This window comes from Ascidia mentula, chromosome 1 (genome assembly GCF_947561715.1).
Source record: "Ascidia mentula chromosome 1, kaAscMent1.1, whole genome shotgun sequence".
Lineage (NCBI taxonomy): Eukaryota > Metazoa > Chordata > Ascidiacea > Phlebobranchia > Ascidiidae > Ascidia > Ascidia mentula.
This window is the reverse complement of record NC_138566.1, coordinates 26231991-26292701: the sequence shown is the minus strand read 5'-3', so window position 1 is coordinate 26292701 and position 60711 is coordinate 26231991. Positions and strand designations below refer to the sequence as shown.

General features: G+C 39.1%; 7 protein-coding genes and 1 non-coding gene across 10 annotated transcripts; 5 read left to right on the top strand and 3 right to left on the bottom strand.

The window, feature by feature from the left end:
- Nucleotides 1-810: 810 nt before the first annotated feature.
- On the bottom strand, nt 811-12434 carry LOC145915997 (sodium-dependent phosphate transporter 1-B-like). Its single transcript, XM_082978858.1, has 15 exons — nt 12013-12434; nt 11150-11304; nt 10078-10237; nt 9558-9698; nt 9164-9249; nt 8521-8617; nt 8024-8155; nt 6956-7038; nt 5447-5549; nt 3948-3985; nt 3552-3620; nt 3030-3187; nt 2345-2530; nt 1917-2001; nt 811-1703 (listed from the first exon to the last, which is right to left on the bottom strand). The coding sequence occupies exons 1-15, from the start codon at nt 12056-12058 to the stop codon at nt 1548-1550; spliced, it is 1695 nt and encodes a 564-aa protein (XP_082834984.1). The 5' UTR covers nt 12059-12434; the 3' UTR covers nt 811-1547.
- Nucleotides 12435-16689: 4255 nt separating this feature from the next.
- On the top strand, nt 16690-18921 carry LOC145905670 (solute carrier family 35 member G1-like). Its single transcript, XM_082992934.1, has 3 exons — nt 16690-16896; nt 16988-17886; nt 18108-18921. The coding sequence occupies exons 2-3, from the start codon at nt 16990-16992 to the stop codon at nt 18252-18254; spliced, it is 1044 nt and encodes a 347-aa protein (XP_082849060.1). The 5' UTR covers nt 16690-16896; nt 16988-16989; the 3' UTR covers nt 18255-18921.
- Nucleotides 18922-19557: 636 nt separating this feature from the next.
- Nucleotides 19558-29475, top strand: LOC145895281 (uncharacterized). Of its 2 annotated transcripts, none has more exons than XM_082984063.1 (10): nt 19558-22499; nt 22782-22889; nt 23083-23225; nt 23441-23480; nt 23695-23886; nt 24709-24791; nt 26675-26831; nt 27134-27224; nt 27677-27986; nt 29169-29475. In XM_082984063.1, the coding sequence occupies exons 1-10, from the start codon at nt 19560-19562 to the stop codon at nt 29239-29241; spliced, it is 4137 nt and encodes a 1378-aa protein (XP_082840189.1). In that variant the 5' UTR covers nt 19558-19559; the 3' UTR covers nt 29242-29475. The 2 variants fall into 2 exon arrangements, with proteins under 2 accessions (XP_082840189.1, XP_082840197.1); XM_082984071.1 differs by having other exon boundaries at nt 27134-27228; nt 27684-27986.
- Nucleotides 29476-31591: 2116 nt separating this feature from the next.
- Nucleotides 31592-39231, top strand: LOC145887687 (methylcrotonoyl-CoA carboxylase beta chain, mitochondrial-like). Its single transcript, XM_082978862.1, has 9 exons — nt 31592-32106; nt 32414-32663; nt 33144-33273; nt 33507-33676; nt 34073-34176; nt 34730-34917; nt 35429-35591; nt 37673-37828; nt 38254-39231. Exons 1-9 carry the CDS (start codon nt 31715-31717, stop codon nt 38408-38410), a joined length of 1710 nt encoding a protein of 569 aa, XP_082834988.1. The 5' UTR covers nt 31592-31714; the 3' UTR covers nt 38411-39231.
- Nucleotides 39232-44384: 5153 nt separating this feature from the next.
- On the top strand, nt 44385-47788 carry LOC145906909 (uncharacterized). The gene is made up of 5 exons (XM_082994370.1): nt 44385-44612; nt 45060-45173; nt 45642-45739; nt 46021-46158; nt 46586-47788. The coding sequence occupies exons 1-5, from the start codon at nt 44406-44408 to the stop codon at nt 46647-46649; spliced, it is 621 nt and encodes a 206-aa protein (XP_082850496.1). The 5' UTR covers nt 44385-44405; the 3' UTR covers nt 46650-47788.
- A 750-nt stretch (nt 47789-48538) lies between these two features.
- Nucleotides 48539-48657, top strand: LOC145887813 (5S ribosomal RNA). The gene has a single exon (XR_014399297.1). It is a non-coding gene; the product is annotated as a 5S ribosomal RNA (ribosomal RNA).
- Nucleotides 48658-49160: 503 nt separating this feature from the next.
- LOC145911154 (uncharacterized) lies at nt 49161-53812 on the bottom strand. Of its 2 annotated transcripts, none has more exons than XM_082998408.1 (7): nt 53731-53812; nt 51974-52213; nt 51611-51842; nt 51101-51201; nt 50539-50691; nt 49784-49906; nt 49161-49495 (listed from the first exon to the last, which is right to left on the bottom strand). In XM_082998408.1, the coding sequence occupies exons 2-7, from the start codon at nt 52203-52205 to the stop codon at nt 49365-49367; spliced, it is 972 nt and encodes a 323-aa protein (XP_082854534.1). In that variant the 5' UTR covers nt 52206-52213; nt 53731-53812; the 3' UTR covers nt 49161-49364. The 2 variants fall into 2 exon arrangements, with proteins under 2 accessions (XP_082854534.1, XP_082854542.1); XM_082998416.1 differs by having other exon boundaries at nt 51974-52138; nt 53731-53800.
- A 2471-nt stretch (nt 53813-56283) lies between these two features.
- Nucleotides 56284-58794, bottom strand: LOC145913739 (uncharacterized). Its single transcript, XM_083001491.1, has 4 exons — nt 58698-58794; nt 58214-58338; nt 56835-56975; nt 56284-56575 (listed from the first exon to the last, which is right to left on the bottom strand). Exons 1-4 carry the CDS (start codon nt 58729-58731, stop codon nt 56375-56377), a joined length of 501 nt encoding a protein of 166 aa, XP_082857617.1. The 5' UTR covers nt 58732-58794; the 3' UTR covers nt 56284-56374.
- Between the last annotated feature and the right edge of the window lie 1917 nt (nt 58795-60711).

Genomic DNA, 60711 nt, shown 5'->3' with positions numbered 1-60711 from the left:
TCACAGGCACAACGATTGATGTCCCCCCCCCCGCCACGACAGTTGCTGATAAACACTTTTCTGGCCACACAAAGATTTCTACATTTTCGATGACCGAGCAATTGTTACGTCACAAACAACTATGACGTGTAACTGTGTTCAATATTTATATTTTCTTCGCAAAATCATTTTTTTCCGACGCCGCTTGTTGTGAGTGACACAGGTCACAGTTTCACATTCAAATTTACAATGTTATAAGATCTTATTTACACTGAAAAATAATTTCGTAAGTTAAGGTCATATTATGTCACAATTTTAACCGTTTTTATGTTCGTTACTTACTAATTTGCTATCATGGGTCCTGGTGATTACTGGGACTCAACACACTTAATTAGATAACAGGTTTCAAGCGTCCGATCTATATACGTAAAAGAAAACCAGATCGGTATTCGTGACCAGCATATCCTTGCTCGAGGAGAATCACAATCTGCCGCAGGATCGCAGCCAGTCGCACTGGGAGGTGATGGGTTGAGACAATATGACATTAGGAGGCGGGTGATTTGCAGCATATTGGTTAAGCGGCGGACAAAAATACGTAAAAGAAAACCTGATCGGAATTCGTGGTCAGGATATCCTGTGTTAGGTGGCGAGCCCGGGCGTGTCAGCATTTAATCATTGTAGTAATCACAGTTAATCGCTGTAAGCTAGGTTTGTGTTGCAGAAAGTAGGGTATGCTGAATGATGAAGCGAATTCAGTGAAGATCAAGTTGAGTTCATATATTCCAAGCAAAGGCTCATTTCTCCCTGCTTTATGCACAAAACAATCGGAAACTTATTGCGAAATCTTTTATTTTTGTTCGTCGCTTACATGATGACCCGACATGTTGAAGTCTTGATTGCAGCACAAAACAAAAGGGAAAATTTGCAGACTGGCGACAAAAACTAAACGGAAACAAGATATGAAGTTCTATTGTTGAAGGACATGAGAATTTAATTCCATTTCACACGAAGGTGAAGCTTTCTACAATGGTCATGGAGATTGCATCTATTCCGTGTATTTCCATCAATTCATAGCAACCAGGAGGTGGAGTCCAACACATGCATGTGTGAATGCAGCATTGTGGACCATTTAACCAAAAATTACAAGAACATTTATCAACTAATAGAAGCCCATGGCTGTCGATGGACGTAAAAAATATGAAGCAGCGAAAAATTTGAGATATTTTTACACGAGAAATTATTTTGAAGCAATTACGCAACATTTTGTTTATGTTTACCATGGCGACGGCAAGGAGACAATGAGAACAATTGGAACTACTTACAGGTTTTTTCCATTTTGAAACGAGGAATCAGAGCATAGAATGAGAGAGAGGTTCAAAACAAAAAAACTAAGCAAATCCACACAAGCAAAAAAGTCAAGTAAAGAAACCGCGACCAAACACAAAATTTCAACTGTAAAAAAATAAAGAAGCACGAAAACCTATGGCCACAACACGGGTAGCGGTTAAAGTTTTTTTTCACAAGGGATAGGAAGGGGGGTGCTAACGAAGCGGCGTTCTTTTGTTACGTTATAGCGCCACCGTCATTAGGAACCACATAGCGCCAGCGCTGAGGAGTCCTGATACGGGCACTGTAACAAACCAGGCAACACCGATGTTTCGGGCCAGTGACCAATCCACCGCTGCTCTTGAGCGCCACCAGCCGATAGATACAACAGCACCAACCTGTGCGACAAACCCTCATTACAACTTTTCCTTTTATTGTTTATTTTTTATTGATGAAGACAAGTATTTTTTACTTAAATTAGTTATGGAAACGTTTTTAAGACCAGGTTGAAAGTGTTTAGTAATAATAACCACACGTCAGACTTTCAATAATAAGTTGTTGCTTGCCGCTGGTGAAAATACTGCGATCAAACCGATATAACTTGTTCTCACCTTGCAGTGCGTGGTCGAAACGGGAAGTCCAATGTTGGAGGCAATGAGAACGGTGATAGCGGTCATGAGTTCAATGCAGAATCCACTGAAATCAAAAGGACGAATTTGAAAAGCTGGAAGATCAATTCGACCTTCATTACGCCAAGGTCAAGATACGTCATGAAACACACCGGAGCGACAAGTGATTCAAATTTAACAAAAATTCGACTAGTCTCGACCCGAGTATAAATATGTACGATTCCCACCATATGACCTGCAAGCCGAGCATTGCACTTTTGCTTCCAAGAAACGAGGTAAAAAACGCCACAAAAAACTTTCGCACAGGTTTTGCCTGCAAGGTTGCAACTACCGCGAAACCGGCAACCACAGAGCGAGTTGCAAAACAACGGATCGTGAGAAACACGACCGCAAAGTGGGTGAAATCTTACCGGGAAGGAGTGACTTTGGTCAGGTCGGATCCGATCGTTTGGATCACTCTCCTTCCAAGGATCCACAGACCGACGCAAATACCCAGGCCTCCATATATGAGCAAATACCACGGGGTGAAGGCTTTCTGAACGACTTCACCAGACCAGAAGACGATCCAGAGGGCGATCAAGGGACCAATGGCGTTGCTGTATAGAATACAATTGAATTGGTGAAAGTTTATCTTAAGTAAGACGCCAATGTTAAGAACCTGCATATTTATGAAAGGAAACTGTTTCCAGCACTTAACTTTGGCCATCATCATCCTTAACTTTGGCTTGCTTATTTAAGATAGAGTGCTGTTAAAGAAGTATTTTGCATCCAAGTATAAAATGTTTAACTGTCCAAAAACTCCCCATTCCCATCCACACAAAAATATACCTAACCGAGAATCGTGAACCAGGATATCCCGGGTTCGAACCCCGGCGGCACCGAAAATTTGGAACCAAGAGTTTTTTATATCCAGATGAAGGTTTCGTATAAGAATCGAAAAATCGATAGAATCAAACATACTTCCCCCAGAGGAGCCTTTTTAAATTATTGATATGCCATGCACTAACAGTAACGAATTAATTACAATTGTGGATTTCACAAAAACCCGTTTTATCCCAACCTCAAAACAAACCAGATCCTCAATTAGTTTTTTACCTGACATCATTTCCACCATGGGCGAAGCTGGCGAAACAAGCTGTCAGAACTTGAAGGGAGGAAAAAAGTTCTTTAACTTCCGGCGCTTCCAATTCTTCCTCTTCCTCCTCATCATCGTCCGTTTCTTTCGCCTCCTTATCTTTCTTGCTCTTTTCCTTCTGCAAAATGTTTTTAATTTTGAGTTTGAGGTCTCATCTGCGCAGCTTCATGCGACAGTAAATTGTTTCGTTGCTATTTTCTGTTTATTACATTTTTCACAAATCTATTGAATGCAAAAGAATATTAACTTGGGGTAAAAGGATTAGCGCGAACCGGCGACAGTGAAACACTGATTTAGGAAGGTTCGGATTATGTACAGAGTTCAGTTGTGCTCTTGTGAGTCAACTCGAACATGGTATTTGGTCAGGCGGAAACGTCATAGTGGCAATGTGGTCACATCCGCACATCATAGCATAGAATTAAACACAAACTTGATCGCTCCCAGTGAGGTTCAAACTCGCGACCCTGAGATAATATACCGACCTTTTCCGATTGTTTCTCCACGTCATGCTTGATCAATTCGCATCGACTGTCTTCTCTCTGCCACTGATCCTTTAATAACACAAATAATTTTGTTGAAAGAGTTTGGCCCAAGATTTGATGTTAAAACAACAGTTTTTGAATGCTAAAACTTAGCATTTTTCTTGGAAATATGCTCATTTTTAATGTCTTTAAACACAGTTGAAACAACAAACCATTGTTAAACCGCAAGGTTACGAAGTTATGCATGGGACTGGTGACATTATATTGATTCTTCATTATTGTTAAAAGTTTATCGTTACAAACAAGCAAACTCTTATTCGATCAATACGCGAAACTGTGGTATGCAAGGACACTAGGTGGAGAAAGAGAGTAGAACAGTGTGAAAACGTTCCCTACCTCGTCGACTGGCGTCTGTGAGCTCGCAGATTTCTCATCTGAAAAGATAAAACAGAGTTAAACAAAAACTTCCAAGAACGAACATCAGCGAAAAAGTTTGCAGGGTCATGGGATCGTTGACCTTGAATCCATGGCAACCATGTTGTGTGTTCGACCTCCACAATATATCACCCCACTCATTATTTCATGCTTTTGTGTGCGGACCAAGCTTAAATAGCCTTCATTACCACACAGAGCAATGCAAATTCCCATACCAATCGTGTAGGGCGTCGTTATTTGCGAAGCAACAACTTGGAAGCAGCCACGAGCACAAATACCTCGCGTTACAAAGTGGGCAAAATTGCGCCGAATATTACTCGCTTAGTGGGACGTAATTAATGACAGGAACTCGTGTTTCAAACAACATCGGTTACAACTTTAATCATTTGTCCATACAGGCTTCCACAGTCGGGATCGGGCGTCAGAACGTTCATTTCAACGACGATTTCCGTTTACATCGCAAATGTTTGCAAACCATCTGGAATTACATCCAGACAAACACGCCACCATAATACTGAGAAAGACTTTCACCTTTAACCGCGCAGATCAGTCGCTATACGCATGAACGGAGTATGCTCACCTAATGACGTGTTCCGTTACGTGAGCTGACCGAACTGTTTTGAGGAAACGTTTATGCGGTGTTTACGTGCGGTTGTTCTTCGGGCAGTTTTGTGGACAGTTTTAAATGCACGACAACAACGTACATTCGCTACATGGAAGTCATAAAATGCTCCCTGGTGCTAATATAGCAAACATCCCGAACGCTACAACAGCCAACCACGCCCTTATAGCATATTAACACATTGCTCATTGGATCGTTCACAAGTTTCTGTTACAGCTTATCGTTTCGTTATTTTATCAATGTAGAGTGTTTGCCTTGCCACTTATCTTCATATTTGGTGTACTTTACAAACACGATAAAGGTATTTGCGACACCTCTGATAGCAAAGGCGTTAAGTTTGATTAAACGGTTTGTGTTTTTTGACCTTGACTTTGCGCAATTACCAAAAGCCAAGGTTCAACCTGATAATACCCAAGGTTAAACATGTTTCCCCAACTTGTCGCAAAAGCGTGTTTGCCCTGGTGTTTTGTTTCCACAACTACGGTTTGCTGTGCACTTAAGCAAAGTAGATTCGAAACATACATAAAAAAAAGCAGCTGCCAAGTGGACTTGGACCCAGTCTTGCTGCAAACGTGAGCGAGGAGACGTCACAATGGTAAGTTGGACATTGTACCTCTCTAGAATTATTCAAAGCTCATGAGGTAGCATAACCCCCATATGTGACATACTATTGCACATGTCGTTCCCAAACGCAAAGAAACTAACGCTAATTGGAAATCCATACTTTAAAAAGTTTTAATATAGAGTTACGGCGGTTTTAACGGTCGTTCATTTTGGTCAACTGATATCAAAGACTCCCCTGGTCACTAAGAATTATTTCAATAAATATTTCAGCCACCTTTTTGCAGGGATTCGTCGCTGACCCGGAAATCATCATCAGCTTTTTCAGCAAGGTCGTCGACTTTGTTTACCAGGGACTTGGCAATGGCGGTTTCGTTTGCCTGCGACGGCAAACAAATCACAAAATTAATCAAAGTCTGATAAACAACAGTGGGCAGCAAGGCAGACACGCCCTAAACAAACAGGTAATGTATGAGGAACCACTGGTTGTGGGCGTTAAAAAATTCCATGTAAAATCTATTTTTCACACCAAGAATATGTAAAACTTAATACAATTACAACGATTCCATGTCATATATAGAAAGGATAAAGTTCCAACAGCAGAATAGTTTCGGCTAACGAGGTGCTGTATCACAAATATCCGTTTCCTAATGTAGGTATCTAGTGTCAATGCATACCACAGAAAATGTCGAAAACAAACTCTGACTGGGCGAATTTCAAATCCCTGACTTGACCTAACTACGTAAGAAAGGTCAGCCAAGAACGAACGAAAACTGTTTTATCGACGCCTGTTTATCGATAACAAGTCTGCTTCTTACGTCACAGACAGTTTTTATGACGCAAGCAGGACACCGCAGTTTTGAAATCCATGCCAATTGACATGGTTGCTACATTGACAGAATTTCGTTAATCAGGCCTTGATTTTCATCAGTTTGGCTTTGCATTTGGAAATTTCTGGCAGATTTTGTCATACGTTTGACGTTTGGTTATGCTACGTAAATGTCTATTATATTGCGTGAAGTTAAGTAATTTCTTGTGGCATTTCTTGTATTTTAGTTTTTCTTCTTCTGAAAGTTAGGCTTCGGGCATGTATTGTTTGGCAACCCTTGACCTGGAAATTGGGTAGTGTGGGAAACTGTTTGGAGTGATTGAAGCAAACATGTTTGTGGTATGCGCACAATAACAACTCAGCCACAACTCAACCCAGTGCGGACCAAGCAATAAATGGAAAATCGTTAAAATGAACCCACAATCCGACGTTTGCGTTGCAGTGAAATTTACGAGCACACCCAACGAGGCATTATCCAACTACAGTAGTTTCAATGTTGATTCGGCAATTCATGATTCCCAGTAACATGTAACTGTGGTGAAATTTTTTTGGTGAACAAAAATTATTTGACACCAACTATTTTTTTTTTAGGCACCGTACAAAACTGTTTCAATTATTCCAAAGGATTTTTGAGTTTTTAAACTTTTAATTAGCCCTTGCAACTATCTAACTACAGTCACGTGTGGAGCGGGTTGCTAAGGAACGTAGTTACATCACATGTCACTAAACCGTAATAAATGACTCAAAGTCCGGACGAATTGTGGCCGTTGTGTTTAATATATCAAACCGATTGCAATGCAATAAAACAAGCGGTTATATTTACACATCCTAACACCAGGCCAACAGCTGGCATAAATGGGTGTCGGCAAATACAAGGGGAGTACAGTATTAAAAACCTGGGTGCAAAAGTGCAATACCAGGGACCAAGGTCGTTTGGAGGTCACCGTGTAGACTTACCGATGTGTTTTTGTCACGTGGTGTGTCGTAGCCGGAGTCGCAAGGAACAAATCTCATTTCTGTGTGGTTCGTCTTCTCCGCTTCTGAATGCAGAAATAAGACAAATGATTTCATTAAATGTGGGCAGTGTGACACTGAAAACTTAAGCGTTACCGCACACAGTATTTAACGCCCTTGAAAATATGTATTACATTAGATCGGTATTAACCAGTTTGTAAGCTTTTCATATCTCAAATCTCAAAATGAATTTCAAGGTCCTATATAACTGTGAAAGATTGTCGTGAACATAACATGGGACTTTTTTGTTGATGAAATATAACCAGAGAAGAAGCAACAACCCTATATCAAATACTCCATTTCTTCCATCTATATATCAGACTTGCCAAATCGGATTAGATGTGAAAGTACAGATTCACACGCATGTGACACGCGCTATCTGCGTGTGCGTCCGCAAACCACAAGATCGTGAAGTGTCGGGTAATCATTGACCATTCTTGACTAACGACGCCCAGTACGACTTATTTGGAGGCGTTCCAACCTTCTAAAGTGTAACCAGCCATTGTTAAAGGGTTTGCATGAGGCATTTGTTCTAGCTTAGAAAGAGGCAAGATAACAAACCCGTGCGGTAACTTTTACTATGGCGTTTGTTGCCGTCATTACAATTAAGTGGACAAAGGCAGTAACTACCGAACGCGAGATACTCAAAGTTACGACGCATTGTTGGGCTTCCTTTACAATAAACAGTGAAACTTGCACCACTGGTCGTTTAGCTTTTACATTCAACAATATATAAAATCGGGATGTAATCGACCAGAAACGGACACAAAGACGCAACTACGTGAGAACCGAGGACACAATGAAGATAACAGAGTTCCACTAGTTTTATCGTTTCAATACAAACGAACTGAATCTAACGATACCACCGATCAGTAAATGGATAGATGAGCTGTGTTGTTTTGGTTGAAAGTATATAAAACCGCAAGCTTTTATTAAATGAAAAGAGCAATAGTTACATCTGAAAGTTATTTGTTCACAGGATTGCTCCTACGTATGAAATACAAATCTCACCGTCCTTTTTCTCTATAGCCTTCCGGCGAATCCGCGGCACGGCAAAGATTTGAACGAGTAGCGCTGTGAGAAGAGTCGCCACGATGGTGATGACGAACACTGCCCACAGGGGGAGCTTGTCGAAACCAAGAACTGTAAAAATTTAAACATCAAATATAATACTGGCTGCATCGGTCAAGCGCCCAACCGTTGTATACCCCGAACAAAAACCTTATCGGGATTCGTGACCAGGTTGCTCAGGGTTCAAATCCCGGTGTGGTTATGAAATAACATCACAGATGTTGGTTTAAATTTAGCGCCAAAGGATGGTCTTCTGGTCTGTAACCAGCAAGGTTGGGTCAAATGTCATTTTATTGTATAACAGTATCTGATGTGTTTTTTGTTTTCAAGTTAAAAAAAACACAACATTATATATGCCCCGGAACACCAATAGCCCTTCCCAGGGGAGAAAACTTGTTATCATATTTTATCCTATTAATTAGAACCGTGCTACTCACGTGGTGCGCCTGAAAACATGATAGAGAAGAAGTTGATGCCGATGGTGAGGCTGTAGAAGACAGGAAGAAATAGAAGACCGGTTTTTAGGGGATTTTCCTGCGCAAAACACAAACATCGTATTAAACATGTCCTTATGTTACAGCGAGTTGGACTCGCACCAATAACTTTACCGGGAGAATAACCTCCAAAACGCCCTATAGTGACCCCGCGCTGCATAACATATTCTAAGGGTCAGGGATTATGAATTAGCCATATGGTATTTTAGAGCGCAACACCAACGACTTTTAACCGCACTAAAATGTCTCGAATAATTTAAACATTACATTATATCTTTCTGCAGGAAATGAATCTATTCAGTGGTGATGTTTTGTTTAAGAAGACAATTGAGACAACCTGCTATTTTTCCAAATCCAAAAAGGAAAAAGTTTTGTTTGCAGAAACTCTTGACCAAAAACAGGGACCGGGGAATTATTCTCTGCCAAATATTTGCTCACTAATACTTCTGTGTCATGGACTTTGCACGGGGAATGTTTGATAACAAATCGACGCGAGTAAAACTCAGCTACGAACACGAGCGACGCGCGATGCAACTGGTTGTTTTGCAGAGAAATGCAGCGCGCATGACGTCACACATAAACTCACCCGTCTCAGAACCAAACGGTCGACGACAACGAAAAGACCGATCGCCATCAGACCTGATACAACCGGAGAGATGAACCAACTTGCCACTGAAAAATAAAAAGTTGCAGTTTTAAGTGAAAAGTTTACAAAAGCTTCAGCAACCGTACATTCGTACACGGGACGATTTCCTCAAAACAAGGTCAATTAGTGGTAAAAATGAAGTTGGTCTGGTGGCTTTTAACTCACAAAACATACGAGTACGAAATGAATTTATAGTGAGGTATTGAATATATCAAAACCCAGATTGAACTGTAAATTATTTCCACTTGTGGTTTTTATGGATCATTTGATCGCACTGTTGGCATTGCAAAGTTAATGGAATTGATGAATAAATGTTTAAAAAAGAAACACCCACCAATAAGGCCCAACTTCACCCAATTGATACCAAGAGTGCCTACGGCGACCAATGAGAAGCCGATACAAGCACCCACAATGCTGTGCGTGCCCGAAACCGGAAGTTTGAAGAGAGTAGCGATAAGTTGCCAAACTGCGGCTCCTGTGAAAAACAATATTTTCCGCGTTACTCTGGAAATGGGAAGGAAGGTGCTTGTTGCTATAGGCAACTGTGACGTTGGCGTTTTCCGGTTTACGTGAAATGAGTAGGGGGGAATTTCCGTTGTTCGGAAATTATTAATGGAAAATACCAAACATAACAAAGTATAAGCCAACCTCTTGTTTTTTTATGCTGTGAGATGTTTTCGATAATACTTAGTATACATTAACCCTCTTTTATCGTTTTTTTTGCTCAGTGCATGCATTCTGTACACTGGCATAAAACGATTGATTGTTTTTTTGGGTTATTTTCGCGCGCGCGTTCTGTGGCACAATCCAAAGTGACCAAAATTTTGCGCATGCAGTAGGCGCAGAATTCCTACCAAACATGGCGCTAAGCTCCCCCAACATCAGGAGTTCGGCGCCGTTCTCGACGTCATCGTAGACAGAAACGTCAGTGATTCCCTTCCTTATCGTCTCCCCAACTTTGGCACCGAGTAGAACTGCACCGGCCGTTTCGAATATCGTTGCAAGGATGCACGCCTGTGGCCACACGAGGGCGTCATTACATGGGGGGAAAGGCGACAAAGCGTTTTGTCGTCGTTAAGTTTCAATTGGGCCAATATCGGCTCCTGGGCGCGGTTCAACTTAAAACCGCTGCTGACGTTGTTTGTTGCAGACAATCATTCGGCGGGATTAGTAATTTATTCAAAAGAAAAACCGTATTTATTCGAAAAAAAACGGTACTTATTCGAAAAAAAAAACGGTACTTATTCGAAAGAAAAACGATATTTATTCGAAAAAAACGGTATTTATTCGAAAAAAAACGGTATTTATTCGAAAAAAAAACGGTATTTATTCGAAAAAAACGGTATTTATTCGAAAAAAACGGTATTTATTCGAAAAAAAACGGTATTTATTCGAAAAAAAACGGTATTTATTCGAAAAAAAATCAGACAAACAAAAGGCAAGCCACTCTATGGCAGCAAAATACCTACAGCATAATTTATTTAAAAAATATTTTTTGACTGTCCAAAAGTTGTGACTGAACATGCGGTTGATATATTTTTCTGTTTGCATTCTTATTTGCCTTTGGCCGAGGATCGGAATTATTAATCGCGCGACGTCGCCTCAAGGGACAACAGCTTTCAACGACTTCCTTAAAACTACGGATACAATTGTGTGACGTCACAATTGATGATGCAACCACTTGGAAAGGCACGGGCTCGCGGCGTGCCTGTGTCATTGGGACAAAGAACACATCGTTGCGGATATCGTGTGCCCTTCATGTGCGGCCCAACGCACAATGCGTGCACAGGGTCGTTATTGCGCAAGTTACGACTTTCGAAACCACTTAGTTAACTCGAATTATTGCGCAACAATCCAACGCGCGATAAAAGAGCTGTAACCCGAACTACTAGGATTTGGCACTCGTCCGGCCACGCTTTCACTTACCTGTTTAAGGGTGAGTACTTTTGCTCCGACCGTGGTCCCGAAACTGTTGGCCACGTCGTTGGCACCGACAGCAAATGAAAGAATGAAGGCGACGATGAATCCGACCACCAGGATCCAGACTAAAGGTTGGTTGTCCCATGGAACTGCCGTGGTTGCTGAATGTAGAACAATGTAAGGTCAATTGTTGATTGGTTAAATTCTTGAAGAATGTTCTGAGATTTATTGAAGCTTGTTAAGCCAGTTTTGTCGAAAGTTTTTGTTTAAACTTTACGAAACACAACGCCCGATGCGGAAGAAGTAATTTAGTCAGTCAAGTTGTAAATGACCGATTCTGTGTCCTTAGACCTCGTGGTCGTTACGCTCCACATACCTCACCCGGCCTAACGCATGGAGCCAACGCCCACGAAACACCCACAGTAAGCATCTAGCCAATCACAGCACGGCATCCAGATACGCCCCCCACGCTAACTCGTGTTCGGCGGATAAAGAAATTGCGCGCCGGCTTCGGAAAAAGGCGCGCGCTACTCTAGCGCGAACGCGAATTCCCCGCGCAGAAAATTTTGGCGCTCAGATGTCAATGGAGCGACCCGAGTTCGGGATGTTCTACTGTTCACTGCGATGGGGAAGTGAACGCGAGGTTTTTGCGTCCGACGACCTTGTTTCGTACAATTTTACTTAAAACAGAATGTAGAACAATGCCATCTTTCGTATATAAGTGCTGTAGGTACCCGAACCTAATAGCGTGGAAATGGTAACATTATACACACATACATACAAAATAGTGGGTTATAAAGTGTTCAATCAAAGAATATATACTTTTACACTCACAACCTAAAATTACAAAATATGTGATAAAATCTCACATTCAAAGGCGCTCCATAGCTGAGTAGCGGCTGTGCTGACGTCCATAGTAGCTTTGCTTCCTGGTCAAACGACTGAGATATAAAAACGGATGAAGGCTTGTAAAGTTTCTTCAAAACGTCTTGAAACTCGTACAACAGAAATGCCCAGCAAATGCCAATACAGTGCCTATATAACTACGCTTTGGACCTGCAGCGCACAACACCTGACGTCATCAAGCCATGACGTGCCCATTTGTACACCCATGAGTTCCCCGCGTGCATTTGCTTGCGCCAGGCCCGGAAACTTTTATTGATCCGCTACCGCGGCCGGATAAACCCAAGCGATGCTGTTTAAAAAGGTTACAACTCAGCTACGACCAATAAACCTTGCTGACTAGCCTAGAAACGCAACTACTTTAACTACAAGTTGTGGTTTGTGGCCCAGTCCTGACATACAAAAAGGTACCAGCAGCAACAGCTGTCCACTTTAGTCTCTGGGCGCTTCCTTAGTCACTATAGCAGTTTTTATGTCGTCACAGACGTGATGACGTGCCCCCGCCATGCCTCTTTCACGCGGCTAGCACGCCTACCGTATCAGGCCAGGCTTTTCGCCTTTGTAACTGGGCCCTTGGTGGGCGTTGCCAGTCTTCCTAAACGCCATGCCATGAATTCCAAGGTAAATTATCATGGTCAGACTTTAGATAATGGTTCGACGAAGTGCTTTGCGATGATATCATGATTTATTTGTACACCGAAAGTCAAACATTTCGTAGCATATTTCTGTGAGATAAATTGCTGTACATAAGAAAGCTCTTTCCAAAGCTTTGTCACATTCAAAAGCCGTCATATAACTTTCAGTTACGTTTCAGTGTTAACCGAAAAGTTGTACGTAAGTTTTTTTGTGATTGTGCTTCAAATACATGGAACCAAAGAAATGTTGTTTGTGATGGTTTGAACCTGTACTTCAGTGCTGTGTGACCTGTTTTAAACCACCAAACCCAAAACTTCTCGGTCACTTAAGGGGGTGAGTCATACGTGGTGTTTTTTTGCGCGCCAACATTGATTTAGTGTCCGACAGCACGGGCGCGGAATATTTTGTAGCTTGAAGTTGTTTGTGGCGCGTTTCGAAACATGACAGGAAACACGAACCACAATTTTTCGTGTTTTGTTTTTGCGCTGGTTATCTGTCGAGCGGCAAAAAACAGCAATGGTTTCGTGTGTGCGTTTATCACGGAGCGGAAACACGAAAACTGGCAGGCAGCCGTACAGTCCACAACATACTTGTTCGTCTGTAGGCTGGTAATCAATATTTCATACCTAACGCTTTAGAAAACCCAATAGTTTGACACAATCCAACAGAATTAAGTAAAAATTACTGAAGCTTTTTGTACGTATATCACAGCCACACGAGGTTGATTGATTGTTGCGTCATTAGCGACGCAGAGCAATCGCCTGTTTCTTGTTTGTGTCGTCACAAACCATGTATACTATATCTGATGATGGATTTACGAATGGCCAGTTCACTCAACTAAGTCAACTAAAATCGACCAGTTGCTATACTTGACTGTGTGCTGGATATTATGGGTATTTGTGGTGAATTCGATTGCGGACACTGAAACCCAAATTCAACCTCATTTTAATTTTAAAATAAAACAGTGCTTGGGATTAGACTGGATTTATGCGACAATGCTGGATTTTTCGAAGCAAACGGATATTTAGGGCTCTGCGATATCAAAAGAGAATCATGTCGCTACAGCGAAAATACAAATGGCACCTGTGATTTTTTACGATGTAAGTTTATGAGGTCATTAAATCCGCCTGAATCTTTTTATGTTGGCACGTATAAGCATACGCTATGCGAATTTTTGAAAAAAATGCAAATTGTTGTGATAGTTTTTGGGGAAATTTTAAACACTATACAAATTGCTGACGAACTGGGAACAAAATCCACAAAATTCAAGCGGAACGTTAAAAAATTAGGTCATTTTTATAAAGGCCTCTGATTTGTTGTTTTTCACCGGAAGAACGAACAATAAATCAGCTATTGATAAACATGATTAACGACAAAACAAATGAGGTTTGATCTAAAAACATGAATAAGCCATATCCGTACATTCTATTTCATAAACAAATCGTAATAAACTGCAGTATGTTGTTGGTCTGTCGCAGGTTGTAATTGTAATCTGCTATTTTTTTGCTGTCAGGCACAATAATTAATGGAAATTGCTCTTCTGGCACTTAAGTTTCGAAAGTATTTTACTGAAATCGTCGTCTCGTCCACCATCCGGCGAGACTTCCTCAGGGTTATGTCACACGATAATGCATCAGGCGCATAAACACTGAATTGTATTGTCCGATTTTTTGCAATGCTTGAATAATCCTCGCAGTAATAACGATGGCATAGAAATCAATTACAGGGAGGCCTTGACAAATTCAACCAGGGATTACGGTATGTTTACACCTACATAGGCGTGGCAAAAGGTAATCGATACTTGGAATGCGGATGTTTCGGAGAAAATTAATATTTTAATCTCTACACGCTCACAACCGCTGATCTTAAATCAACAAAATAATTTGAATGCTAACGTTAAGCGAAATATAACTTTTGTTCTTTTGTTCCACCTGGCGGTGAAGGGATTTTTGTGTGCGTGATTTTTTCAAGATTTGTCATGAGTCAAAATTAGTGTTAATTTTTATTCTTCCTATTGTTTCACGCAAATTTGTTAACATAGATATTGTTTTATATAAAATTGTTGTGTCATACGGTAGCAGATAACGTTGGTTCAGACAGAAACTCCATAAAACAAGATGCATAAATTTGTAATAAGTTACATATATGTATGTTGCTGTAAGTTACAGAATTTGATTTAGGGATTTGTATGCTTTGATTGTCATATTTTTGTTCGGTATTTTTCTATTTTAAAGAAATAATTTTATCAAATAAATCTGATTTTTCGTCTGGTCAAAATCATGGCACACTGAAAGGGAAAGAAGAGTCAAAAATTTTCACTTACAAGCAATAACAAACGGGTTTTAACAAGATAATTTATTTAAATACACTCCAATATTATTATGCTGATACGGAAAACACTTGGCTAACAAATGTCACATGTCTGATTTTTTGAGAAAAACTTTAATTTTGCGAGCTTCTTCCTCGCTTAATCAGCTGCGTCCAAACAGAAACGCGGATAAAAGCGTTGAAAACAAGAAAGAAAAAGTCACACAAAATGTCAGTAGCAGCAGTACACTGAAACGGTTTACTGTAAAATTTTAATTACTCAGATTGCGTTGATTGTTGCCTCCAGAATTGTCTACAATCGCAAAAAGCTTTTGGCATTTTATATAACGAGCAATGTTGTGTTTTTTTTTTGTTGCCGTTATGTATCAATCTGCTGATCGCAGCACTCTAAATTACTGATCATAATTTATTCAACTTAATCTGGAATTTTAGGATATATAACAAATATATTATGTAGAAACAACAGAGTGATTATAAGCAACTGTTTTGGTACCATTGGTTTTTGCATTTGCTTAGCCATAGGTCTTGTTACACTGTGGAGCTACCTTCAAAGAATGACGCCTGACTTCGAAACGCGTAGAACAACTTCATTACATCATTACCACAATGACAATATTCTTTTACGCCTTGCGCAATTGTTTCGTCAAAAAAGTGCTATGTCTCGTTGCTTTTTGTTCGAGTCGGCTGTGTTTACAAAATGTTAGCATAGGAGGTTATAGGCTATGTTCTTTACGACCAAGTACAGGAATATGAAAAATATTTGGGACGCTGTTTATCAGCCATTTGGTCAATTTGAAGTTTAAAACAAACAAAATAGCCAAAACAATGATGTAGAACTTCATGCTACAGACGTTTCTATAGTTTTCGACAAACATTTTCAGTGTAAAATGAAGGCGAACCGGCAAAATGGAACTGTGAAGTTGCGATAAATAAAAAAAGGGGTATTGAATAAGCGCAATTGTTGAGATTAGAAGCCGAACAGAGTTGCCTGTGGTAGCGTAAACAATCGAAACGTCCGTAGCATGAAGTTCATAACATTTGTTTTGGCTATTTTGTTTGTATTAAAGATTTATAAAACCGTCACGCAGTTATGTTCCTAAATTTGAGGTTGAAAGTTTTTTTTTTACTTTTTACGTCTTGAGTTAACGGAAAAAGTCTTTTTGAATTTGAATTACAGGTTGCCAGCGCTTGTACAGCACAGTGTTATTGTTAACTATAAGTTTTGTTTTTCGCGACATTTTGTTTTAGAGTTGATGAGCTGGGGACTTTTAAGTAAAGTTGACTTGATAAACCTTGACTAATTTTATGTAACAAAAGCAAACCCTCCATATTACCCATTACACAACACCATGCTTACGCAACCGCTTGAAATGTAATGTCATGACGCAATCAGTCAGGTGTGAAGATGACCGCAACAGGGAAATTACCGCGATTTATGGCAACATTTTCTTTGTTTGGTTTACAACTAACGTAGTCCAGAGGGCATTTGGCGTAACATATAAGGTTGAAAGTGTAGTGGTGTATTGACTACTGAATTGCTTTTTAGGCAAAAGGCATTTTTCCAAATACTATGGGGTTTGTAAGGTTGATACATGTAGCCTACAGAATTACTGTTTCTAAAATGTTTAGGTTTAAACAAATTTGTAATGCTTTTTGTCATAAATCAGGATAAGTTACGTACATATTATTATAAATTACAGATCTTTATAATCAATTCTATTGACACACTGTGCATATTTTTGTTTGGTGACTTTTTGTTTTTTGAAGCAATTATTTTGCCCAAAGTCCATTTCTTTTCTGATGCCAAAATCCTGGCACATTGGAATGGAAAGAAGAATATCCTCAAATTTAAATACTCTTTTCACATCAGCAATAACAAATAGGAGGTTGGTTTATTATTTTTAATTATAATTTTGATGACTTCTACATTCTGCTATTGCTCTTAGCAATGAACCATTTTTTATGTTCATTTTGCAGATATGGACAACATCAGTCTAACAAATGACCGGTTAACTTCATCAAGCAGCTGCACTAACATATCCACGAAATCTGTGGAAAATGATGAGGAAGCAAAACCCAAACCACCTTTTGTCGGTTTTGGTATTGTTTGCTGCATTATATCAGGCTTCTTATTTTCATTTAATGCCCTGTTGGTTAAGCTTATTTATTCCATCACTCCTGTCCAGATGTTCATGTCCAGGTGCTTTGTCCAATTCATAATTCTACTGCCTGTCATCACCTATGGGAGATTTAGCAGAAGGTTTGACATACTGGGCCCACCAGGTATGCTCAAATTCCTGTTTCTTCGAGGTTGTGTTGGTTCAACTGCTGCTCTTCTACTTTACTTAGCTGTGTCTCATCTTTCACTTGGCAATGCTGTAACAATTTTTTACTCCAACATGATTTTCACTTCCCTTCTGGCCTTTTTTTGCCTTGGCGAAGCATTTACATTAGTGGACGGCTTTCTTTCCATTTTGACAATTTGTGGCATTGTCTTGGTTGCTCAGCCGTCATTTATATTTGGCAGTCTTGGTTCAGAAATGGATGCAGACAAGATTTTGGGAATAACTTATGGTCTGGGCAGTGCAATATGTGCAGCAGTCACAATGGTAGTCGTACGCAAGCTGGGCAAAGAAACCCCTGCCGTACTAAGCGTCACTTACTACTCGTTTGGTGGTGCTTTTGTAACTACCTGTATATTGGCTATTACTGGAACCTTTACTTTTCCTTGTTACACTGAACTTCTGTACATTGTACTTCTTGGCTTGCTTGGAGGTGGTGCACAAATCCTTTTCACCTTCGGTCTTCAGTATGAAAGAGCAGGGACCAATGCTGTTGTCAGATCCTTTCAAATTGTTATTGTCTTCATCTTGCAGGTGTGTATTAGATTGTTTTCAACTTTTAAAGTAGTATTAGGAAACATGATAATGTTATTTCTTACTATTGTCAAAAGTTCTTTTTTACAATTACATGTTCCAGATTTTCCTTTGTTAAAAATTTCTTCTTTTATTTGGATTTTTACACATTTGCTCCAACAAAAAGATGGCCTTACAAGAGTTGCAATTAGGCAACTTAATCGATCCTAATATTTTTACAGGTTATTTTTCTAAATGATCTTCCAACTGTGTTGAGTCTGGTGGGATCTGCTCTCATTATTCTGACTGTACTGATTGTTGCCTTCAGGAAAGTGTACAATCACAAAAGGCAACAAAACTCGACTAGCACCGTTGACAAAAGTTCCTAAATTTCTGCTGACAACTATGTGGACTGTATATGTGTCTATTCTACATGGAGTATTATATTTATACTGATTTCTACTGTCGCCATTTTCTCAATACACAACTTTTATATTGTTCATGTGAAAATCATCCTTAACACACTCTTCTACACAGATCTTAGTTTATATGACTTTTGTAATGTTGTCTTAGCTGTGATAGGAAATTTACACAATTGTGCAATGTTTATATTTGTCTGTAAACTGTTGATTGTTTATGAATTGCTTTGTGTCAAGGGGGAAGTTTTGTTAGACTTACATTGCTATTAAGCATCTATTGTATCTGTAAAGCTTGTAGTTTATTGCCCTAACTCTGTGTGGTGAATCAGAAATCACTTTAGTTCAAGATTGTTCTTCATCTCACCTTTAAAAATGTAAATCTTCCCTGTTTGTGCTTTAATATGTTGTGTATGTTTGAACTCAAAGTTTAATATCCATATTTTCTTCACATCTTAACTACTGGATAGTTGTAAAATATTTACCAATGCTAAGCAAAAAGACATATCTGTCTTGGCACGAAAACTGCGTCGATTCCAAGCGTGTGTGTGAACCAGACTGTAAAAAAACAAGTGTGGTAAACTTTGAACTTCTGTTAGGCGCGTGATCGGAAATAAACATATTCACGAATAGACCAGCGACGGTCTCAAACCAACGGTATACAGACTGACTAAATGCTCGTAGCCACCACTCCTGGATGATCCGACAATCATGCATGCTCGGATTCGCCTCGTCGTATCACCACCGGACCCTTCAACTTTGACCTTCTGTTGGACACGTGATTGCCCTGTATTTTATTTGGTGGTATTTGGAAAAATGTCCCGAGTATGCGGGTGATGTAAATAACGGCTGCAAACCTGAAAGTTAAACGCAAAATCAATTCAGCGTCATGTTTTGAAAATAATAGCGCATGAAACTTGTCAAAACTTCAAGATTTGTGATACGATACTGCGAAAAGCACAATGGAAGGGATAGCGCGCGCTTTCAATGCAATATAAACACGTGATACACGGCAAGAGTTGAGAGGCAGTCCAACCAAGCATTTTAAAAAACTCAGGTGGATCTTAAGTGGAAAAACAACTCTGGGACTGTACAATTGTAGATTATGATTATATGTCATATATGCCCTACAGTGCTGTGTGCCACGCAGTGGTTATGCTGTTATGTGGCCTAAGGGACAAGAATTTTTGTCCAAGAAATTATGTTCACATAGTGTACTTTTATTTTGCACTGAATGTGTTTTTTTCTGAATGCTGATCACTGTATTTACAGCATGCAATGAATGGGTTAAACAATAGAGACTTATCACCAAGTATTTTGGAAAAATTTTTTACTGAAAATGGAATAGATGGCAGTGAAGTTGAGGAAATGGGTCAGAAGCCAAACTCGATTTTTGATAATGTGCATCTATTGATCACTTCAAAATGTCAAAGACTATCAGAATTAAATAACTTAGAGAAGACACCATTTCAGGCAACAAAATCATCACAAAATGATACACCTGTGAAGTCAGAACCAAGAAATGAAACCTTTCCCGACGTTGTTCCCAATAAACAACTTACTAGTGAATCTGAAAGCGAAGATCAGGAATTACCTGAAAGTGACTTAGATTATAAAGAGGATGGCAAAGATTACAAATACAACTTCACAAACCATGTGATTGAAAATAGTGACTTTAATTCTAGGAAGCCAAAATCAAATCAAATAAATTTTATCCTTTTGAAACACAATAAAAAGTTTCATTGCAGCGAATGTTATTTCAAAACTGGTAACCACCAGGCTTTTGAAAGCCATTTTAGCCAGTGTCATGTAGAAGAAGCTAAAAGAGCATATTCAGTATTAAGTATCAAGCCCAACCAACCCAATTCTGGAAGTGGTGTTAGAAAATTGTACTTGTGCAGATTGTGCAAGTTCGTTACTTTCAACGTGCGGGGATTTAAAATCCACTCAAGTTCTACGCACAACTCCTACAACAACAAAAAGACATTTCGTTGCCTTCCAGCCAGCAATAAAGATGCATTAAAAAGCTACCAAAACTATTTGGCCAGTTTGAATTTGGGACAGCGACGGAGAAATGCGATAGACCAATTTAGGTCATACTTCTCTTTTTGTGATTTGAATGTTGGTTTGGAAAGAAACCATGTGCCAAAAGAAGCTTACAACTTCTTTATTCCTTGTATGCGCTGTCAGGAAAGTTTTGTTTATCCTAGCTTACTGGTAAAGCACTACAATGAATCTCATTTTGCAAGTGGACCATGTCGAAAAAAAACGGACCATGAGTTCCATTGTATGAAGTGTAGTTTCAGCTCAAAAAGCTACAAGTCCCTACATAGGCATTTTGCTGACAATCACTCTACACTGAATTTGGGTAGCAGGCCTACTGTATACGTAACAGATTCTGATGAGTCTACAGATCAAGAAAGATTAAACATAAACGATTCTGTGTCTCAAAAAAACATCTCGACCACTGAACTAAATTCACCTGAAAAAAATGTTGAAATAGTTGGACAGGATTCAGAGGATACAAAACAAACTGACTATGTATTACAATGTGAAAAGTGTAACATTCAAACTCCTACAATCTGCAAACTATTGAATCATTATCGAGGCAGTCACAACAGAAATTACCCTGAATTTGCAGAAGACCGTATCATTGAGGAGTTCAAACAAAATGTTGTTCTTGTTGAAATCCCCAGAAAAGATATAACTGAGAGTTGGATGAATGGTTGGATAAATGAAGATTGTACGACACTTATAAGTGAACCTGTGTTTAAGTGTGGATTTTGCAATTACACATGCACCATATTTAACACAATTGCATCGCACTATACCAATTGGCATGCTTCCAAGTGTTCCATAGCTACAGTTGGTGTCTTTGAAAAAGTAAAGCAACCAACAGAGCAGACCACAGAAACCTATGTCAGTTTGCATCGCGAACTCTTTAAATGTACGCTGTGTAATTTTAGTGCCTGTCTCTATCAGACCATGTATATGCATTACACAACATTGCACAGCAATCAAATGCAACCCAAGACCAATTATGACATGTTAATTCACTCTTCAACCACTAACTGGTGCTTCAAATGTAAGAAAATATTTGACGAAGTATCTGATTTAATTTGGCACATTGGAAATGAACATTCCAAAGATGTGGCAAACTTTATGCAAGAAAATGGTGCGTTCAGGTGCAAGTTTTGTGGAATGTGTACCAGTGACCTTTCCGACTTGGCTGAACACCTTGAAAGTCATGAACAACAGTACAATGAATACTATGGTCACAACTATATTGTAGCATTTTGCTGTTCCAAATGTCGCCGAGTTTTCAGGGCCAAGCGCTGCATGCGTAACCACTACACGCGAATGCATACTGAATGGACTGATGACTCATTTACCAATGAAGAAATACCAAAGCACTTTTTTGTGGAACGTAATCATTCCAACGAACTGGTTGGTGCAAGCAGCAGAAACTCACAGAAAAAAGGAAACAAAATCATGCTGCCGAGAAGTATGTATACCTCCGTACGACTGGAAAACAACAGGTACATTTGCAGGAGATGTCAGTATACAACAACTTATATCAGTGCAATTAGATCACACCTCAAAAGAACACATAACGTGCTTACAGATGGAATGCCAACACTTAAATCAGATGAACAAGAAAAAACAACATCGACGAAAAAACTTATATTAAACTGTTCACACACAAAACGAAACCCTAGTGTTGTTGAAAGACATGTGGAACAAAGACACCATCCAACAAGTTCATACGACTGCCCACAGTGTAATAAAACTTTCATCTGTCAAGTCATTTTGATAATGCACATGCGCAAAAAACACAAAAACGCTCCCTTTGCGGAATTCACGGCCCCTCATTCTGTATTGACGAACTGCTCAAACAAGAACATAAAAAGTCGATTTCCACTCAGATACAAGCAACATGTAGCAGCAAAGCATGCAAAGAACGACCCTTTTCGATGCCCCAAATGTTGCAAAGCATACATGTGTGCCCCACTTTTTGCGATGCATCTGAAAAAAAAGCATAACCTGAAGTATTCCTCATGGTGGAAACAGAAGGAAAAGATCTCAGTGAATGAGAAAGCAGCAAACTTTGGGGCTAGTGAAGCTGAGAGCACTTCAAAGTTAAAAGTTACCAATTTGAGCAAAGGTTTGAACAATAAAAAAAAGATGCATGAGGCAAAGGATTATGGACATCCTCAGGTTTGAATTATATATATTGGTTAAATATCATGAAACACTTATATCAGGCAGGCATAAAGATAAATACATTTACATGGGTATCTTTCATACCATAGTATGCTTGTTGGAATTAAAATATATTTGTTTTGTTGAATTTTCTGTTAAAGTTATATAATACACAATACCGTGGGTAAGAAAATTTGACCTGAATGCAATTTTTCAACCCAACTTTAGCAGTTGGGTATTTTCCTACACATAATTTTTTTTTTGTAGAAATACTGTAACGATGTTACCATTTTACAGAGCGTGAAACTTCCTAACAACAAATGGAAGTGCTTGTATTGCCAAGATGAGCTGGGTCGTTATATTTCGCTTCGTCAACATGTTGGTCGCGACCACCCAGACAAGGAGGTAACATTTACCAATAATTCCACCTGAGTATGTGATCTTGTGGGCTTAGTTTGACATTTATTTGCAAATTAAATATAAAATTTCGAATCATGAATTTTTTTTAGGGTAAATTATTTTTTTTTTACAATATATAAAAAACATGAACTTTCCACCAATGTAAGATGACTTTATGACACTGAAATTTATTTGTTAGATCTTCAAGTGCAAGTGGTGCGACTTCTATTGTAAAACGAGTGCAAAACACAAAAGGCATGTCAAAATCCACTACAGATTTATCGGCACTAGGATGGCTGAACTTCGCAATCTATGGAAAAAGCAGAAGACCTTTGGCTTACAGTAAAAAGCATAGTCATACATTTTGGTTGAAACAGTTATTTTTTCATCAGAATCTGTAGAACAATCTAACTTTTTTTTTGTGGCTCAAAGGCAAAATAGTTGTGATGTTATTCTTTTTCCTATTTGAGCTGTGCCATTTTCAACAAAACCTTTTAGAAATTTATGATGGGGATGTTTTTGTATTTTGATGTTCATTTATTGCTGTTTGTTACCAGATCAAGGAAGAAAGCTCAACGGTTTCAAACTCCATTTGATGTAAGTCACTTTATTCAACAGATTTCTGTTTTAATCCAATGTTACCCTGTTTTTAACAAATACCAGCAGCTTGCACCACATGTGTAGTTGCATCACATGTGTAGTTGCATCACTTTTTGTGTTAACTAGTTAACAACAGCAAATTACAACTTGGATATGTCAAGTTCTTCTCCACTGTTTCGGATTAATTCCCTATTTTCATCTGTGACCACAGGTTGGTAAAACGTTAGAAGACGAGGGAGTGAACAGAACGCATGAGGAAGATGAGTGGACGCACGGGGTGAGCTCAGCCGAGGAAACCGATTTAAGCGTGTGTCCAGCGGAACCGTTCTTCCAGACAGCCAACATCTTCAGACCTCACCAGACAGCTCGAAAAAGCATCAAATCGAGTCCCGCGCAGGCCAAGGTTAGCAGTCTCGCCAACCCGAACTAACATTTAGAATAATTGTTGAGGAAGTATCCTGAATTATGACAGTTACGTGTTCTCGGGATGACACCACAGTTTTAACCAATCGTTATTTCGCAACAAATATTTTTTGTGCCGTCATGTGATGCAAGATACAACTAAATTAACAGAAAAAATGCCTTTGCAGTAAAAAAAAAAAAAATACGGGAGTTGACAATAAACTAATTTTTTAATTTAATAGTCTGTTCTTCTGGCACATTAAAAACGTAACTTTATTACTGGCGTTTCGCCTGTTATTCAACAACCATTACCCTGAGGAAGACTTGTTGGATAACAGGCGAAACGTCGGTTAATAAAGTTACGTTTTAAATGTACCAGAAGAACAGATTATTAAAATACAATGTGCCTGGCAGCAACAGAAACATAACTATTTTGTGTAAAGCAGTTAAATACGTCAGTTGCAATTATTCATGTCGCCACGGAATACTTCCTTAATATGATTTACTGGGATTGTTCTCAACGGTTCCATTGCAACACAATAATTTTTCTTGGTTAAGCTCCGTGATCATTCTACCAGCAGATTTGCAAGCTTAATATTTATGTGGGCGTTGCGTTATGGCATTCCGACTGTCAAATTTTGACAAACGAATGAAGGCACCGGCTTGCATTGTCATAACTTCCCCTTTATGATAGGCGTCTACTATATTCGTGTGTTATTTCTTGCCCGCACGGATAAGACGTTGTGCGGATGTAGCCATCATCAACGTGTGGTTTATAATATTAAGCGCGGACCTGTATTGAAGCCTGTTTGTCTGAACACAGGAGCCAGCCACCACCAGTACCCAAGTCCTTCTAGACGAACGGCTCAAAGAAGCTGTCTATGTTCTGAGAGACGGAAGGATGTCGTGAGTAAAGCCATTGTTAGTTCGCAAACATTTCGCGGAAAGACTTTGTACGTCTGTGTAGGACGGTGTAAACTTAAGCAGTGCCTTAGTCTACGTTTTAGTACCTTTGTCTACAGCAGATAATGAACTATAGGAAGTGCTGTATTGGTTGTGAAGTAAAAGCATGCTGTATTAAGTAATGGCACTAATGTTGTTTGTATTTTGATTGTAATCAATGTTCATTGAAAGTTGTTCTTTCTGTATGAACAAAAACTATGACAGTTGCATTTGACAGTGGTTTGAATGTTTGTCTTCATAGGTATGGTTTTTAAACTTGTGAAATTAAATATTCAACTAATTTAAAAAAAAATGCTGTATGTCTTTACGTATGTTTATTAGGAATGTCATTGTGTATTTTCTGTAAATGCGTTTTGCCATACAAACCCTAAAGCATTAGCGATAGAACAACCATTATCATAACCACCTTGTTGCGTTTATTGGTGAAACTAATTCAATGTGCTAACGACAGCGTTAGTTTGGTACTGGTGTAGACTGTAATATGATCCGATCTCAATCTATTGTTTGAGTAGGAAGTTTCTTTCGAAACTTTCTGTGGATCGTGATGCCATACTTCAATAGTAAGTGTCGCATTTAGATACGCTTAAAACAGGAAGAATGATCCATTCGTTATACTAACAGGATGGTGGGCATAAACTCTGTCTTACAGTACGTGCAGACCAATACAGGGTTCGAATTAACGGTAAAAAAACGTATCGCAAAAACGTTACAACCTAAAATTCCAATACTTAAGTTTTGATTTGTACGCAATTGTGCAGTACGTTTAAAACCTGCTGTTTTAAACTCGTTGACTTAGTATTTGTTTCATCATACATCGCCATCGTTTCATTGACTTGCGCAATAGAGGCTGGACAAAATACGAGGATTGAAAAAAATAGTCGTTGACATTGCCAAAAAACGTTAATAACGTTGTTTGCATCAGCGCTTGTTGCGTGTACGAATGATAGATAAAGGATGTGGCGCCTTATTATCTACTGCGTGTTGCATCGCAATAATTTCATAAACGGGTCGCAATTTGCGAACTGCGAACTGCTAATTCGAACCCTGCAATACGTTTCTATATTAAAACCCCATCGTAAAATTTTTGCATTGATTACATAGATTTTTTACCATGTCTATTTATCAGTTGCGGAGTTACGGTTTTCTATCATTCGTTGGTATTTCCGAGAAAGGAGTATTTATTTAATACTTCTAAATTTTCTTTAACTTTTTTTCAGCGTAGAATTACCGTGAAAGGCATCTGTACCAGTTACTATCAGAAAGCAGCAAATTTACCATCAATAATTTTATCTCGAATGAACGATCGTGCCCGTATAACTAATTGCTTGCACAATCGTTGAATAAAATTTCTCGAACGATTAACCTTGCGTAAAAAAAACATTGTTTGAAATCTTGTTTAAAAACTTGGTATATTTTAATCGAGCAACCAAGTTTTAAATCGAGTAAAAAATGACTGTTGAGAGTTGTTTAAAGAGTTACAACGAAATAACCACAATTATAATGCAATTGCTTTATTTTTATTTGAAATCAGTTGATTTGAAATGCAAACAAAATGGATCAATTTAATATTACTGAATAATATTCCTATAAAGACCTGTTTTCAATGGCATACATTTAGTTTTTTCAAGTATATTAGAATGTGTGTTTCCATCATCGATTTTGCTGTAATAAAATGATTCATTTACAATTGAAATCACGAAAACGGTTGTTTAACGAAATTACAAAAAAGGCTTTGTTTTAAAAGTGCATAAGTTTCACATATATATATATACTATACTGAACAACAAGTCGCTCTTCTTTATAAAACCAAAAATATATATTTTCAGATGTAAACTTTGCGACTATAATGCGACAATCGATCGATCGAGGATCTTGCTTCACTTGAGAGCTTGTCATACCTTGTCCAGCTACGTTTGTCAGTTGTGCGAGTTCAACTCTCGCGAATACAAGGAAATCCAAAAACACTTGGTTGAACATCACAAGGTTTGATAGAAATAAAAGATATTTGAAATTATTGTAGATAGTATAGCATTGTCCAATTTGCGAAAGATGCATGTACCCCAGCAAAATGATATTTCAAAAAATAATCTTATACATTTAAACCTTTCGAATGTTACGTCTGAAATGGTTTTTGCTGTTCATAAAAATGTTAGTTTTCAAACCCCAAATTGCGATTTTGTAATTTTTTTTTGTTTTATCAAATTAATAATTCTTTAATTGCAGCTTTTTTGAATAACGTTGAATTTTATTGTTTTAATGACGTGTAAACAATTCTTTGACTGCAGTCGAAGAAAAACCACAATCGGGCGATCGACGTTGTTGTCGACTTTTCTAAAGACGAACGTGAACGACTGAATAAGATGAAGAAATTAAATGGTTAGTGAACGTGAACGAGGTTTTGGATATTTTAAAATTAACTTTTGTTTTGTTGATTATATGAATGTTTGATGAAAATCGTGATGTTTTTTTTATTTATTCATTAATTTTTTGAAAGTTTCGTTAGACCAGCGATTCCCAACCTTTTTCTGGTTGCGTAGTTGTGTACCACTTGGAGGTAAAACTATTTCGACGCGTACCACCTAGTTGAGTGTTACAAAGTAACCTAGGGGTGAAGTAACAAACATTTTGAGATCACTCATGATTTTTTAAATTTGAACTACTTTCGCCAATTACGGAAAGGTGCTCGCGTACCACCGGTTGGGAAACACTGTGTTAGACAGTTGTTATTTAACTTTCATTGCGGATCGGTTTGCCTAAACGGTGCCGGTGATTAGGAATCCCTTTTTGAAATATGTCCCCAGTTCATAAAACTTTACTGTTTCATTCAGGCAACAGTCAGCCACGTTTAGTTCGTCGACGTGAGTTCGAACCCCAGCCTTCTCTACCAATCATAACCCCGGAACCGATCAAGCGAAAACATGACGACGGCAACGGCGATCGTTTCTATGACAACGCGAGTTTGCGAGGGGACTGTCATGATCACCGGCCTAACGGAGAGCCTGCAGCTAAGAGGTTAACTCGACCGAACAAGAGGACCAACGGAAAACCTTACGAATACTCGCGGTTTACTTGCAAGTATTGCGGGTGTGAGTTGGAATCTACGTATGAGATGGAATACCACATGCGGAGGCATGAAGCGTGAGTGGAAAGTTACTCTTTAACTAGGTTGACGTTCTCACGTCTAAGATTCGTTCTCATTTGACTGGGCGTTCTAAAGCATTTTTAAGCTGGTTTGGCCACAGGCGTCCTTGTTTTTCATATGTTGATGTTCCTAACCACGGTGAAAATGTTTCGTCATTTCTAACGATGCCACGAGATCAGCTTTTTTAATCGTAGCATGCCTGACAGCAACAATACAACAATGCTTTACCCGGGGTTGCCTGGCTGTGCGTAAGATTTGTCCTTATTTGTGACTGGGTGTCCTTTTTATAGACATTTTAAAGCTGGTTTCTTTATTATCCATATATTTTGCCTTAAACCACGTTACATGCAGACCTTTTCCGTTGTTGCCCAACAAAAATTTGTTTGTCGTTTACTCATCGCGAACTAAAAGGGGTCGTCATATTGAAATTACTGTTAAGTATAACACGTTAAAATTTGGCGAAGTTTTTCAACTCATGTCCTGAAAACTAGATAAATATTTTAATGCGTCACAAATGATACATACGTCATAAACAACCGTTTCGTCTGAAAACCTTCTACAGATAGGGCAAGTTATTCTTGTCAGCGGAAACTTTGGGTCACCAACCTTTCGGAATTTTTTAATTTTATATTTTCATCTTACCTTTAATGATCGGAATACTTTACGATGGCGAATGAAACTGTGGCAAAACACTCCATAACAGTAATTGTAAAAGCCTGATCACGGTTATCGTCCTGGGATAAACCAGTTAACATACACATCGAAATTGGTTTATTACACTGAGAAATGCAGGGAAGTGCATTCAAACCAAACTGTTAAGTACTCGAAATTCGTACCCTTGCTACATTCATTGTTAATTTACAAACAATTCGTCGAATCGATTATATTTGTAAATATTCGAACATGTTTAGAATTTAATTTTGATAGAATACCATGAATTCCTGTATTTTATGCATACAAGAATTCAAAAAAAAATATTTATAAAATCTTGTAAGTTGTACAGCATCGTGGAATCACTTAGCTTGTACTCATGTGTTATACCAATCACATTTTAACTTCAGTACTGTAACTGTACTAAGTGTTCGCATTGAGTTAATACAGTAATCCACGTTTGTTCGAGTAATAAATCTATTATCTTTGTTCGCAAAATATTTATTTTTTACGTTTTCTTCTTGCAGGGGAGTGATTGAACACCAGGGATTCTTTGGAGAACCACAACTGTTTGCAAAACTTTGCGTATTTTCACCATAAAAATTGTGCCAAAGTGCATTTTAACGTTCTGTATACAGAAGCATGTGATTCACCCTGTTGTCTTGTTTTAACTGCATTGCGTCTTCAAGAGGGATGATTTGACCGTTTATTGCCGTGCTGCTTTTTATCCATTTTTAGCGCGTTTTTCTTGTAAATTTTGAATGTGTTGCATTATAATCGTGTGTCGGCCAACTTCTGTAACAAGCAACTTTTTGTGTTTATCCAACAAATAAATAAAAAAAAAATCGAAATTTCATCTGTCAACATAACGGGTTTGGAAAGATTGGAACTTCATTCGGATTGTGCAAGGATGTGGATTTCGTTTCATCACTGCAGACGGAAGATATTTCACTAAAAAGTCAAATCAAATTCAAAGTTGGAATAGTATTATGCGCCAATATTCTATTGTTGTGAAATACGCCACATTGTTACCAAACACGTGGTATTGTTCGGTAATATAAAGTCGCAATTGTTTATACCATTGTTACACTTACATGTGGTTTCCTGAGTGTAAAAAAAAACATTTACCTCTAAAACTTGGCAGTCAATGAATTTAATATTAGCGCACGCAGAATATACACCCACGGATAACAAGCATTTGACAAATTATTTAGTTTGTTCCCAATAACTTTAAAACTTGGCACACGTGATAACATAACTATTTGTGAAAGATACATTCCAGTCTGCCGAACATCTACAAAAATATAGGAAAATTTCCAGCAAAATGAAGTTCACATTTCCCAAAGAAGTCCACAATTGTCACTTATACACGCCTCATATCATATATACGCCGTCAAATCATTTGTCCTATAAATCTATCTTGTATTATTGTGAAAAATATATGCTCACATACAAATCTACAAATGTAAAAAATACAAATGTACAGAATATCAAATTCTGCCGGCAGGAATGGTTATTGCAAAAGCCCAAAATATATGTCATAACCGCATAAATTCATATATTTTTCAAAAGGAAGTTTAGCAAAAGATAGAAATAAAATAAATACCAGAATGAATTCTATGATTTCTGTGTTTTTTTCATTCAATGAACACAATTCGCTACAACGATTTCTGTAAACATGGTCATTGCTCACTCACCACAATTTGCTGTTTAATGCCGATAACTTTTGAATATTTTTTTACACAGTATACTTAAACAAATAAGCTGAAGGCAACATAAAAAATGCATTAGTAGTGTAATGGTACAGCATGTTGTTTCGTTAGACTGAACAATTTTTAAGTAAGAACTCTTAAAAAAGTTAAATTCATGCAATTGACTACAGAAATAACTATGTGTTATTTGCAATAATAATACTTCATGCTAACTGAATAGTTAAATAAAAGTAAGTTTGCAGAAAGTGGTGCTATAATAAGGCAAACCAAACTTGTGGCCATGCATTTAACCCGTCTTCTGCTGCGGCGGGGAGGGATACGAAAGTATCCAAACAGTGCTTTTCGAAGACCAATGGCTGGAAGAAACTATGGAAGAAAAAAACCAGTAACCCTCTGGTCATTGTCATTTGGGGAACTTGATGAAACGACAGAAGTTAATGGTCAAATTGTGCCTGACCGAAGCAAAATTCCAGTAATATCTGTCCCTGACTTGACTGACTTTAAGTTAAAGCCGTATGTATCATACAGGGCTGAGGACACATTTGAACCTCCAATGGAGGCAAGAGACTTTTTTAACATATTTTATGCTCCGGAAATTGAGGCCGAAGCTCAAAATGTGACTTTAGAAACTTTCTCTGAAGAAACTGAGAAAACTGCAGAGGCACCATTTTATAGAAGGATATTTTCTAAAAAATCATGAATTTATAATGCCAACACATTTCTTGTTGTTTGTGTGTGAAAATATTTGCAGCAATTGACATTGTTACATGTGTAACCAACTTGTACTTTTGCATGCAGATTTTTATTAGTCTGCAACCTGTGTATTTGTAAACTGTGTACATTATGAGTAATGCAGAAGATCCTTTTGATGCAGTAGTGATGTTGGAAGAGCATTCATGTGAAAAAGGTTACAAAAAAGGTTTCACTCAAGGACAGAGGATGGGTTACAGTGAAGGTACTTCGTTGGGAAGACACAAAGGGTCTGAGATGGCCAAAGAGCTTGGAGTTTACTATGGAATATGCAAATGTGCTTTGCATCTGCAACAAACAAGTTTGGTTTCACATAAACACCAGGACAAGATTATAGGTCAATTGCAAGCATTTCTGCAAGATGTAGAACGCTTGGTGCAGAATATCGATGACCAACAAGTACACACAATAATTGAAACAATGGATGACATTCGGTCGCAGTTTCGAAAACTTGAATCTCTGTTAAAATTAAAAGTAAATAAAACTGCTTCTTCACCTGAACAATTATCATTTTAGGTTGTTATTAGCACTATTGTTCTTTTTGTTTACTTTTTAGATTGAAATAGTTTAATTACTTCATGAATGTGGCAAATAGCATGTAATTGTTTGAGATGGCTGCCTTAAGATTTTACAAGGGCTTCGACAAGTTTGTAAAAACCACCAACAACATACTTAATAAAAATGCATACAGTGGCATGTGCCGAGAGCGTGTGGTGCCGGTTGGCTCTGATCCAGACCGACGGGGTGATGTGTATCAAGAAAACTATGACAACATGCAAAATCTGGTATCTGAACTCAAAGCTAAAGTAGCTAAGATTTCTCTGGGCGGCGATGAACGAGCGAGAAAACGACATTCATCCAAAGGCAAGCTTTTGCCTCGAGACAGAATACAGAAATTGGTCGATCCTGGTACGGCCTTCCTCGAATTTTCACAACTGGCTGGGTATCAGTTGTATGGTGATGAAGAAGTCGCTGCTGGAGGAATTATCTCTGGAATCGGGAGGTTCGTGTTTTGCCATAACCTTCCATACGAGCTATGTTTATGTAGAAATAGCATACTTTATTATTGGGGTTTAAGGTACAAAAGTATTCAGTCGCTCTAAAAAATTGTGGTAAAGTGTACATATACATTAATACATACACCCGGGGAAGATTGTATCGGAAAGAGTTTGTAAGGGTTTAAACTGGAATTAGTATTGGTCTTTAGAGGCACTGCAATGCAATGGGTTATTAAAAACACGATAATGTTTTTAGTGAAAGTTATAATTTCCGTTGTCAAAACATATTCTGTTATATTCACATTTTTCCAGGATAGCTGGCAAGGAATGCATGATTGTCGCCAACGATGCCACTGTAAAGGGCGGATCCTATTACCCGATCACTGTAACCAAACATTTAAGAGCTCAAGACATCGCTCGGGAGAATAACTTGCCAACTATTTATTTGGTTGACTCTGGTGGAGCGAACCTTCCGAGACAAGCACAAGTGTTTCCAGATAGAGACCATTTTGGAAGAATATTTTACAACCAGGCAACCATGTCTGCAGCTGGTCTATCACAGGTCAGTTGCTGAACTCGAAAGCGGTGGAAAAATCGTAGTGTGTCGTTTGAAATGGAGGTAATATATACTGCAAGAATGCACAACTCAAATATTTTTTTGGTGGTTTTGTGTCTATCACATGTCAAACACTTGTGCTGACCTTTATAAGCAGTGATGTCTTAAAACCTGTTGGCAAATAAACGTGATTTAACGATGTTAGGTCTAAAAACAAGAGACAATTTGGGAAAACAAGTGGAAAATATTTTCCAACACAAGTTAAAATTAGTCTGTGTGTCATTTTTAAACCAAAGTTCGCCCATACTCATTACTTTTGTGAAGAGCTTTTCATTGTATAAGACAAAGCTAACAAGTCTTTAAGTCTAGCAATACAGCCCATGTAACTGCTCTGAAATTTACAGCAAACTGCCGTTTTGTTTGTCTTGAACAACTACAAAGCTGGAAGTTATTTTTCAAGACTAAAAAATACACTCTTTTTTGTAGATTGCAGTGGTAATGGGTTCTTGTACTGCTGGTGGGGCTTACGTTCCAGCGATGTCAGATGAAAGTATCATTGTTCGAAAACAGGGAACCATCTTCCTTGGAGGGCCACCTTTAGTACAAGCTGCAACAGGTATTGTATATTGTACGGTTTGAAACCGGCGAAAGCCGAAAGAACGCGGTGCGATTATGTGGTTAAATTGAGAAAAGGTCGGGGGTGCGCGGCACCCCTGCACCCCCGTACTCTAAGCCAGTGACCATTTGACTGCATTGCTAGTTTTTTTTTATTTTGTTGCGATAATAGGGTATTTTTGTACAAAATTACTACCAATTAATGACGTAACGAATATATTTTCTATATATCAGGTGAAGTTGTGTCAGCTGAAGATTTGGGGGGTGCAGACCTCCACTGCAGTCGTTCAGGTGTGACCGATCACTATGCGCAAGACGACAGCCATGCGCTCCATCTTGCCAGGACTGTGGTGGAAAATCTAAACATTAAGAAAGAGGTTGACGTTTGTTTGGATGGAGTTCAGGTGGGCGAGTTGATCACAATGTAAAACTTTTGGAACCAAAGAAATTACCCTAACTTAGAGGTTACACAATAAGTCGTATCGGTCTTGTGATACTGAACGGTAGTTTTTTGGTTTAGTGGCACTTTGAAAAATACTGATTGACTTCTTGTGGATCACGATCATCAAGAGTTTTTTCTTGAAATTGCTTTTCATTGTGTTGTCATGATTTACACCTTGTTAAGCAAAGGAAAACTCGCGATGGCTCATGTTCCGAAAGAAACCAATAAATAAGTTTTTTGAATACTGACAACGCCAGAAGCGTTCACTTTATTGCGGAAAAGTTCCAATAAAAGGTTGCGCAGTGTGTTATTAGTTGCCCACGTTTCAGTGCGTTTCTAACAAACCCACGTACTTTAGGATCCGCTATACGACAGTAAAGAGCTGTACGGAATTGTTGGAACAAACCTTCTTCGTGTCTTCGATGTCCGGGAGGTGATTGCCCGTATTGTTGACGGAAGCAGGTAAAATTAATAATATGTATGCATATTATATAATGCTAATATACTGGTTGTGGTGCCGAGGAGTAAAAATTCCAATTCAAGAAGTTGTTGGTATTTGGGTTAAACTTTCAGATAATCTTTCCCGCCGTCCAGAATTGTCTTTTTCTCTGCGATAACAAATTACTTTTTAGTAAAATAGGAAACTTATATTATAGCGTTGCTGTTGCTGCCAGGTATATCATATTTTAATAGTCTGTTTTTCTAGCACATTTAAACGTAACTTGTATTCACCGACGTTTGGCTTGCTATCCAGCTAGGCTTCCACACTTATAATGCTTATAGCTGCTTACATTATTTAGATGCGTGTTGCTATACATGAATACACATAACATTTGCTGTTAATCGTATATTATTGTATTTTGTAAATGACAAAACAGTTCATTTTATCGTTCTTTCTTTGCGAAAAATTGGCAACACTTTTCCAATGCAGCCACGAATCTCTTTGCGCGTTATATGTTTACCTTCATATTATTGTTCAGTTTGCTGCAAACTAAACTTATGTTCGTATCAACAGATTTGACGAGTTTAAGAAGTTGTACGGTGATACTCTTGTGTGTGGATTCGCCCGGATATTCGGTATGCCGGTTGGAATTATCGGAAATAACGGCGTTCTCTTCTCCGAGTCTGCGCTAAAAGGGACACACTTCATCGAGTTATGTTGCCAGAGGAAAATACCTCTCCTCTTTCTTCAGAATATTACAGGTATTCAGCAGCTTATTGTAAACCATCGCCTATTCTCGAAACACGTTATTTGTCATAAAATGCTGATCATACTGCAGTGCGCCTGATGTTTAGTTTTGGAAAATATCTTTGAAGCTGGCAATCACGTGTAAACGAAAACACGATGAATTTCTTTTCTATTTTTGTTGCCCATAAATATGTGGTGGTGAAACCTAACCAGGGCAAAATTAAGCCCCATTTTATCGAGGCCTTACTGTTACCATGGTAACAACAATTTAGGTATCATACACTGAACTTTTTGTAAATTTACTGAATGCTTAAAACTTATTGTCATTTTGAAATCGTCGAGCTTTGTTAATTTAACAGCAGTGGTTTGTTTACTATTAACGCATAACAAATATCATTCTGTATATTTCCAGCACCATGCATGTTTTTCACCATTGGGACAAATCCCATCCGAATTAAGTTCAATACTTCCCGCATCCCCGCATTGTCACGCAACCACAAACATCCTCACTATGATTTTGTATAGGTTTCATGGTAGGTCGTGAAGCTGAAGCCGGGGGAATAGCCAAGGATGGAGCTAAGATGGTTACGGCTGTGGCTTGCGCAAAAGTCCCCAAAATCACGATGATAATCGGAGGATCTTACGGTGCCGGAAACTACGGGATGTGCGGACGCGCATACAGTCCAAGGTGTGCCTTACCTCAAAACCACAGGAGTTCGAATCGCCGTAGTTGAGAACAAGACGAATTTCCTTGAATTGTGCCTGAAAAGAATTTCCTCGTGGTCACCCAACCAGAGCGATTCGAACTCCTGTGGGCGAAATATGATTTGTGTGGCTTGTTTTGGGGGATAACCTTTAGCTTTGGCAAACATGTCTGTATTTTGGGTGCGAAGTCGGTGATCATCCATGACAAACAGTAGCCCATATAACTGATGAATAATTAATTAACAGACGTTTGGACCGTGTCTAAAATCATTCTCAAGCGAATATCATAAGATTAACAAGGCCGTGAGTCATGTTAGATAAAGATTAATATTTTATATCTGCAAGCCGTCATTCGCATAAACTTTTGGTTTTTCCACACCGGGATTCGAACCCTTGTTCTTCTGGATCACGGGTAGTTCGTGTTCCTTGGCCGATGTTAAACACACCTGTGAAACAAATTAAACATCACATGCAACGTCAAAGCGAAACTATGTTGGAGTCATTTTTTTTTTGCTCAAAATCTCACGAGACAGCTTGGTTGTCAGCAACTAACCTTCATTGTTGCACGAAAAATTTGCCAAAGTTTTCATTTTTTTCGGGGAGCAAAGTTATCTGTGCAACTCTGCACCTGGTTACATTGCTTCTAAACACGGACTGGGTATACGAGTCGTTAAAAATGCAGTATTTATTTTTGTTGTTCGGTGATCTGACAAGAATGCGTTTACTTGGTTGAGTGAAGTGGTGATGGTACCCAAGCACTTCGTCTAACTCGAAATCTTCCGTTGGCGGCACTTAAATCCTACGCAAGAGCGCACTTTTCAAACCACCAGGGCGTTTTGTAAAGTTGATGGATTACGGAACGGAAAGGGCAAGGTCATTTTTGCAAGTAGGCGTGAAAAATGCTTAGTCAGGTCCACCAACTGGGGTTCAAACTTTAGTTGTGATTATTTGAAACAAACCTCCACCTGCGCCATTAACCTGCGTGCGAGTAACGTGGTTGGCGTCCGGTTGCAATGCGGGAAATGCTTCACGGATCGCTGAACATTCCTGACGACGCAGCCCGAGTAAACAAAACCACAAGCCGGCGAATACTGCCGTCGGAATCCAGTCGCCCACGCTCTCCTCACACGTGTTACGTATGTGCTGTGCGTGCCCTAGTTTTGCTGAAATTCTGTCTGAAGAAAACGACCCCAACATTGCTTTATATAATCTTATGAATGTCGAAAAATCCGAATGACCGCCCTAAAGTATTTGCAAATCCTCCAACTGTTTTGTTGCACTTGTGCAGAGAAATGCTTCTTAAACTTTTTCGGCCCCTTTCACTCCTTCTGAAGTTTGCGTGAATTACACCCATGCAGTGTTGCAGACTACATTTTACCATGTATATTTTTGTTTTATTTTGGTTGGATTAAAAACGTTCGGGAGTTTTTTTGAGCGCCAACGATTGCAAATTGTCAAAAATAGGGATTACGACATACGGACAATATGACTGTAGTCCCGATGATGACAAATGCAAGTTAAATACAAAATAGCTGTCAACAAATAATATTTTCATTCACACATGGAAAACACTTGCGTAGCAGAAGATAAAAGCCTTACTGCTATAAAGTGTTTCCATGCTTGGGTGGTTATCATGGATATGGGATTGCGTGGATACAAAGTACGCAACCACGTGCTAAATTCGACACAATAACACCTTTAGTAAACGCTTGCAAATAATAGTTATGGGGTTTTTGATTGCCAAACTATGGAAAAATATTGGGATAATTTGTATTTGAAATCATTTATCATAAAAAGCACAATTAAGGTCATCAGAATCACCAAGAAGAATAAATGTAAATCAATTGTATCCACAACGTGTTACAAAATCAACTTTGTCCACCCCGGAATGTGAAACCGGCCCCGGAGTTTTCGATACGATCGAAAAACGAGCAAATCCTATGTATTAAGAAAGACTTTCAATAAAATATTCTCCATTATCTCCGCTCGCAATACTTGTCCTTTAGCTTTCATCTGTAAGCTTATAACTTGGTACATAAATAATGTACTTGTATACTTGTGTAGGTTCCTGTATATGTGGCCGAACGCCCGTATATCAGTTATGGGGGGTGAGCAGGCGGCGACAGTACTTGCCACAATAACACGTGACCAGAGGACCAGGGAAGGAAAGGATTTCACGGCTGAAGAGGAAAAGAGACTAAAGGATCCAATCATTAAGCGGTGAGAATCGTGTGCATACTCGACTGTCTGAATCGTATATTTAGTGATTAAAATGTGCCTTTCTGACGATATGGATTACACACACACACAATAAGTTGATTTCATGGAATCAAAGTTTACGTTGTTGTCAGTAGGGTCTGTATCCTTTTTTTTGCATTGAACTTTCTGTGTTATTTGTTTTTACAAAGACAATATAAACTGCCGGTCTAATTTAGGGGCCCAGGGTTCTTACAAATATATAGGCCACTATCTTCGGTTTCGGCAAAGGTAAACATTTAGGTTGAACTTGGAAAAAACGCTTTGTAAGGTGTTCACATGCATATTTTTCAAACATAGACGTAACCTTACGTATAAGTAATAAAGCGTTTAAACCGTTAAGCTCTGTTTAATATCACTTGATTCACACCTTATCTTATTATTCTCAGCTTCGAGACGGAAGGAAATCCTTACTTCGCCAGCGCAAGGCTATGGGATGACGGAGTAATCGATCCAGCCGATTCGCGCACTGTGATTGGTCTAAGTTTAAGCGCCGCCCTAAACGCCCCTATTTCAAAAACTCGCTTCGGGGTCTTCCGCATGTGATCCGCGTAGGAACTATAGTTAACTACGTATATTGAAAATCAGGTGGAACTGTGTAGGTTGACTCACATTTACAGAAGTAATATCGGTTCATTGCAGCTTTAACATCCAAAGTAGCTTCGTTAAGTTCGCTATTGTTATTAGTTTATAGTTACCAGAGGTACACAGTGTAACTTTGTTGAAATTTTGGAGTCAGTTTACATTCAGTCTGAATTGCTTTGGAATCCCGATGATTGACATTCAATCTTGCCTGATTGTACGTTGTTGTGATTTTACCTTCGTAACCCACTTCAGCTTCAGCTTTCACATTTCCATGTTAATAATATTAATAATCTCTATTAATGATCGTGTAACAAGTTTAGCGCATGCCTTTTGTCTGACTGTGCATTAAAATCAAAACAAGCTTCTGGAAACCTGAATTCTTGTAGACGAACTGCATCACATTATTGTTTTTTTTTTCTCTCAGAAGTAAATTCTTTAACTTTTGCGCCAAGTTCCATGTGCGTTATTTCGAGGTTTGCTCTGGCCTCCGCGGTATTTTCCGCCACGCGAAGCGAATTTTACGACGTTGTTTTATTGAGAAAATATCGAAGGTACAAGATGTCGAGACTCCAAAATAAAGTCGATGATGAATTCTATCGCCTGCGCTTGTCATTTGAGATAAAACAGAATAGAATGTTGTGGAGCTGTTCTAAAATTCTTTTTAAACGCGCGGCAATTTTTACTGTTTAGGCCTTCGGTCGTTTGTGAAACGAACTTCTAAAGTTCAACAAGATCCACGTAGAAAACCAAACACTTTCTCCCACGATCCGTTAAAATTTGCAGCGATTGGCTGCATTCGCACAAAATCAGTCATCCGGAACGTTTTTCCTGCACTGTCAGACTTCATGGATCGTTGTGAAGCGGGGACGCGAGTTGTGGTTGCTTGGTATGACGGGTTTACTTGCGCAATCATTTCCGACGTAGTCGTCAACTCCACACATATGCCAATGTTTTTTGAACCATACCGGGATTCGAACCCGGGATATCCTGGTCACGAATCGCGATAAGGTTTTCTCCTGGGTATATAGGTCGGGTACTGATGCTGCCAATTACCCGCCATCATTTGTGAGTGCTTGAGATTTAAGTAAGACCATTTTCTCGGTCATGTGCAGGGGAAAATAAAACAAAAAAAAATGATTCTTAAACCGCGCACAGCTGCGGAGGTTGGCATCCCCTCATACATTGCACATGTAACACAATATGCAACAATTGTCCTGGTATGTTTTGAAACACCTGACACAACTATTCGCCAAGGTCGGGTTTTGTGTTACTTACGTCACATAGGTTGTGTTCATCCGACCGTGAAACTTTTCGTGTGTCGCTTCACGTTTCACATTTCCCTTCGATGAGGGGTCGGTGATGTTGTTTGCAGCCAGTGGCGGGCTTTTAACACAGACGATGCAAAATTTAAAGGATTTCGAGTGAAGTACAACTTTCGTTAGTTCAGTTTTTTTCAAAAAACACGCGTTGTCGCAAAATTCGACATCTGCGTATTGTTAGGACTGATAGGAGTCGGTGGCATTTTCAAAAGCGCAATTCATCAAAGTTTGAAAATATCCCTTGCTTTACTCAGTTGGTTGAAGCTGATTGCAAGTATTTCAACGAAACAACCCTTCTTTGTGTGCGTCTGTCGGAAGTCGCGTAATCGCCGACTAACCTAATTTCTACATAAAATGTCATATTTGCCGATCCTCGCAAGGTTTTGTTAAAAAAAACTGGGCCGTCCCGAATGATGACAGAAATCTATTCCGAATACAAAGATCAACTTAAGCGTGATTTAACCCCTGTATATTTACCAAGGGTGAGTGGGGGTACACAGTCGTGCGCACGCGCCCATACACCTGGCTCGGGTTTATTTAAACATATATATACTGAGTGGCGACTTGTGGTTTTGCGAAGCGTGCTGTAGCCGTTACCCATCTGTAGCGGGGGTGTTTGGTGAAGGTTAGGAGCAGTATTTTCGGGCACACACAAGTGAGGCATGTTTCGGTTTTGTGGCAGTAGACGGTGGTAGTTTTTACGCGCAGAGGATGAACGTAATCGATTAATTCCGGCGAGAATAAAAGATTCCGTGAACAGTAAAGCAAGTTACCGTATATATTTACTGGATTGCTGCCAAAGGTAAATTTTTCCATTTTCCAAGCTTTTCTGACCATCACCTCATTTTCGTTAGTACACGAGCTTTTCTCCGGCAAGTACAGACGCCCCCTAACCTACTTTAAGGATTGCGCCTTTGTTCAGTATTTGGACTGTCAAAGTTCTGGCGCATGACAATACGCGAGGATAACTTGATGTCAACTCTTAAAACGTCCCATTGTATAGATGACGGGTAAAGAGAGTTTCAAACGTATTCTGTCATACAGTTTGTTGGGTTATCCGTATGCTGTTGAGTCAGACACCCAGGTTAAACGGTGTTACCACAATTAGCGGTGTCAGGTGCTTCCGGCTTTGTGTTTAGTGTTTGCTTTCATGCTTGATCTTTGGTCGTTTGTGTGAGGAGCAAAGCCCAGACTGGCAGAAATATTCGCATCTTGATTGAACAAAAAGTATAGCAGAACAAAAGTAAAAACTAAAGGCTGCGAAAGGTCATTAAAAATCACATAGATATGTAATGAGTTTATTTATACCTTTTCTTATTAGTGGTAACTAGTGACGATACGACAATCTTGTCCGTCAAATGTCCTTAAACACCACTGTAGGAAAGTCTTGCAGTGACAGTTTGTTCATGTTCGAGGCAGTTCTATTGCGGGATTCGATTCCTCAACTTTTACGTTCGTCATATCGGAAATGCACTAAGTGAGGGCTTTGTGACGTCATATTTGTATATTTTGTGCCGAAAATGAAATCAAGCTTTCCTAACTGGTTCGATTTTTGACAAAATTTCGAAATTACTTCCAATGTTGTCGATTGCATTGCGGTAAATTCCAGGCAGGGCTTGGACAAGCAATACCAATAAGAAGAGAGTGTCGTCTGTGTTTCCTCTTTAAAAGTACCATCTCTTTTCTAAGGTTCACTGGCATTGGAGGCAAGCTGTGAGGTGATTCTGCCTTGTCATGCGATATCATGTAACACTTCTGTGTCATTTCGGTTTAAGCCACGTTCCTTTATTGGTAAATTGTAGGAACCCCTTTCAGACGCGGTACCCGGTTTTGCCAAATAAGTCAAATATGCCTATAGTACTGGGTTGATTCCGATTTGCCATATCCTTTATACCGCTGTATTGCAAGAAGATTGGTGGCATACATGCACAAGTCTAATTAAAGTCTGTCCGGACCTAACATAATGTGATAATGATTGTACAAAGGAGAGCGAGGCCAAAATAACCACACTGTAACATGTGACGCATGGTATGTGGAGCTTGATGATGACAAATCAACCCTGCACGTTAAGCATAGTATGCAAGACTTTGCATCAGCAAGGCCCCATTGTTAACCTACTATGTACATCCATGGAAATGCATTTGCTTCGTTGGCGATTGTATTTGATCAAAATAAACAAGTTGAATTCTGCTGGGTATTCTTACGGGAGGAATTCAACCTCGAAAAAGTGACCGAATGTTTCAGTCAGGAGCTGTCTAAATTCCATGCTTAATTAAACGCTCGGTAACTTGAAACACTTTCAACATGTAAACGCCAATAGTGATTGATAACAAACAGGGTTGCAAAAAAGCGGACGCACAAGGTTGAATAGAGCGACGTTGAACGTTGCAGACGGCACGAGTTGCCCGATTATTAGAACTTGTCGGCCGTTACGCTACATAGCTGGAGTAAACTTTTCTCCCATTGTTATTCTGTGCGCATCAGGTGTATTGTGAAACATGCGGCAAACGGGGCATTGAAGGATTCTGTTGGAAACGCCACAAATAGTCTTCGACCGCTGTAAGACTTTCAATATAGATAATGAAGTCGCCATAGCAACGATCTGGTCGGACTCTTTGTTATTTTCACGCCGTTTAAGATCTGAATGGGGGAATGGGTAAAAGAACCCCCTTCCGTCTTCGGAAACCGAACAAAACTAATTAGCCGAGACCAAATCTTTCGCGTAGGCAGCTCTCAGTCAACCGAGCGTATAACGTCAGCTTAAAGTCCCCAGCTTTGTTTTTGAGGTTTAGTGGTAGAGTAGGTGAGGTGCGCCGGGGAATGACGTATTCTTATGGTTTACAAACGATTCCAACGGTTTCACTGTGGCGCATGTCAGCCCAGACAGCGAAAAAGTTAGATGTGAAAGTTTGTTTTAATTTTGCGTAAAGTAAATACTCTCAAGGTAAAGTAAATACGTTTTGTAGGTTGAGAACTCGCGCTAACTGAAGTCAAATTGCTTTAGCGAAGTTATTTTTTTTCAGCAGTAAATGGAAAAATAACTCTTGCACTTTGTTTGTTCTCTGGAAAACGCGCACAGTTTCTCATGCATGCATTGTATTACTGCTGCGATGACAACACTGCATCATCTCATATATCCTTGGATACCCAGCAGACGAATGGGTGACTAAGATTTGTGAAGTCCAATCATCGCAATGTGGAAAATTTTACCACACGCATCACAACCGTGTTGTCATTTACGCTGTTGAGACAGTAGCTGTAGATTAATATAACGAGTATAGTATATCGTGTATAACACGGTATTGGCCATTGCTTCCGGTTACGTCGTTAAGAGGATTCCGGAAGCTTACCACGGGCACGATGCAGGGATGATGGGTTGCACATCAAGTGAGTTAAACAATTATCCGGCATCCGTTGAGCGCCCAGTTTCGACGTATTGCTTATGAATCATGTCAACCTATGTTAAGGAAGATAGCTTAAACCCTTCGCTTGACCGGAGAGATTGTGCTGCGTTGACGAGATGCGCGGTTAGGTTTAATAAGTGCAAAACTTACGTCAAATTACTTAACGGAGAAATTCTGATTAGGAACAACTTCGCAAATGCGCGACGTGTGCGTTGAAAGTCAGACTGATTAGGATTCAGAACTATGGAGGTCAGTAATTTACCTCTGAGAGTTTTCCTCCGCTGCCTCGCAGTGGATTCGCTCGCCCACGACAAATAGCAGTACCGCCAAAATATATGACTTTGCTGTGACGTCGTTGCTACAGTGAACAATATTGTTGGATGATCTTCGAACTACGATTGACGAATCTTTCCATAAATGTAGCTAAAAACATAGGGGAGAATTTGTTGAATAATCTAGAATGGGAAACGATTTCCGAAATTGCTGAACAGAAGTGCGCTGAGCAACCTAGCGTTTTATATGAGACTGACATTCACTGCACCCCTAACCCTATATGTAAATATACTGGTATGCAAACATCGGCACGAACGACACGGTTTATCGCTTTACGACGGGAAAGTTGTGTTATATTCAGGCTTTGTCGTTTACAGGTGGTGTTGTATGTTTAATCGAGGTTTGACAGGCTGTTTAAATATTGGCTCACACCCTTAAGTTCAGCACCGCAGCTATAGGCAGTTGGTCCAGAAAGCGACTGAAAAAGTAACTCTAAAATCGCTTCTTGTAACACGGGGTCTGACTGCACTATTTTGGTTGAACATTGCGTGGTTAAGTCATAGTGTTTCCACCTTGTTCCTCCGTAGGTTGCACCTAGTTTGGTGCCCAACGGACGACGGCGATTGTATAGTAACCACAAAGTGGAAGTCTTTGCCTGGCCTTTTGCTCGGCAATATCGTAATAAGTCACACCAAGCTGCACAGATGAGAGCTTATAGGTCGAAACAGTAGCCATCTGTATGCAGCTCACGTAACTCCAAACAGTTTGATTAGACCGAACGAAATGCATGGCGGGAAATATTCGTGGTTTCGCCTGCAATGCCCATCATATGTCGTAAGAATCTAAACCGCTGTGCGTTCGATTCCTAGTGGAGGTTTCTTTGCTACTATTTGTCGTATCCACTATCATTTCTATTTTCAATTCAACGTCAACAGGTTTGACTTGTAGAAAGTAATCATAATGAAAATCGTCGTCGTGCTCTGCGCCCTCATGTTCGTCCAAACCCTCGCCACACTGGATGAGGAGTGGGATGACTTAAGTGGATTGGGAAGCTTCCTTGAAGATGATGACGATACACAAAAACGTCACAATAACGAGGGTCGTTGCCCAGCAACCGAAGACGGATCGTTCACCTGTTCCTGCCTCAACCATGAAAAGCCGGCTTATGTAAGTCGCTTGCGTTTCATCATTTGTCCTGCCTTGTATTACAACAAAGATTCCGATGTGGGGGCGTCGTGACCAATTTGTGTATCGTCCTAACGTTTCTGGGGTCTTCCGTAGCTCTTAAATGCGTTTGGCATTATACACAGCGAAGCCATCCTTCTTTCAGCTTCACTTGCGAAATAAATGAAGCAGCGAGAGACAAATAAATAAATTTGGGCGTATTCGTCTGAAACAAAATTTTGTGTGTTCCTCGTTACAACATGTTACAAGAGATTGTTGTGAAATTGGTTTATTAAAATTGGAACCACGGTGCTACATGGATGTTTTGAAACCACTTTTACCATCGGACACAAAACCATACAGTGTTAGTTTTTTCCGTTGAATGACGTTTCCTGTAAACATTTTAAACGTAAAATTGTGACGACATTTATGCGAAGTTTATTTCTGCAGTCGAAAAGCATGTGGCTTCCGTCGGTCGAACAACGAAGGTTCAGCCACAAATGTGAGAAGATCAGACTTCCTTATCACGAAGATTCTTGCGGCGTGTACCTCGGCAATCCAAAGGTATTTGCAACAATATCTTGCCGTGATTTGACGATGGCAGTCATTATATCCACGTCTTTTGCTCTTCTGGCACACAAAGCTGCGGTGGTTCTGAGACCAAATTGGTTTAAACACTGGTCATCTGTCTGCAGCTCATATAAAATATATTACAGTCCTCTTGACTGCACACAGATAGACTCCAATTATTGAATATTTTGTAAGGTTGTGAGGTTCAACAAACCTTCAGTTGAAAACGGCATCTATGTTAAATTTAGTCTTTCATTCAAAATTACTTACAACGATCAGCGTCAATTTTGAAAGGAAATACAGATTCGTCAATACCACATGCAGAACGGACTGATTTTTGTTGTGTTTATGACGTTTCCCTTTCCGTTCTTCATTTTTGATAATCTTTCGCGTTACAAAAGTAATCTTTCCCATCCTGGACAATATATTGTGTTTTGGTAAAACAGTGTTTATTTTTTTTAGGGCGACAAGGACTGGGAGTTCTACTGCCCGAACAACGGCTTCCTTCAGACGTGGGGTGCGTTCTGTTCCACGCCGCACGATCACCACATCCGACTTTGGTGAGTTTCGATCGCAACAACTCGATGTTCTCACCCAAATTTCCCCGGAAGCAATTGTGTTTTTCGTATCTTGTCATATCATGCATACGTGACCTTTATTCAGCTGGACTTCACCTATCAACTTCTTCCAGAATAATCAAACGTTTTTGCATGTGATGATGGAGCTGTTTTGTAAGCTCCAAAATTTCATCAAAAGGTTGCGCTTATGGTGCAATGATCCTTAACAAATTCCAGTTGTATAAAATGGATTAAAACCGTTTGATCCGACTCTTCTGCTCCAGGTATCGCTGCTGCAACGTCGAGTGTAAGAAGTGGAACTGCGTGTGGACTCCAAACACCGTTGCCCAGCAACCGTTTGAACTCCCATTGAAGGATCATTACGTCCAGGGAGTCAGAGGGACTTACGTGCACGAGAAAAAGTAGGTCAAGTTTACTTATTCTAAAGCTGCTGCCTGGTTGATTTAAAAAGGCTTCCAAACAGTACTGTTGTAACAGGGGTATTTTTATTGTTATATGTTTAAAATTGCTGACTTTGTTACCGGTTGTGGCAAAACAGCCATAATAATCATTGCAGTTCAACCGTTACCAATTGTTTTTGTAAAACAAAAAGTTCCGGTTGGGAGTAAACTGTTTGACATTCACAAATCTAATGTCGACCAAAACATTCTATCTTCGTTGTTGACATTTCCATAAACCTTATAATCACCTGACCAACTCTCCTCTCTGTCACGTAATAAAGATAACAGGAAACCCTTTGTCCGAACCAGTTTAAAACGCAAATAATTCTTTCCTGAGCATCAGCAACTTCCTTCTCATTGTCTCACAACAATGCTTTACATCCAACAGAGACGGAGAATGGTCACTGCAGATTTGTGGATGCGTGGACTCTCCCGAGCGTGACGAGCTTTAAGCGGGGGATCCCATTTAAATGCTACCAAAGTCAACATTTCTGATTAAAAATTGTTTTTTTTCGTTCTTCTAAGATTTGTACGAGTTCTGGATATGCGTTGAACTCAAAACCCACGCCTCGTTTTAGCGTTGTTTGTTTTTTGTAATGCTTGTTTTCTTTGTAACTTAGGTGAATATGTTTCCTAATTAGAAGTAACTGAAGCAGTTTTCAAATGCAAGCAACTCTTCCTCACAACTTGATCAAAGTTTAGCCTCAAGCTGTATAGGGATTTTATTTTAGAATAATTGGTTTCAGATCTTTCACCATATATTTTTCGATATATTTTTTCTTTATTTTGGGGCAGGGATTCTCAAATGGGGTCCAATGGCACACAGTGAAATGTCGTGAATTTTTTATTTTTTTGTTAAATGTTATGATCAGGGCCGACCCAATCTCATTTTGCAACTAATGCAAGTCTCAGTTTACATCCCATCGAACCACCCTCTGCCTCCCAAATCTATATCAAATTACTGTGATAAATGGCAGGTTTTTGCCGCGCCATTTGGAGAGGTTATTCCGATGTGTATTTTTGGTATGTGGGTCGGGCGCTTGTTACAAAGCGGAGGGTTTTTGCCTTCTCTTTAGGCTGTGCCCCCTAGGTTCGCCTAATGGACATGACGGCCCTGGTCACGTTGTCTTAACGGAGTAAAACCAGTAGCATTTGCTGCATGCTTTGTCCAAAAGCTTCAAGAGACATCACCCAAATAACGTCTACTAATATCCAATAAGCCGCTTGTTGTTTCTGTTGAATGGCTGAAGTTTAGTTGTTTATTCCCAAGAATCAACAGAATTTACTATAATTGCCTGGGCGGGTCCAATATCACAGGCTGAGAAATCCTGCGCCAATTTCGTGTTGTTTTGTTGCCCACTTGCACCACCTGGCGGCCTCAAAGTTTCGTTTTAATTTTCCTGTTCGCCATTTGATTTTGTGCTTAACGCGTCGTCGTTACACCTTAATTGGCATAACCTAGAATAAATATAATAAATAACCGCAGTAGTTTGTTCGCGTACAAGTACCACAGCATGTTACCAGTGCTGTATAAAGGCCAATTGTGACCTGAAAATACCACAAAATGTATGTCTGAAAGTAGATATATTGCACTCCCCAAGAATAAGGTTAGAATACACCAAAGTACGCGTCAAGCCCTTCAATCAATTTTTGAAGCCAGGTTTGTGAATAAAATAACTTTCGATGCCAGGAACAACCAAAACGTTGTTGATCGATTTATCTTCAGTCGTCAAGATGTTTACGTGCCCTGCTTTGTGGCTAAACGCTAGGAATTTAGCTGATTTTCCCAATTATTTTTCGTGTTACAACGAACGTTGGAAACCGAAATTTCTCAGTACCAGCAGTAAAAGAACTGTAATTTGAACCTGATTAACAGGAAGTTGCGTCAATGTTTTACGTCACGAATTCGTGCTTCCTGGGACAATTAAGTTTTATAGAAGCGATTATTTTCGGAGCGCATATCAACTAATTAAAAAAATGGAATCAGTTAATTTACTCCATCAACCAAACATCGCAAAAATCCTAATGTTCAGCGTCAAAATCGTCTTCAACAGATTTGTATACGGGATACAGATGAAGCTTAAAAGTTCTTGTTACAGAAAAAGTTTTATAGTTTTACTTTTGTCACAACTTTTCACTTGTATTTCAAAAACTGTTACTTGTATTTCAAGTTTCTATAGTTGTAGGCCAGACAAAACACGTCTAAAAGCAAAAAGCAATCCTCTTGTATCTTCGAGTTACCCACATCCAAAGTTTGTTAACTGGCGTTTTGTTTTGTCAGATAGCTTCTCTTTGTTCATTGTTACGTAACAACAAAACCGCAGTTTCAGCGTGAGTTAACGCCTACGACCATACCACGTTGAGAACACCCCATCTCGTCCGATCTGGGAAGTTAAGCAACGTCGGGCCCGGTTAGTACTTGGATGGGTGACCGCCTGGGAATACCGGGTGTCGTAGGCTTTTTATTGGTTTTTGCTTCTCTTGAACGAATGTTTGCGTCATAAGCGCATGTAATCCGCCAAAGCAATAATGCACATTGCACAAAATGAAGTTCTTGCCAATTGTATTATTTGGTCGTGACTCCCATGTCAACAACTAAGCGGCTCGCATACCTCCAGTGCCGGATTAACCACCAGGCAAATAAGGCACATATGTGCCTCGCCCTAAAATCCAGGCCACCTAAGTAACTTTGAGGCGTTAAGTTCAGGATTAAAGAAGTTCCCTTCGCATGAAAAGTTGATTACTCAATAAACGTGACTTTCCAAAAATGATGATTTTGTCGGTGTGTTCTCGTGTTTTCCCCTTATTCTTGGTGAACGCAATATATGTGTATTTTGCTATACGGTCAGCAAACCACTTTAAGGTAAAGCGCATCACAGTTTCTGAAAAACTGCCGAAGCTTCGTTGGATAGCAGGCGCAACGGTAAATAAAAATCAACGTTTATTTGTTCCAGAAGGTGAGATTTTTTGAAATTACAATATTCCAGACACCAACAGAAACACAATGTTTAAATGATATTTTTCTTACATTAGCAAAGGTTTGTTCAGCGCCACAAAGCCAACATCACACCACAGTAATTTTGCCACAAACTGTTTAAAATAAGAACATTTTCGCGGAGATTGTCTACCGTACGTCACGTGATTATCTTGGGGAAAGTCCCCTCCTCTTAGCATATACCACAACTTTCCGGGCAATTTTCTCTGATGAAACTTCGATAAAAACCTTGGGCTGTGCACCGATTTTTCGCTGCCCACTGGCTGCAACTCCATCTGTACTTGATGGAATCTCTACATGGTTCTGTGAACGTAAAAATATCCCAGCGTAAATAATGCTGAACGACGAAGTGGAACATTTATATTAGAAAAGGAAATGTGTTTATTTCTTGCTGATAAGTGATAGGTCAAAACAAACTAACAAATTAACCACATTCTCGCACACAAATATTAAAGCGAAAAATGCATCTTTGAATTTGATCGAAAAAAAAATCGTACTTTTACAAACCATAGTTTTATTTTCTTTATTAATTAAATTTCATTAAAATTTTTTGGAGCTGAAGGAAAAGTCTGTTTTCCACCGGACACTTACTGGAAGGTTGGGAACAAACACCACAGGACAACGGGCAGTTGGTCCTGACCCAACTGGCGAAGTTTCCTGAACATAATCCAACAGATTCCCACACTGGACAGCGAAAATTCAAATCTTTGCACTCTGGAAAAAACGTTTGTTAAGAATTGAGAAACATTGTTTTATGTTTTTAACATCGATGAAAAAAGTATACGTTTTAATTGTGCCAGAAGAACAATTTCATATAAATGCCACTTCATGTGGCTACAATTATCTGTCAGTCTTTTCATTTTGTTGATTTTATTGCGGGTAGTAAATACAGCACTTATATGATTGCAATTTAAATTATGAGCAGGAAGTTGGCGGTTCAAGTCCCAGTCAGGCCAATGAACGACCTACATTTGCTTTATTCAGATGTTTGAAGAAATTTGAAAAATCGGGTTTTGTATATTTATATTTTTTTCAGTTCCCCATCCGCACCTTTTAAACATCAGTTGATTTAAAATAGGTGAGCAGATGACCAGCACTGTTACGACCTTCTATAGTTCTTATCAGTGCAGTTTGGTGTGAATATTGTATATGATCTAGCCAGCCAACCGGAGGCCATCCGTCTGCTACTCACATAATACATGTTATTGACTCCATATTACTCATATATGGAAGTGCTATTCTTGCTGTCGGGCATTGCATGACGAAAATAAGAACAGTTGTATCAGAACAGGTCTTTTAAATATATTAATTAATCAACTTGCATAATCTTTGAACACACAGCTGACCATATGTTGAGCACGATGGCAAAGTGCAGTTCCTTGTTTCCTTCGTGCTTCCCACGCATCCGATTTCAAGCAAACATTTGCGGATTCTTGTCTGAGTCGCCTCGCCGCAAGTTTTCGAACAACGTCCAAATTTGCTCCAAGGCGAAAAAACGACTGATGAAAGATATCAGTTGTTAATTGCACGTGTAAAAGGGTGCGGTTTAAACAGTAGAGGTTTTGATTTTATTCCTGGGGTGAAATCGTTAAACTTAGGGCGATCAAAGATGGATTAAGCTGGAGATCGTTTTCACAAATGCTTTGAAATGGAAAGACTGCGAATCTTCCTCTTACTTTAAACCAATGGTTCCCAACCTTGTAGACACGATTCCCATTTATAAATTACGACCCCTGCGATAAGTTACGTGGACGTCTTGTCACGAAAGTAGTTAAAAGATAAATATCACATAACAAAAAGGAAAAAATGAGGAAAATTAGTATTTGCATTCATGGAGTCCCAAAAACAACTCCACGGACTCTCTGGAAGTCCGCGTACCCCAACCATTGCTTTAAACAAACTTCTTACTCGCTTCTACGCTTTGAGCATCTGCCTGTCTTGCTTGTGTGTAATTCTGGCAGGGAACACTCACGTGAAGCCATTTCACCTCATCGAAAGAAACGTAGATGCTAAAGAAGTTGACAGAATATTTTAAATGACGTTGTATGACATCTTAATGAGTGACAGCACGCCAAACTCGACGACATCAGGAACACGTGAGTGAATATAGATTTATTTTGTTTCTACTGCAAATTTAACAACTCCTGTAAATCTTCCTAAGTCGTTTGTTTAACGTTTTTACTGGATACATTTTCACCTGTATTTGCAGGTGTCATCAGTAGATTATTCAAATAGAAATTTGCTTACAACGTCATTCCAACTAGGTTATGTAAATACGTGAGTAAGTACGCCTACGAACAGAACGTGTTTTGACATCGTTAGATTTAGATTATCATGGATTGCAAGACTAAGGAGGATTATTCAATTAAGGCACGTGCTTTTTTACATGTACAAAGTAAGGTGGAAACCAATACTTACAAGAAGGTGACGCCTTGGGTGCAAGTCCCTCTCCATGTAAACGAGGTGTACCACTTCGGGCTGTCATTCGATCCGCTCGCCACTGCTGACTGGGGTTTGTCTTCGCATTCCATCACTTTCTGTCCACTGGAAGCGCCTTGACTCGACCATTTGCCCACCAGAGGCGCCCAAGCGCTAGGTGATGTACGGGCCTCAACAAAGACTTTCTTGAACAAATTGCCGACGATGTTTACTAAGGAAAAACAGATTGCGTGAAAACAATTTCGAATACTTTACTAAACGGCAACGGAGCTAATCAGCTTTCTAATTTGAAGGATATGCAATTTAAATAATGATACTTATTTTCTGTATCCAAGTCCTCACCCATCTGTGACCTGTTGTCTTCGGAGGGATCAACGTGGACACGAAAAGGTAATTTCCTCTTCACCATTTCGGGATATTGGTCGGGAATCAAATGCGGGTTTCCCATTGGTTGGCAAGGATCGTATCTCGTAAGCATATCAAACTTCACAACTGGACTGGTCTCCGCTGATTGATAGATGAGCGTTAGGCACAATGCGATCGAAGCAGAGGTTCGAAATATCGACAATGTCATTGTTATCGCTGTACGTAAAAAAGCGTTGTGTGTGAAAAGCCCGCAATACATTGTCTTAAATAGATGCTAATAACCTGGAGTTAACTAGTGGGAATAGAAAAGCCAATACTAATATGGAAATCATGTGCATGCCTTGCTGTAACTCAGTCTTCTCTAAGCACTGATTATCAACACAGTGGTGTTTGAAACGTTTACTTCGGCATGATCAGCATATTCGATTCCTACTATGTCTCAAGTTTACGCAACAACGGTTTGAAATTCACCGACAGCCAAAAGACCATCTTCTGACAGTAGAGGCTTTCGCTGCAATAAACTCATTCCTAATATTGCTTTAGGCTAAATTATCTGGAATACCACGTTCCCATAATGGCAAGATGCACACAAAGCACTAGCGTTTAACAACAGGATTAGCCTGGCCGTTGTTAGGAATATATGTTTCGCCCTGTGGGAATCATCAGTTCCTTCATAGTAAAATACAAGAAAAAAATAATTTATAAAACGTCCTATTCAATTTGAACGTTTTGCGTACATTGTGTTCATATATTTTTTCACCTAAAGTTCATTTATTTTAGTAGCATTGAAAAGGTTCCTTTCACGAAACCAACCTTATTCCAATGACACTTGCGTAAGACAGCTGAAAACTTTAAATTCACAATCTTAAAAACTTTGTGTGCAAACGAAATTTCTTTTACGTTTTTCTTTTACTGTTTGATTATTTTTAGAATTGATGATGCGTTTTGTTGAATGAAACACGATATTCATGGAATAAATCGTGTTCAGACGCAAAGTTTTTAATATTGCGAAATTAATTTGTTGCGGATTTTCTCATCTTATTCGCTAGCAACGTTACGCTTTCCTGCTTTTAATTCTTTGTATTGTTGCAACACTTTTGTCTCTTACGTCTGCCCTGAACACGCTTAACACGCGCCTGATTTTCAAAGCGATCTCAGCTTCGTGCCATGTGCAAAGAATTTCTTTAGACCGCATTTTTCCCGGAGCTATACGTGACGTATGAAACACGCCGGTCTTCTGTTCAATAAACACACTAAGTGTTAAATCGGGTTCTGACACATGCAAACACACCTTTAATCTTAAGCGACTTACACGGTTAAGGAACTGGATTTGGCCACACTCACTTGGAAATATCTGATAGGAATTTTCTGCAGAAGTTTTTTAACAAACTTCGGAAATTTCCCAAATAAAACTTGATGAAAAACTTGGCTCAGTATATTGACGACATATTTTGCTTTTTCCGAAAAAATTAATTTTGATTTTATGACTCGAGAAATCTAATACATATGTGATAACTCTATCGTGTAACATAATTATCATGAAACTTTCAAGTCATGAAACCTTTTTTTTCTCGCTACTTACAAAAAACATCAATGTCAGACCTGCATTTAATAATCGTGTTTTATGACGCAATGTGGGGTCTTAGCAGCCTGGGATTGGTGTTGAACCGGCGTTCTTGCACTGATAAAAGTTTAACACTAGACAGAACAACACAAAAACAAAATTGTTTTACCTTTCAATGCTGGTTTAAACGAAACCTAGATCCAACTTATACGTCGCACAAAGATCGTATACAGACCTTCACACTTTATTCGTGATGAGTTGATTAGAATCTGTGCGGATGCTGCGATAATTCTACTCGTGCCTTAAGGCTAAGTGACACAAAGAAGGAAACCAAACGTTCTGCTTTCTGCTTAAAGGTGCCTTGCTTCATTTGGCAAGCATACGTAAAACTTCATAATGGGTTTTCAGTTTAGTTTGATCAGTCAAAAACATTGTGTTTTCCTTTAAACTAACCGTATTACGAACATTTTCGGGATTAAAGTCACGATGAAAAGATTTTAGCATTTACGCAGACCATGCTGCGTGGTGATATTCGTTCAATTAGATTGATGGCTACCGAAGCAGTACAAGCGATAATGACTAACTTTCACTCGATGCGTCGTTGCAACTTCTGTGACCTTCAAATGACCTTCCTCGCCTTGCCGTTCTACGGATCGGAAGTCGTGACTTTTACCAGCATACCGAATTTTCGCGATAAAATATTCGCAACCGGGCCCTACAGCATACTGCAGGGATAATCGATTCGTATCTCTGCAATCTTCGACCTTCGTGAAGAGGTTACACAATTACGTACATTTTCCTTTGTTATTTGTATTGTGATAATTTCAAATTATTAATATGCAAATTTTAGTGCAAATTCATGTTTATTAAAAATGGCTGAATAATAGTTATTACATTGATAAAGTATTGCGAATTAATTGTAAGGCAATTTATCGTCAAAAAAAACATGTTAATAAAAATACAAAATTATGTTTTTACAATAAACTTTGTTAGCTTGGCCAATCTGTCGAATAGATTGGCAGTAATCTTGAACGCGAATTTTTTTCTTTAATTTGAAATGCAACAGCCCCACTGTCATATATCAAACTCAGGGTTACCATGAAACGGTTTACAATAATTTTACGGCAAAAGAACCCTGATAAGCAGAACGCTACCAACCTTTTCCTCTACTGGCAGAATTATGTTTAAACATCTGTCGAGTTGCCCTCAGGGAACATTTTACTGCTGACGAGCAGCTTTCCTTCGGTTTAATTTTATTTACATTTGATAACCTTGGATCCATTTATGACTGAATAAATAAAAGCAACTTTTCTGCTTTATGCAGGTAGAAGTTTTACGTTGTAGAAATACATGCCGGCAAGGTCATACAAAAGTACCTTTCCCACACCGAGATTTGAACCCAGAATATTCTGGGCACGAATCCCGATTAATTTTTTTTCGCATTGTACATCGGTCGCGCGCTGTTGCTAATCGCTCACCCATCTTTTTGAACATCTCTTTCTTTATTCAACTGCTCTTTACCTCCATCTATTCGAATGTTTACCATCTGAACTGTGACCACCGGAGGCGCAGTGGAAGCGTAGTTTCGGTAAAGTAGAGTTTTTGTTGCGTAAATTGTGTAAACCAGAGTATGACTCACTAGGGAACAGCAAGCTAGGGAGGCAACAGCAAATCCTTCCTATGATGACCCAAGGTGACCTTGTACATAAATATTTGAAAGGTCGCCACCACAGACCCTGTGACGTTTGATTTTAATTACTTTCACGCTAAACAGCACCAAATTTATGACAGATACAAATATTCAAAACAAATTATTGGTCCCAGAAGGTGGTTTGGCGCTTGCTCGAATGTGACGACCCGCCAGTAGCAAACATATTGAAAAGGCCTCTGTTTGAAGTTTGTTTGAAGTTTGGTAACCTACATAAGCGAAATCGATGTTTCAAAATAAAACCTGCTGATGTAAATCAGAGGTTTATTGCTTCACTATATACACGAACTAAAACAATTTGCTGTCGCAGATAAATAAACAATGTCCATCCGAGGGTCAGATCCCTCTACAGCTATTACGCAAGCCTTTCTAACAAATATATAGAAATATTCCAGGTTTCCAGGTTTTTGAAGACATATTTTCTGTTTTTATGTTATTCTGCTACCAAACGACAAAACAGTTGGGAACTCGTTCTGTAATTCTTTATTCTGTATATATCGGTAGTCATGCAGGAACAATTGTTGTCAACACAATAATCACTGCAGCTCCATCATAGGTTAAAGCATACATTTCATATATGCTACCAGCAAAGGGAAGAGGACTTGAATGAATTTACTGTTGAGTGAAGTTGATTTGTTGTCATTGCTCAAATCTAAAAACATGAAAATCATATATTGCGTCATACTGCTCTTCTGGGATCGATTATTGCGTCATACTGCTCTTCTGGCAATTCTTGCCCACAAATTGTTTCCAAGTTCGATTACCAAGTGCTATAAAATAATGTAAACATAGTCTTCATGTGTGACATCTAATGTGAAAATGTAAAAAAAACATCCAAACAATTTGCGTAAATAAAACTAATGTTTTAGTCATACGCTGCAGAGGAGTCAAGTGCTCTTTTAAAGTGGTAAATCTTCTTAGCGTTCACAACAACGTAATGAAGTAACAGAAAGTCAAAATTCAATTTTATTTATTGAAAAACGAAACTACCACAAAATTTAAGTAAAAGTCGTCGGCTTATATGAAATTAAAACGGTTAAAAGACGGTTAGGGTTTATACAGGAGTTTTGAAACGGAAACGCCAACTCTGGTTGAAAGCAAAATGTCAGGAAACTGTGATTTCCGCCTCAGTGCTGGATCGACTCGAACTCCTGCTTGAAGCACTCGATGACGTTTCGCCGTCGTCACGTGTCTTTTCGATACTGGGAACGATGATGCCAGTTTTTTCGGACTTCTCCTCTATGGCGTCATTTGTAGAGACGGAAACAATACTCGAAGGCGTGATGCTCGGAAGTGTGGAGGTTTTCTGATAAACAAAACCTTTTCATAAATAAATACTACTTGTTCTAACAAACATGAAACACGACTTTGAAACAAAAATCTGGTCAAACTGTTTTTGCGTTTTTGCGTTCAGCACTGTGTGCTTTTTTCAGCCAAATTTCGCAAACAAACAACTTTTTTACAGAGCGTTTGCTAGGCGGCTTTCGCGTTATTTTTGACAATTTCTTGACTAATCAAACCAACAAAACGTAATTTTATCTTGCAGCGTAAAACCCATTTTTCACCTGTTTATCATTGGATTTATCCTGGTCTGGGGAAGACGGAGCCTCCCGATTCGGAGATGATGACTTTTCGCGTGTCTTGTGGTTTTTCTTGCTGATGGGTGGAAGTCGTCTCTGGCTTCTGAAGGGGGAATTTGCTTTCCACTGGAGAGAGGCAATGTGATCAGAAGTGATTTCATCAATTCAATTTTATTTTAGGCACAAACAGAAAACTTAAACGCATATGACCAATAAATATGCAAAATAAAACGGCATGGACACTGATTTAACCATAAGGATTATCGAGTCAGGCGCCCATGTAAAGGTGATTTCCTTAAGGAGAAGTACCGTCTGCCACAGGATCACAGCTAGTTGCTGAGTCGCATAGGACGATATGCCGTTTTATGGCCGAGCTGGCCAAAGCTAAACCCATCAAAACGCAAACACCCACTAGTTTCAAAGAACGTTTCCTTTGATCCCAATCGACAGACTTTATCATACCGATGTCTTCCCAAATATGATACCAAAAAACCTCGTATTAACATTATCGTGCACCAATTTCGGCGGAGCTCAATATCAAATTAAAGCTTTTATCAAACCACTGGTGTGGACCGCACTGCAAAGTGCCGCATTTACTTAAAACCATACTTTAGCGATGAACAAAATTGTCACAATAATGTTTTTTGGTAAGTTTGCCACATAGCTTGTCTTTGGCATAGGTATGAGAGCATAGCCGCGTGTTTACGGGCGACCAAACCCCCGGTCTATTTATATTCGCTCGTCGCAACGCAATATCAACAAACTTTACAAGGTTTTGGAACCATTAAGACACACGCGTGGCAAGTTGCGGTAAGTGCCTACAATCTTTTTTATCGGTTTAAAAGGTTATGGTTTGCCCGGGAGTTCGAGACAAGCTTAACTCCTGTGTGCCAAAGCGAAAGTTGTTTAATCTTTTCTCTAAAATTTCGTCGGGTTTATTATGCAGGTACCTCGTTTAAGGTAATGTTCATTGTGCTACCGTTGATAACCTGAAAGTGCATTTAAAAACGTACACAGAAAATACATTACGTTTTCAATTGTTAATGACCTCATTATAATGGACAAATACTCAGTCCAACATAATGTATTTAGTTTGACCGGAAACCTTTTTTTCTAGGCTGTTGTGTTTTTGCCAAAGTTACAAACCACAAAGTATTTTGCTCAACCGTTGAAAACTGTTGAACACAAAATAGGCTTTGACAAGATTAACTGCCACGCTTCAAATCATCAGTAATATTACGCCTGGTGGCAAAAGCAACCAAGCAACCAAGCAACCGTTATATTTAGTTTGTCTTCCGAAACTTTCGGAACCTGCTCATGATTTAGGTACGCTGGTTTCTGACAAATAACGAGGGTCGACTCACCCATGTGTCCTCCCAGAGAACTTCATTGATTTTGGTTTCTCCGGGAATCCGATGCTTGTCCCAGTAGAACTTGTAATCCTTATAGAGACGAAGTGTGTCCATGTGGTCGGTGGTCGGACGAATCCCTTGCACAACACAATGGACTTACAGTAAGACTTTTGTATCGGAACATGTAACTGTATTTCAATCACTGGGATTGTGTTTTATTAACTTGAAAGCAATTTCTTGCCAAACAACAGTAGCGGATAAACACCGTAAACGTTGAAAATGCTTTCCAGAAGCCCAACACAATGTAGATATTCATAAACAAGGACAAGAACCTCACAGTTTCCGGAGCACTTTTTCATTGAAGCAATTCACCGGGTAACGGTAATAGGTTTAACCAAAGCACGCACTTCGACCGTCATGCGTTGTAGAATTAATGGTAATTGTAAATCGTTAGTGGCGAATATGCACGGTGTTTTCAATTATTTGATGTACTTACGGTAGTAATAAGCCCATCCGCTTGCAGTTGTCATGGTGAAGCTGAAAGCAATTTTATAAACGTACCTAACTGAAGGGATGTTTTTCGCAAATGTTTCCCTGAGCTACAAAAAGGTAAAAAAGCAATAAAATGAATGCAATAATCACAGACATTCAATGCAATCGCCTGTACCGCGACACAAAGCATCTGGGCACTCTAGATTTATAACACATTCTATTGATTTCTAATTTAGAATCGCAATGTCTTCCTCTGCACGTCTCACTTGCAAAACCCAAATACTTGAACCACCTTCCGCAACTCACTGTGCGCGGGTTTTATATCGAGGCCAGGTTTAATGTTGTTTCGAGAATAAACACAATCCCGACACTAGACAAGTCAACCCACATTGAATAACATCTTCCCATTTCTCTCAACAGAACTGTAGCTGCTTTGCGGTCGTGTCTTGAAAACTCCAAACACGCAAACAGATCGAGTATATCGAAGCAAGCTACACGCGGCGCTGGTTGGGATTCCCGGTTAATAAAATCTCTGTAGAGGCGCTGGCGGCGTGACTAAGCGTCGCCATGACAACGCGTGTAATTGCGCGGTCGACTGGGCGGGCGCAAACAGGCTTACGAGATGACAAACAGAACCGCGCGGGGAGCTGCAGATGAGCAAACAATGGCCTGTGTGACGGTGAATGGAGTTGGCTGCTTTGAAGAATCGGCCCAAGTTAATTTGTGACGTCATAAACAACAAAAGGTTGCTATTGCTTTTGTGTGCGATAAATTATTTACTGGTCATTCAATTATTCTTTCCAATCCACTGTTTATTTGGTTTGTTGGTTGCAGGGATGTTTTTTTGGAAGTGATCCCATCAACTCTGTATGGAGAATCAATAAACATCATATTACGTCATCTCCCTCAGCGTGAAACTTGTTTTGATCAAGTCTGCTGTAATACCTCAGGGATTTTACCAATTTCTGGAGAGCAATCGAAAGTTTATAAAAGCAATTTTATTTTATGTACAGTTTTCTGCCTTGCAAAAATAATTACTGATATCTCGTCACGTTTGGGCACAGGACACGATTCTCACATAAGGTAATGGTTCATAATGCAATTTTCCATTAACTCTGAAATACCGTTAGCAAAACCGTTCCGAGTAACAAAATTTCGTTCCAAATTGGACAATTTCGTTTCGGAACAAAAATTTTGTTCCGAATTTTGTTACAAGTTACAAAAATTTCTGGTATGTCGTAACAAAATTTTTTGAACAGAAAAATATCGTTAAATTGGCTGGAACAAAAAATTTTGTTACCATATTTTTTTTTCATTAGATGGCGACAGAGAGAATTTTTATGATATATTTTCAAGATTTTGAATGTTAAATTCGTACATAGATGCTGAAAACATACGAATTAGATCTCGTTACCAAAAGTGTTAGCTGTAACACAATTTTGATGCAAAACTGTTAATTGGAAGAAAATACGTCACAAAAATGTTATTGGGAACAAGATTTTGTTACGAAAAGTGTTAGCTGGAACAAAATTTTGATAATCGAAATGTTGGCTAGGAGCATAAGCTACTTTAAGTTGCAACAATCATCGGTTTTCAATATTAGCTCACAAAAAGCGATAGTTGTCAGAAAACTTTGTTACGAAAAGTGTTAGCTGGAACAAAATTTTGTTACACGAAGTGTTAGCTAGGAGCATACTTTAAGTTGCCAAAATCATCGGTTTTTGAATAAATTTAGCTCACAGAAAGGGACAGCTGTAAGAAAATTTTGTTACGGAATAGCTGGAACAAGATTTTGTTACAATAAGTGTTAGCTGGAACAAAATTTCGTTACGAAAAGCGTTAATTGGTACAAACTTTCGTTACGAAAAACGTCAGTTGGTACAAAATTTTGTTACTCGAAATGTTGGCCAGGAGCATACTTTAAGTTGCCAAAATGATCGGTTTTTAATAAATTTAGCTCACAAAAACCGTCGGTTGTAAGAAAATTTGGTTACGGAAAACTGTTAGCTGGAACAAAA

Bases quoted from the DNA above. Each gene is read 5' to 3' on its own strand.
- LOC145887687 (XM_082978862.1), top strand. From the start codon at position 31,715: ATGGCTGCCTTAAGATTTTACAAGGGCTTCGACAAGTTTGTAAAAACC. The intron at 32,664-33,143 runs GTCAGTTGCTGA...TCTTTTTTGTAG, and splicing joins CTGCAGCTGGTCTATCACAG to ATTGCAGTGGTAATGGGTTC. The intron at 35,592-37,672 runs GTGTGCCTTACC...ATACTTGTGTAG, and splicing joins GGACGCGCATACAGTCCAAG to GTTCCTGTATATGTGGCCGA.
- LOC145911154 (XM_082998408.1), bottom strand. From the start codon at position 52,205: ATGACATTGTCGATATTTCGAACCTCTGCTTCGATCGCATTGTGCCTA. The intron at 51,843-51,973 runs GTGAGGACTTGG...GTTTTTCCTTAG, and splicing joins AGACAACAGGTCACAGATGG to TAAACATCGTCGGCAATTTG. The intron at 50,692-51,100 runs GTAAGAAGTTTG...ATCTTTCATCAG, and splicing joins TGCTCAAAGCGTAGAAGCGA to TCGTTTTTTCGCCTTGGAGC.
- LOC145895281 (XM_082984063.1), top strand. From the start codon at position 19,560: ATGAATGGGTTAAACAATAGAGACTTATCACCAAGTATTTTGGAAAAA. The intron at 23,481-23,694 runs GTAAGTCACTTT...CTGTGACCACAG, and splicing joins GGTTTCAAACTCCATTTGAT to GTTGGTAAAACGTTAGAAGA. The intron at 24,792-26,674 runs GTGAGTAAAGCC...ATATATTTTCAG, and splicing joins CTGAGAGACGGAAGGATGTC to ATGTAAACTTTGCGACTATA.
- LOC145905670 (XM_082992934.1), top strand. From the start codon at position 16,990: ATGGACAACATCAGTCTAACAAATGACCGGTTAACTTCATCAAGCAGC. The intron at 17,887-18,107 runs GTGTGTATTAGA...ATATTTTTACAG, and splicing joins TTATTGTCTTCATCTTGCAG to GTTATTTTTCTAAATGATCT.
- LOC145906909 (XM_082994370.1), top strand. From the start codon at position 44,406: ATGAAAATCGTCGTCGTGCTCTGCGCCCTCATGTTCGTCCAAACCCTC. The intron at 45,740-46,020 runs GTGAGTTTCGAT...CTTCTGCTCCAG, and splicing joins GATCACCACATCCGACTTTG to GTATCGCTGCTGCAACGTCG. The intron at 46,159-46,585 runs GTAGGTCAAGTT...TACATCCAACAG, and splicing joins ACTTACGTGCACGAGAAAAA to AGACGGAGAATGGTCACTGC.
- LOC145913739 (XM_083001491.1), bottom strand. From the start codon at position 58,731: ATGACAACTGCAAGCGGATGGGCTTATTACTACC. The intron at 58,339-58,697 runs GTAAGTACATCA...GTGTTGTGCAAG, and splicing joins CGGATGGGCTTATTACTACC to GGATTCGTCCGACCACCGAC. The intron at 56,976-58,213 runs GTGAGTCGACCC...GCCTCTCTCCAG, and splicing joins TTCTCTGGGAGGACACATGG to TGGAAAGCAAATTCCCCCTT.
- LOC145915997 (XM_082978858.1), bottom strand. From the start codon at position 12,058: ATGGACGTCAGCACAGCCGCTACTCAGCTATGGAGCGCCTTTGAAT. The intron at 3,986-5,446 runs GTGGCTGAAATA...TTATCTTTTCAG, and splicing joins CGACGAATCCCTGCAAAAAG to ATGAGAAATCTGCGAGCTCA. The intron at 3,621-3,947 runs GTAGGGAACGTT...GTGTTATTAAAG, and splicing joins CACAGACGCCAGTCGACGAG to GATCAGTGGCAGAGAGAAGA.